The sequence below is a fragment of the Capsicum annuum genome, chromosome 8 (assembly GCF_002878395.1).
Source record: "Capsicum annuum cultivar UCD-10X-F1 chromosome 8, UCD10Xv1.1, whole genome shotgun sequence".
Lineage (NCBI taxonomy): Eukaryota > Viridiplantae > Streptophyta > Magnoliopsida > Solanales > Solanaceae > Capsicum > Capsicum annuum.
The window spans coordinates 54,812,520-54,884,608 of record NC_061118.1 but is presented as its reverse complement, the minus strand read 5'-3'; positions in this window follow the sequence as shown (position 1 = coordinate 54,884,608).

The following is a 72,089-nucleotide window of genomic DNA, read 5'->3' as shown; positions in this document are numbered from 1 at the left end:
TTTCTACATTTTACTACTGTCTGTACCCAAAAGGGAGATAATGCGTCATGTTTTTCTAACCTTCCCTACAACTGCAAGGCTATCGAGAGCATTTGCTATATGTGTAGGTCTCAACATGGAGGGACTATAATTGTCATAACTCATTACTAAATTGTGGACAGTGAAAGCGCATACAAAAGTTGAAGAAGTTAAGGAAATTCCCAGTATCATCTTCTGAGAATTATGGAGGAGAAGAAATATAATAAAACAAAGAGGGATGGTGAGTTTCAATAGACTGGCTGGTACATTAGGTAAACAATGACATCTGGACATTGGAAAAAAAATGATTCCAAGATGAAGAAATATTACTAAATAGTGGCTAGAATAATGGAATACCTAAAAAATCAAAAAACCAATTCTATTCTATAGAAAAATTTGACGGAACCACGTCCTACAGGCACCATCAGGCGCAATATTGATTGTGATAGTAAGGTAATCTAGGGAAGAGTTGATATGGTTTTAGTCGTAGAAATAGCTTCAGAGATGTAATTGTTGCATAGACAACTACTGTTATCACAACAACAACAATATACCAGTGTACTTCCATAAAGTAGGGTATGGGAAAGGTAAAGTGTATATAGTCCATACCACTACCTCAAATGAAGTAGATATGCTATTTTTGATAGAACCCCGACTTATGACAAATAACAATATAACAAGTAAAAACATAAAAAAAGTGGGTAATACACCACTAGATAATAAAAGAAACGAGATACCCACAGAGTAATACTATGAGCTATCTAACCAAAATCACACGCATCACAAAAATACGACAAAGAAGAAACTACAAGACATATGTATAACACATCAACAAACAAAGCTCTCCTCCCTTGTAGTAAGGACGCACTCCTACCCTCAAACCCTCTACCCAAACCCACGTCCTCCATACCTTCCTAATAAGGGTCATGTCCTCTATAAGCTGCAACTGCTCATCATACCTAATCACTTTCCTTTAATGTTTCTTCAGCCTATCTTTACCCCATCTAAAACTATCCATAATGAGCCTCTCACACCTACGTACTAGTGAATTCGTGAACTGCCTCATCACATGCTCAAACCATCTCAACCTTACTTTCCGCATCTTGTCTTCCACTGAAGCCACTTCCAGCTTCTCTTGAATAATCTTATTTCTAACCCTATTCCTCCTAATAAGTCTGCACATCCATCTTAATATCCTTATCTCTGCCACCTTCAACTTTTGGATGTGAGAGTTCTTAACTGGCCAATACTCTATTCCATAAAACATAGCTGGTTGGACTGCTACTCTGTAGAATTTATTTTAAGCTTAAAAGACACCTGTTTATCACACAAGGCTCTCTATAAGCCTCCATTTCAACTATTTTGCACCAGTACGGTACGTGACATCCTCTTTAAACTCTCTATTCTTCTAATGATAGACCTAAAATACTTGAAACACAACTATTATCACAAATTCTACTATTACAGAAGTAGAAGCTGTTGTAATAAGGGAGGCTATAACATTTTGTGTTGTTGAAGGTTACGAAAGGTATAAACTAGAAAAAAAACTCATTACTAATGCAAAAAGTTTTACTAGGAAAATGTAAAGCATCATGACAATTCTATAGTCACAATCCAGCATACATATAAGAAAAGCAATTCTTTTGTGGACTATACAGCATCCTAGCACTAGAAATAGCAGGCTAACATGAATTTAAGGGTTCCATGGAAATTTCCAAAAAAAAAAAGAGAAAGCAATTATTATTAGGAAGCAAACAATCCCACATCAGAAAAATAGAGGAAATATGTCCTATATTTAAAGTATCATCCAACTCCACTAGCATGAGGCCTTTTGGGAGGTGCCCAAAATAAATTCGTGAGGGCTTGGCCCAAAGCAGACAATATCATACTAGTGTGGAGTTTGGGTAAGGTTGCACACGGTCCCAACAAGTGGTATCAGAGCCCAGGTTCGGGTGTGTCGAAGTAGTGGACTGCGGTTGATATGAAGTTCTCAGTGAAAAACGACAAGACTGGAGATCTGTAGGTGGTGCCTTCTGTCAAAAGTTTTCCTGATGAGTGGTGGCCAGGCAGGATATTGCGTTAGGTGTTAACAGTTGTATAAGATGTTTGGCAGATCATGTGAAGTGTGACCTAGTAGTTGAGATCTATGGTTGATGCCTTATGCCAAAAGTCTTCCTGACGACTGCTGGTCAGGAGACGTGTCCCATTGGGTGTTAACAGCGGTACTGAAGGGGATCATAGGTCACAAGTGATGTAGTCTTAGTTTAAGGAGAGGATTTTTGGGAAGCAAACAATCCCACATCAGAAAAATAGAGAAAACAAGTCCTATATTTAAAGTATCATCCAACTTCATTAGCATGAGGCCTTTTGTGAGGTGCCCAAAAACAAATTCATGAGGGCTTGGCCCAAAGTAGACAATATCATACTAGTGCGGAGTTTGGGTGAGGTTGTACACGGTCCCAACAATTATTAATTTAGACAAAAATAAGATCCCAAATCTTTAGTTTAGCATAAGAACTATTAATAAGAGGATGGCTACTGATACAATAATTCATGCAATAGAGAAGTAACAAAGAGGCATATTTTATTTCATAAATGATGTCGTAATAAAGGGAGACCAACTTTAGAGATGCAAAACAAAGTGAGAAACTAACCTGGATTATGCAGGTAGACATGAAATTAGCAGGGAACAACTTGAATCTCCTATTGCTGATGCCGACAATGTTGAAAGATGAATTCTACTAGAAAACGAAAATAGCAGTAATGCAGTATTACAAGAATTAACTAACACCGACACACGTATTTGAAACTTGATCTCAAGAATTATAATAAACAACAAATAATAAAATAAAACACTCCAAAAAAATTTCCATAGAAAATCCCTTGCTCAATAGAGTAAAAAATCATGACCTACATTGTGTAGGATTTCACAACCAATCTCCACTAACTTCAAAGAGCTTTCTTCAAGATTATAACCCCAAAATCCCAGAACCTAAGTCTTAACGCACAACTCAACAGTTTACTACAACTATTCAACCCACTCAATGAGCACTCCAAGAATTTAAAACAACTTCTTTCTCAACACCTCACATATAAGAAGTCAAACTATAACACCCTGAGTTTTGTCCCTTAGAAAATTTCTAGGAATTCTGGTTCTTGGACCTAATACGACTCATGGGTATGAGTCGTATGTTGGGGTATGAATGGTATGGTCCTGTTATATACTGACCATTGTTGGTTGGTGGGATGGATTTTGGTTACTAGAAAAGATATGACTTAGGGGTACGAGTCATATTGGTGGGTACATATCTTTTAGTTTCTTAACTTAATCTTAGACTTGGTTACTTAGGTTAGATCTAAGCACGAGTAGATCACCATGACCTATAATCTAGGATATGAGTCGTACTATGGACTCATATAGTGGATAGTGTCTAAATCTTCCTTGGGTTTAATCTCTTAAGGGTATGAATGAAAGGTACAGATCATATGCATCTAATATGACTTGGTTGGATGAGTCGTATGCTAAATAGTATTGGATCCAAAAGTTGAGGATAGGATATGAGTAGAGGGTATCAATTGTATTAGATGGTACGATTCGTGAGGGTCAGTTGTACCCCTGTGATGGAATTTTATGCAACTTAAGTGCGGGTATTCTGGATATTACTTTACTTATCCAAATAAGGTCCCACAATTTCTAACCTACTAGGGAGGTTATTTACCCTATTATTCCATTCATTAACTCTTAGAAACTCTTCTAAAACACATTCTCTCAAAAGTATTTGGACAAGGAAAGCTAGAGTTTTAAGTAGAGGATTAATTTAGGGATTGTCTTGGTGATCTCTTTCTATCATCATCTTGGTTTAAGGTATTTCCACTTCCCTAATTGTTAATTCTAACTAGAAGCATGGTTTTTATGAAATTTTTCATGACTTCATTGATTGTATAATTTTGGTTTTCAAATATTAGTTAGGGGTTTTGCTATTAAATGGTTGGTTATGGTTTTTCATAGTTTTAACTATGCTTTATGTGCATTAATGGTGGTTTTGGATACTTGGATTTCATGGAAATATTTAAATGGTAATTGGAATTGGTTTGGGTCATATTATGCCCCAATGTGTTTGACAAAATGCCTATAATAATGTTTTTATTGCATTGAGTAGTTTTAATGGAACTTTTCCTAGTTTAAAACTTGGAAAAGGAATTATGCATGGTTTAAATGGATTGGAAAGGTAAATTTGTAAATGGTTATGCTTGTCGGGTACATGAAATCCCCCAAGTAGTTTAATATTATAAAAAAATAGAAGGGCACCTTGAAGTCCCCTTAAACCTATATATGGTTGGCTATGGATAGTACTTACATGTATGGTTGATATGAAAATACAACTACTAAATGGCCTTGGTTAATAAATGGTAATAGATTGGTTGGTTGCTTGAAAATGGTTTTAATTAGGCAATAATGGTGGGTTGTGTAGCAAAACCATGGAAGGGGAAGTCCCGGGTGGTCCAAAATAAGAAATCATATTTGTCGATATGAGGTTGGTCTTGGTGATCATATGCATAATGTCACACTTTATATTTGGGTGATATACTAGTCATCTCAGGTTTTCTTCCCCAGTTATGTGGTTACATGCACTGGGGCCCTTTGAGCAGGGGCAGCATAACCCTTATAGCCTGTGGATAGTTTATGATGACAAAGCTACACAACACAGGTGAAGGTTTTAAATACATTCTAAACCCAATCCCCTTTCCCAACATAGTTATATATATATGTACGGTTGTGTGCATCTGAATAGTTTTACTTGATTTTATAAATGACATTATTTTATCATTATCTTGAGACGATGCTAGCGTTCACCCGTTAACCTATCAACTAGCAGTTGTATACCCATAGTATACAGGAACCGACCATTCTCCTACATAGTGATTGACTCGGGGATCAGCATTTGGACAAAAGTAGTGAGCTTCCATCCTTTCAGAAGGCTCCATTTTATATTATGAATATTTCTAGATACTTTGATTTTATTTTGGATATTGGTTTTGTCCATGGTTGTGGGCATGTCCCAACTAAATTTTATTATTCTCTAGGTTAAAGGCTTTATGGTACTACTATAGATTGGAATGAGAGGGATCAGTAATGGTATCAGCCTTGGCATTAGAATAAGATGGTGGGCTGACATCATTAGACATAATTTCTCATTATTCAATCGTATTTTATTTTGGGATTAATTATATTATATTTTGGATCATATTTTGTTATGGCCTGGTTTATGGACTTTGGTATGGTTTGGTATGGTTAGGCCATTGGTGTGGGATGGTTGGACTTAGTTGGGTCGGTCATGGTTGTGTTCCTATCCAGAGTATTCATGTGAGCTATTGCACTATCTTGTTATATGCTCAAAATTCAACCAACTCAGGGTAGGCGGCTGGAGGTTGGGTAGAGTAATAAGGGTGGTCTCTAGTCCTGGTCGGACTTGGGAGGTCCTTTACGACAAGGCCCCCGATCGGACCATGTCAAGTTGGTATTAGGGCCTAAGTTCATAGTCAATTGGGAGTTCATAAAGCCGTGTCGAGTAAAGTCTCTTTTAGGGGTATGTAGCGCGTCATTCTCATGAGAGAGAGGCTATAAGGCATTTAGGAATGTTTCACTTTCTTGCTATTCTATTTTTAATCTTGGAGTCTCAGTCTCGGAATCTTCTCTAATCCTTGTTTGTTTGTCTTTCAGATCATTCCTCATAGATCTAAAACACAAGGAAATTGTTCTATCCTATCTGGAGATAATGCTGAAGAGGTGCATCCTATTTCTGGGGTTCATCTTTGATCTCAAAGTCCTATCCCTAATAGTTTGAGAGTTTAACTGGTTGTTACTAATCCTTCTTAAGGTGAGGTGACTAATGTAGACTTTCATCAATCTATTCATATTATTGCTCAGATAGTATCTGCTCAAGATGAGTGGGGTGTGATTGGTGTGGGTTAGCCAATTTATGAAGATAGGTCCTCCCACTTTTTCTGGAGTAAAGGTGAAGGAGGATCAATAGGGCTTCTTAAATGAAATAGAAAAGAAATTTTGGGTGATGCAGGCTACCAATTATCAAGGTATGCTCCTGATTTAGTGGCTGACATACGAGTAAGAATAAGGAAGTTTACTTCTGGGTTAAATTGAGATTTGATTTTAGAGATCAAGACTGCCTTGCTGATTAAATATATGGTCATCTCTAGGTTGAATATTCATATGCAACAGGTAGAGGATTATAAGAGGAAATATATGAAGTTAATAGATCGACAGGGTAAGAGAAACAAGTTTTTTTACCAGGGAGGTGCTCAGTATCAGGGTGTTCAAGATAGTGGCAAATGGCAAAAAAAGAAGTGGGGCAGTTCTAGTTTCTTCTCTTCTGCTAGTGCTCCTTACCAGTCAGGCAACAAGCGTCATTAAGGTGGTGACAATTTTCAGGCATAGGGTTCTCAATCTTAGGTAAGCAGAGGTCAGTCAATTTTTTCATGCCCTCCTTGTCAGTTTTGTGATCTTTCTCATCGGTGTTATTGCGATAAAGAAAGGGACAAATGCTTCAAGTGTGGCCAGACAGGCCATTGGCTCAGGGATTTTTTGGTTAATAAGGTTGCTATAAGGGAAAATAAGATTCTTGTGGCTTTATTTTCTGCTCCTAGACCTGGTGTTGTTGCATCTACTTCTGTTATTGCTTCTGGTTCTAGTATTTGTCGAAATAAGTTGTATGCTTAGGCATCCCAACAGGAATCTGAGGCATCACCCGATATCGTTATTGGTATTTTATAAATTTTCTCTCATGATGTATATTCTTTTTTTAATTTGGGGTTCACTCTCTCCTATGTGACTCCTTATGTGGCTATATCCTTTGGTTTTGATCGAAAAGTTATTTTGGATCTTTTTTTTATTTCTACCCCAGTAGGTGACTCAATTATTGCTAAGAGAGTCTATAGGGAGTGTGTGGTATCTGTTGGGGGAAAGTAGACCTTCGTGGATCTGTTTGAGTTAGGTATGGTGGATTTTGATGTCATTCTGGGTATGGATTAATTGCACTCATGTTACACGACCTTAGATTGTTGGACTTGTAGGGTTATCTTTAGGTTTCCTGGTGAGTCGGTTATAGAATATGAGGGTAGTTCTTTAGCTCCTCGGGGTAGATTTATTTTGTATCTTAGATCTCGGAGGTTAATCTCCTAAGGTTGTCTTTATCATATGGTCCGGGTTAAAAATTCTATCTTGGAAGTCCTACTTTCTAGTCAGTTCCAGTGGTTAGTGAATTTCCAGAGGTCTTTTTGAATAATTTTCCTGGTGTTTCTTCGGATAGAGAAATCGAGTTTGGTATTGATCTAGTTCCAGACACTCATCCAATTTCTATTCCACCATATAGAATGGCTCCGGCTAAGTTGAGAAAACTCAAGGAGAAGCTTAAGGATATTTTGGATAAAAGGTTTATTCGTCCTAGTGTATCTCTGTGGGGTGCACCAGTGTTGTTTGTGAGCAAGAAGGATGGTTCCTTTCTAATATGCATTGACTATAAATAGTTAAACAAAGTGATGATTAAGAATAAGTATCTTCTTCCAATGATAGATGATCTATTTGATTGGTTACAAGTTGTCAAGTTCTCTTCTAAGATAGATCTTTGATCTGGGTACCATCAGTTAAAGATTAGGGAGGTGGATATCCCTAAGATGACTTTTTGTACTCGATATGAGCACTTTGAGTTTTTGGTAATGTCATTTGGTTTGACTAATGTTCCGATGACATTTATGAATCTGATGAATAGGGTTTTTCATCAGTATTTGGATCTTTTTATTATTGTGTTTATTGATGACATTCTGGTTTGTTTGAAAAGTGAGGTGGATCATGCTAATCACCTCCATGTGGTGTTACAGATGTTAAAGGAACAACCGTTGTATGTCAAGTTCTTTAAATATGAGTTTTGGTTGAACGCTGTAAATTTCTTAGGTCATATTATTTCTAGTGAGGTAATCATGGTGGATCCGCAAAAGTTTGTTATGGTGAAGAGGTGAACTAGACCCATGACTCCATCTAATATTTGGAGCTTCTTAGGTTTAGCCGAGTATTATAGGTGGTTTATGGAAAACTTTTTATTGATAGCTACTCTTTTAACTAAGTTAACTCAAAAGAAAGTTAAATTTTCTTGGTCGGATGCTTGTGAAGAAAGTTTTGAAAAGTTGAAGGATAAGCTAACTTTGGCTCCAATTCTGACTTTGCAAGAAGGCAATGACCGGTTCGTGGTTTATTATGATGCATCTCGGGTAGGACTTGGTTGTGTGTTGATTCAACATGGGAAGGTGATTGACTATGCTTCCAGGCAGTTGAAGGTACATGAGAGAAACTATCCTACTTATGATTTAGAGCTGTTGGCGGTTGTATTTCCTTTGAAAATATGGTAGTATTATTTGTATGGTGTTCATATGGATATCTTTTCTAATCATAAGAGTCTATAGTATTTGTTTATTTATAAGGAGTTTAATCTGATGCAGAGGAGATGGCTTGAGTTTCTCAAAGACTATGATATGAGTCTTTACTACCACTCAACTAAAGATAACGTGGTTGCTGATACTCTTATAAGGTTATCCATGCGAAGTTTAGCGCATGTGGAGGAATGAAAGAAGGAATTGGTGAAGGATATTCACCGCTTGGCTTATCTTGAAGTTCGCCTCTTAGACTCCAAAGATGGTGTTATGGTGGTGCAGGAAGTGGTTTAATCGTCTCTTGGTTTGGATATTAAGGAGAAACAAGTTCTAGATCCTATCATTAGAAAAATCAAGAGTGGCGTTGGTAGGCAAAAGCTAATGGTGTTTGAGATCAGTGGTGACAACACTTTACAATACCAAGGGAGGTTGTGTGTTCCTGATGTCGATGAATTATGACAAAGGATTTTTTTTTAGGAACATGGATCACACTATGTTGTTCATCCTTTCTCGACTAAGATATATCATGATCTCAAGGAAATCTATTAGTGGAATGGAATGGGGAGGGATGTAGCTGATTTTGTGGCAAAGTGCACGGTATGTCAACAGGTTAAGGTTGAACATATAAGGCCATGAGGGTTATATCAAGAAATTTCTTAGACCGAATGGAAATGGGAAGTGATCAGTATGGACTTTGCTACTGATCTTCCTTGGTCGCAGAATCAATATGATTCGTTAGGTCCTCGTGGATAGGATGACTAAGTCTGCCCACTTTTTGGCAGTACGGACTACCCTCTCGGCGGAGGATTATGTAAAGCTGTATCTTTAGGAGATTGTGAAGATGTATGGGGTGCCAATTTAGATTATTCTGATCGTGGCACATAGTTTACATCTCACTTCTAGAGATCTTTTCAGAGAGGGTTGGGGACTAAGGTTAGTCTAAGTACTGCTTTCCACCTGTAAATGGATGAACAAGTAAAGAAAAATATTTAGACATTGGATGATATGCTTTAAGATTGTGTGATTAATTATGGTGGCAATTGGGCTGAGCATCTACCTTTGTTGGAGTTTGCTTACAACAACAGCTATCACTCTAGTATTGATATGGCCCCTTTTGAGGCATTGTATGGTAGGAGATGTAGATCTCCTATTGGGTGTTTTGAGCTTTGAAAGGTAGATATGTTTGGTCCCAACTTGGTTTATTAGGCTATGGAGAAGGTGAAGTTTATTTGAGATAGGCTTAAGGCTATCCAAAGTCACCAAAAGTCCTATGCGGATGGACTTAGAGTTTGAGGTTACGGATAAGGTTTTCCTTAAGGTATCTCCCATGAAAGAAGTAATGCGGTTTATCAAAAAGGCAAGCTCAGTTTCCGATATGTGGGTCCTTAAGAGGTTTTACGAAGAGTTGGTAATATTACTTATGAGTTGGGGTTGCCTTTTAGCTTGAATTCATCTTGTCTTTCATGTTTCTATATTAAGGAAGTGCATTGGTGATCCTTCTCCGGTTATTTCTTTGGAAGGATTAGGTATCACAGATTCTCTGTTTTATAAGGAAATCTCAGATGAGATCTTGGATATGCAAGTTCGTTGGTTTCAGACGAAAGATGTGGCCTTATTTAAGGTTCTATGGAGAAACCATAAGGTGGAAGAGGCTACTTGGAAAGTGGAGGAGGACACGAAGTCCAAATATCTGCTTTTGTTTTCTGCTCCTAGGATTCGTACGGATGGTATGTGTCTTCAACACATCTTTATTTTTTAAGTTTGTTAAAGGAAAGATTAATATCTTTGCCTTCTTATTTTCAAACTTTGTTAAAGATTTGGAATATATTTGATAATGCAAATGACTCGTGTGTATGGATACCCCTACCCTATCCGTCATTCGGGGACTAATGTTCCTAGTGGGGGAAACTATAACACCCTGAATTTTGACCCTTAGAAACTTTCCTAGAATTCTGATCTCTAGACCCAATACGACTCATGGGTACAAGTCATATGTTGGGGGTACGAATAGTATGGTCATGTACGAATAGTATGGTCATGTCGTCTACTAACCAGTATTAGTTGGTGGGTGGATTTTGGTTACTGGAATGGATATGACTTAGGGGTACAAGTCATATTTGTGGGTACGGATTGTTTGGTTCCTTAACTTAATCTTAGACTTGATTACTTAGGTTGGATCTTAGTACGAGTTGCCACTATAAGCTGTAAGCCAAGGTACGAGTCATACCATGGACTTGTATGGTGGACAGTGTCTAAATCTTTCTTGGGTTTAATCTGCCAGGGGTACGGATCATATGCGTCGGATACGACTTGGTTGGATGAGTCCTATATTGGACAGTGTTGGATCCAAAGGTTGAGGCTAGGGTACGAGTGGAGGGTACCAAATCGCATTAGAGGGTACGACTCGTAAGGGTCAGTCATACCCCTGTGATGGGATTTTGTGAAACTTAAGTAGGGATATTCTGGACATTTCCCCACTTATCCTAATAAGGTTCCATGACTTTTAACCTACCTGGGAGGTTATTTACCATATTATTCCATTCATTAAGACATAGAAACTCTTCTAGAACACTCTATAATTCTCTCAAAAGCTTTTGGGCAAGGAAAGATATGATTTCAACAAGAGGATTAATTTGGGATTTGTCTTGGTGATCTCTTTCCATCATCATCTTGGTTTAAGGCATGTTCTCTTCCCTCATTATTAATTTTAACTATAATTATGGTTTTTATGAATGTTTTCATGACTTCATTGATTGTATGATTTTGCTTTTCAAATATAAATTGGGGGTTTTGATATTAAATGAATAGTTATGGTTTCCCATGGTTTTAATTATGCTTTATGTGCATTAATGGTGATTTTGGATAATTGGGTTGCCTAGGAATGGTTTAATGGTAATTGGAATTGGTTTTGGTCATATTATGCCCCCAATGTGTTTAACAAAATATCTATAATAATGTTTTCATTGCATTGAGTACTTTTAATAGAACTCTTTCTTGTTTTAAAACTTGGTAAAGAAATTATGCATAGTTTAAGTGGCTTGGAAAGGTAAATGTCTTAATGGTTATGCTTATGGGATACATGGAATCCCCCAAGTGGTTTAATATGGTAAATGGAAGGGAACTTGAAAGTCCCCTTATACCTATATGGTTGGTTACGGATAGTACTTGCAAGTATGATAGGTATAATGATACCACCACTAAATGGCCTTGGTTAATAAATGGTAATAGATTGGTTGGTTTCTTAAAATGGTTTTAATTGGGAAATAATGGCAGGATGTGTAGCAAAGTCGTGGAAGGTAGAGGTCCTGAGGGAACCAAAACTAGAAACTCATATTTGCCGATGTGAGGTTGGTCTTGGTGACCGTGTGCATGATGTCACACTTTACATTTGGGGTATATACTAGTCATCCCAGGTTTTCTTCCCTGATCGTGCGACTACACACACTGAGGCTCTTTTAGTAGGGGTAGTTGAACCCTTATAGCCTGTGGGTGGTTTAGGACGGCAATGATATACTGCCCAGTTAAAGGTTTCAAATTCATGCTAAACCCGGCCCCCTTTCACGACATGGTTATATATATATGTATATATGTATGGTTGTATGCATATGAATGGTTTTACTTGGCTTTATAAATGACATTATTTTATCTTTATCCTGAGATCATGCTAAAGTTCACCGAGCTAACCTGTCAACTGGCGGTTGTATACCCACGTTATGCAAGAACTGGCCGTTGTACTCCTCCTATATAGTGATTGACTCGGGGATCAGCATTTGTACTAAAGTGGTGAGCTTTAATTCTTTTAGATGGCTCTATTTCATATTATAGATATTTTTAGATATTTTGATTTTATTTTGGATATTGGTTTTGGCCATGGTTGGGGGCATATCCTTACTAAATTTTATTACTCTTTATGTTAAAGGCTTTGTGGTACTGCTATGGGTTGGAATGGGCGGGATCGGTATTGATGTCAGCCTTGACATTGGAATAAACTGTTGGGCTAATATCATTGGACATAGTTTCTCATTGTTCCATCATAATTTATTTTGGAATTAATTATATTATGTTTTTGGAAGTTATTTAGTTATGACCTGGTTTATGGCCTTTGGTATAGTTTGGTATAGTTGGGCATGTTGATATAGAATAGTTGGACTCAGTTGGGTCGATCACAGTTATGATCCTATCCTAGAGTCTTCATATGCGCTGCTATACTATCTTGCTATATGCTCGAAATTCAGCCAACTTAGGGTAGCCGACTGGAGGTTGGTTTGGGTAATGGGGGTAGTCTTTGATCTAAGTCGGTCTTTGGACACCTATTATGACAAGGCCCCCGGCCGTGTAGTGTCACAAACCTATATTTTGTTGCAATACCTAACGAATAAAAAGTCAAACCTACTTCTTATTTCTCATACTTACATCTAAACATCGTTTAATATTAGAAAAGATTAAGACTCAGAATCTATCCTATTACAGAATTAAAATTTATCAATTTACTTCAATTGATGAACAAAACAAATACTAATAACTCTAGTCTTTAACTACCTAAACATCAATATTCTATAGGTGCAAACTCGAACACAAACTGTGAATCGGGATTCTATGTTGCTGTGATGAAGTCCTGTAATTTATGTTCCAATTGTTATTGCTCTCCAGATGATAAATTTTATGGATATGCAATAGGTGCAGCTCTAAATGATCTTCATGCCTTTCCTAGAATATCATGGATTAGGACTTTTTCTTCAATTAGAACTTGTGTCCTATAAGGAATTATGTGATTCCTTTCCTTATAAGGATATTGTATCATATAAGAAAAAATTGACTCCTTTTTGGACTCTATTTCTCATTTTTATTTCTTTCCTTCTTTGGTCCTTTGTTTATTTTCTTTGTTATTTCTCTTCTTCTTTGTTCTTTTATTTTGTGGCTCCAATCTTTCTTATTTGTACCTGACGTCTATGAACACTCACATCACCTATTCTTGGACTTGGTTCACTTGATACAACATAGAAAAGATAAGAAGTAGTGAACCAGCCTCTTGTTTGTCAATCATTAAAACTTCAAATATGTTCTCCTACTTCTCAATAATTTCTCTCTTTTTTATGACGACAAACAATCAATCATATATTCCTTGTCCAGGCTGTATAACTTTCCTCTTTTGATGTCATTGAAAATCAACAACCAAATATCTTAATAAACATATAATGGTTGAAATATCATTTTAACTCATGGCCACTCAAGTAAGAATATTCAATGCACACTTGCTAACAATAAGATATGTCAATCTGAGGATATCCACCATCTTACACACAACCAAGATATGCTGATATGCTAAGAAGGAATACAATGAAGTACACATGTACAAATTTAAGCCGTTATAGCCCCTAATTGAAAGCATATCATATTATGACTAGGCGACAAAACATAAGTACGAAAAAAAAATTGGAGGCAAAGGAACTTTAGGATATACACTGGCAGGAGGAGTATTAAGGCTTAGAAAGAGGAGGTCAAAGGTTTTTCCAGGCTATTGTGCACTTTTTTCTCTTTTGAAAACTTTTTATAACATAATACTTCGTGCTAAGTATTCATGAGGTCCACCTTTAGCTGGGTATTTTCATCTTCAAGTAAACTGTGCATTTTCAAGATATAGGTGTAACAACAATTGAGTCATGAGACTTGATTTTTCTTTCAGAACCTGGTTTAGATGCACAGAAATCATATTCCTTCTATTTTTTTAAAATCAACTTCTTGATGACTTTCCTCCCCTCATTAAGAAAGAATAGATATGGTTAAAAGACTCCGCAAACTTAGTGCAACAATGACAGATTTAGCAACAGTCAAGGAATTAATAGTAGTTTGTTCCTAAGAAAATATTTCCCCTAATAATTAGTTAGTTACACTTGAAAAGGTGAAGTCATGATTTGGGATTTGTGAACCTGGTTCAGATGTAAGTAGGTGGTTAAGACAATAGAGAAACTGAAAGAGTGGGGCTATGTTCCTCTAAATTGGAGCTAGAGTGATTTTAAGACTGGGGTCTTCTTTATCAAAGTAGTTTGGGATTGAAGAATGTTCAATACTAAAAAATAAAAAAAAGTATTCATGGTGCTTTTGTTGGAAGAATTGAATTTATAAGGATGGATCAGCTTCACCAGTGCTTAAGTTTTACACATACTCAGGAAATACATACATTGAAAGGAATGGTATATACCGGACTATAAATAAGGAACCAGGTTTCCCTTTTGTAAGCTCCTTCTAATTTATTGATGTAGTTAGTAAGAAAGCAGGGGTAATATCTGCAGACCTTTTGGCCATTGTCAAAGATTTGTCTGAGATGTGTACTTGTAACAATACAAGACTGAGTTATTAGATATACATTGTATCCTAATCAAACATAAAATTGTTTATTTACGAGCTAATTGTTAAGAAAGTCATGATAATGTGTCAGTTCTTCTTGATAAGACCATACTCCAAGAAAAGAGAAACTAAGTTCACATTTCGTTGAATCCTATAATTACCCAACATTTCCCCTTTTTTTATGTTCACCATGCATATTCTCAACAGTTATTCCGCATGTCTCATATAACTCCCCACTGATAAGAAGATCACTACTAAACTGTGAATTTGATCATTTATAGGAACTTCTTGGGGACCAGGTTCTTCTAGTGTTGACAATTTGTAATCCTCATCCTTATCTCCAGCCACACTAAATGCTTTGTTGTCAGTGTGCTCTTCAAGACACGATCATCAAGATTGTCATCCACAAGACCAATTTTATTTTCATCACCTTCCTGAAAATACTTTAAGTTACTATTGTAGTTCTATTTGTAGGAATTAAGTAGAACATTGGATGAACCAGATTCCTGCTTCATAGTGTCTCAATTTTTGTGGGTGGACCTTCAACATTGAAGATTGAACTTTCAAACATTCTCTTTAATTTTCCATCACATTGAGCATTGTTTCATTGAATTGTGTTGAGCAACTCATGAACCAAGTTTTTCATGACTCTTTGGTTCTGAACTAGGTTTTCAGACTTTGAGTTTATTTTAAGACATTCAGTTAATGTAAATAATATATTTTTTCCTTTGTAATACATCTAAAAGGCGCTCAACAAATTATGTTTCAACCCTTTTCGTCCCTTTCCAAAGGATACCTTGTCACCTTGGAAATATGTGAGTAAGAGAAAATTTTCTCACATTTAGAGAAAATTTTCTCACATTTCAATCATGTGTCCAGAGCATGCATTATTTAGATACCATGATTTGTATTTTTATCTTACCTTCACTTGAAACACTAGTCAAAGATTAGCCTTGGGCACCCAAATTAACTTAGGCCCCTTCCTATAAGTAAAAGAATGAATAGGATCTCTTCTCGCCCAAAAAAGGCAAATAAGTGGATTGTTTCTTTTGAGCATTTGCCCGGTAAGGAGCTGAGTCCTTTTTAACAAAATTAGAATGATTTATCTAATACGAATCAGGTCTTTTTTTGAAAAAAATAATTTTCTTATAATTTGCATAGAATTGACCTTGATATTAATTTCTAAGATGACCTTCCTTTCTACAGTGAGTACATAATTTAAATCTAGCAGGGTCATTTTGTGAGGACAGTTTTCTTTAAGTTTAAACCCAATCCCATGTCTATTAGTGGTTTTACTATCCTAAATTTAAGTTTTTAGTGTTGAGAGCTTGGTCTACTTTCTGTTGTATTTTAACTCATCTTTAGTCCTTGCAAGATTTGTTTGTAGTAACCTATTTTTTTCAGTAACTCTTGAAGATTTATAGTCAATTTCTTGATATCATCTTCCAAGGACTGTTAAAGAGTGGCTTCTTGGTTTTTTATTTAGAATAAAATTCCTTTAAAGTATTTTTCGAAGAACAGTTTTCTTCATTAAGACTTTGATAGTCCATCCTTAAATATGCATAATCACTCATAAGCTAATTCTTGTCAAAACAAGAAGAATAATAGGCCTCAATAAGAACATAAGGAAAAGTTTCAAGTTTTTTCTTAAAAATGTTTTTGAGTTTAGGTTTAAGATCAAGAAAACATACCTTAGATTCTCCTTATTTAGCATCATTGTTTAAATCTTAACTTGCCACGTGTGAAAGTATGACCTTTTCAGAATGTTCTTCTTGTTGTTTATCATCTGAAATAGTAATTGCAACAAGTGTTAAAGTTCTCTCATCATATGCTTCCACCATAGCCACCAGTGATTGGTTTTGTGGTTTCTTATCATCACATTCATCAGAGGAGTTTCACATTTTAGCAAGGACCCTTTTTACAACAAGATTAGCTTCACGCCTAGTCATCTTCCTGTGCAATGGGAAAACTAGGTCCTTCTTTTATTCCTTACATTGTCCTGTATATATTTCTGTGCTCCCGAGTCCATAAAGAACAAAATTTGATGAAGTGCTCAGGATTGCTACACTTGTGACACACTTGATCATGATTTGCCTTTTCATAGTTACTTGGAAACTGGTTCCTGGTTTGTGAATTCTGGATCTTCCTTGAAATCTCCTAGTCACTAGTTTCATATTTTTAGGTTCAAAATCTACCTTTTTAGTAGCTTTTAGAATAAAATTGTTTTCCTTTGTAATTACAGTAATTTCATGTTCTTCATTTTTCTTAAGCTCATATATTTTCATGTTTCTGATGAGCTCTTCCATAGTTAATGTGTCCAAGTTATGAGCCTCAGATAAAGCTTCAACCTTACTTTTCCATGACTCAGGCAACATATGAAGCAATTTTCAGATAGCCTTACCATTCGAAACAACTTTACCTAGAGAGTAGATCTTATTAATGATTGATGTGAACCTGATAGGCATGTCCTGAATAGTCTTCTTCCACCATCCATAATATTGTCTGTTAAAGAGAGTGATCAAATTTGCAAAACACCTTTCTTGGATGTTGGTGGAGCAATCATATGATTCTTTTCAAGCCGTTAGCCTTTAACTAAGAAGACTAGCTCTGACACCAATTGCAAGAATTAACTAATCCCAAAGCACGTATTTGAAACCTGGTTTCAAAGATTATAGTAAACAAAAAATAGTAAAATAAAGTGTAACACAAATTTTACCATGGAAAATCCTTTGCTCAAGGGAGTAATAAACCACAACCTACACTGTGTAGGATTTCACCACCAACTTCAAAGAGCTTTGTTCAAGATTATAATACCGTAATCCTAGAACTTAACTCTTCACTTACAACTCAATAGTTTACTACATATATTTAGCCGACTATACGAGCACTCCAAGACGTCAAATCTATTTCTTGTTACAACACCTCACAAATAAGATGTCAAACCCGCTTCTTGTTACAACACCTCATGAATAAGAAGTCAACCCATTTCTTGCTTCTCACACTTACAATTAAAAAATGTTCAATAATAAAAAAGACTACAACTCAGAATCTATCCTATTACAAACTCAAAACTCATCAATTTACTCCAACTGATGAACTCAACAAAATCTAATAACTCTAGCCTGACTACCCAAACATCAAAATTCAATAGTGCAAACTCGAACACAAACTATGAACCAGGCCTTTGTGTTGCTGTGATGAAGTCTTGCAATTTATGCTTCAATGGCTATTGCTCTCAAGACAATAAATTTCGTGGATATAAAATAGGTGCGACTCTCAATGGACTTCATGCCATATATATGCTATGCTAGAGATTTGTCATATTCTAGAATATCATGGACTAGGACTTTTTCTCCAAATAGAACTTGATTTCCTATAAGAAATTATGTGATTCCTTTCCTTATAAGGAGATTGCATCGTATAAGGAAACTTTGACTCCTCTTTAAACTTATTTCTTATTTTTATTTCTTTTCTTCTTTGATATTTATTTTTCCTTCTTTTCTCCTTTGTTTATTTTCTTCTTTGCTATTTTATTTCATGCCTCTTATCATTCTTATTTGTACCTGATGTCTTTGTGCGTTAACATCACCTATTCTGGGGCCTAGTTCACCTGATGCAACATACAAAAAATAACAAATAATGAACCAGAGTCTTATTTGTCAATCATCCAAACTATACATATGTTCTCTACTTCTCAACAAGTATCTAAACATATAGTGATACACAAATAAAAATAGAGAAGAAGATACTGACACTCAAGAAGTAAAAATACTACTTCGTATTTGGTGCAGGCCAAAATTATCGGCAGTAGAAATTCTAGCAATTGAAGATGACATATCAGGTCAAGAAAGCATGAATCAATTGAAAAATGCATCTAGAATTGTAAGATGAGAAGGAACACTTATAAGTCTTTTTAATGTCTCTATGAATCAAAGCTCAAAAAACCCATAGACGAACTACGATGAAATATGAATGGATGGCTATATGGTCTATTTTTCAAGACTCTTCCACTTTAAAAAACAAATCTGATTTATGTATTTTTAAAATTGATAGAGTAGGTTCTTGTTAGTATATTATATGTTTGGGCATGATTACATTTGGTCGGATCATGTGAGAGACCTGTGTTGATTTAATTTAATAAAAGGAGAAAGGACACAAATGGCCAATCGACCAAAATAATTGCCACCGGTTGACCATTGATTTTGGCATTTCTACTAAATAGCCATTTGGGCATGTGCAACTATTGCCTTTTTCTAAAAAGTAAATAAATATTGTTGCTCCACTTTATCTTTTTAAAATTTTTGTTTGTTCATTTTTCTTTTAATTTTTCTGATTAATTACTTTTTTTTCTGCTTTAGTTTTTTTTTTTATTTCTTTTCTTTATTAGCATAAAGACACACATCTTATAGCTTATACATAATCTATACAATATGATACAATTTCTATACATGTCATATAGAAAAAATATATATTCTATCCAACAATTATATCATTCTACACATATTTTATAAAATCTTTAGTTGCAATGATTATTTAGATACATATTCTGCACTATAATTATACAATTTCTACGCACATCTTATACACATATAATTTCTATACAAATTATATACGAAAATATATTCTATATAATAATTTTACAGTTTCGATATATATTTTATACAAAGTTTATCTATAATTATTGTTCAAATTCATATTTTATACAATAATTATACAATTTCTATACATATTTTATACAATTTTATATATTTTTTATACATATACATATTTTATGCACTAACTATACAGATTTTATACACATCCTATCTAATTTCTATACACATATCTTATATTGATGTATATTTTATTCAATAATTATACAGTTCCTACATATATTCTATATAATAATTATATTATTTGTGTACATATTTTGTACAATAATTATACAATATTTATACATATCCTATACTATTTTCATATATGTCTTGTACAGATACATATTCTATGCAACAACTATATAATTTCTATACAAAGGTATTTAATTGTATAGAAGAACAAAAAAAATAAAAAAAACTTCAGGTAGACTATACAATAGCAAATCAGAGTAAATACAATGGAGAAGAAACCCCTTTTACATTTTTTTTTTAAAAATAAAATTAAATTTGAAAAGAAAAATTCAAATCTTCAACTACATAAACATGTAAATCTAAGAAAATCAATTAGAAAAAAAGATGAAAATATTTTATGAAAAAACAAATTCATAAAAGCAAAATTCAAATCTCCAATTGCATAATCATGTAAATCAAAAGAAAAAGAGAAAGTTTGTCAAATCAAGTGTAAGAAATTGAACAACATGTGTGTGTGAATACACCCAAAAAATGGAAAAGAGAGAAATCCACAGTAATATGATGAATAAATAAGAATTGAAAGAGAAAGGAGGGAGTACAATCTGAAAAAAAACCTTAATACCAAATATTTATGTGTTGCTATTTTTATTTATTTCCTGTTTGAGGTGGTCAGTCCACCTTCTTTGTTGCCTATATCAACTTGCCTATTAATTGGCAATTGTTTGGCCGACTGCCATCACTTGACAAATTAGACAAACATTGACCGTTTGTTTTTAAAATGGTCACTGAGTGTAATTTCCCATTAGTAAAATGTCCATTGGCCCTACTTGGTTGAAAATATATTTTTAGCCTCCCGTCACCTCCTATCCAGGAATATATACCCGTAAAGATTTATCGACATTGAGGAAATTATTATTATTCACTTCAGTATAGTTGCAATAGATGAGATCTCCAGGAGTAAAAATACATATTCTAAATGAATAACTTGAATATTTAGATCAAATAAATCAAAACATATTAGTTAAATGATATAAAGAGATAAAATTGTATAGTATTAATTAATTATGATTTAGTAAATAGATAGATAGATAGATAGATAGATAGATAGATATAGATATATATACTCAAATAAGTTTTATGATTATAAAATTTTGATATTTAACTCAACAACAACAACATCAGTGTATTCCTATAAAGTGGAGTTTGGGAGGATAAAGTGTACGCAGTCCACTCCACTAACTCAGCTGAAGTAAAGAGATTGTTTTCGATAGACCTCTGAAATAAAAAAATATAAAAAATAAAAATAAAATTAAATAATACTCCGCTAGATAATTTTAAACATCCCTATAAACTATCTATTAAAAAAAAAATAGATATTAATCTCATATTTTTTTAACTGAATTTGGTCAAATATTATTTAGTCAAAAGCATGATCAACATGCAAAATGAAGTTGAAAGCTTGTGATATTCTATTTTAGCAAAATACATGTTTATGTCCTTTAACTTAGTCTTAATTAATACTACCTCTGTTCGCTTTTAGTTGTCACTAATTTCCTAATTTTATTTTTATTTTTAGTTGTCATTTTCTACATATCAAGAGAAGACAACTTTTGTTTCCCTATTTTACCCTTAACACTAATTGTTTTTTTCTTTTCCAAATTAATATCAAGATACAATATAAGCATTATTTATTAGGGGTACTATGGTAAAATAGCCACGTTATTAATTATTTTTCTTAGTAGGTGTATCAACTCAAAATGTGACAAGTAAAACCGAATGAAGAGAGTATCTATATTTTTCAACTTTGACTGTGCATAAGTAAACACTTAAAATTGTATAAATCTAAACAAGTAGACACATATATCTTATGTGACATCCTACATGTAATATACCCAAACACATTATTCTTAAAGTGGAAATTAAAAAGGTCAAAAGTATTATCTAAATATCTATCAAATGTTGAATGACATTATTGTTTCTTAATCAAATACTATTCCTACAATATACTGTACAAAAATGTAAATATATATTTAGTTGATTTTGTTAAGTTATTGAATATTTTTTTATGTATATAATGTATATGAATACAAAAAATTAAAACTTGAGCATTGAGTCTTGCTATGTTAAATAATATATTAGTTATTCATTTAAAAGTATGTCATCTCCAAAGATATATATTAATTACTCATTCTGAATTAAACGAATGAAAAGAAAATACTGACATACATAAATTTGTAACTGTTGTTGAAAGGTGAAAGAAGCAAGTATTGAATGGATATCATAAATATTGATAACGACAAATATGCAATAGGTAAGGAAAGACTAAAGCAATTCTAAACTAAATAAATAGATTACAAAAATTTTAGAAACATGAATGATATTCCTATCGTTCATCTTTTGCATTTTTTATTTACGATATCTTCACTTTATTTTTTAAAAGTTCCAATAAATAGAGAATTATGTGGGAACATGGATTCTATTAGTATTGATGGATATATTAATTACTTATTTATTACGATTATTAAGGATAAGTATATCAGTAAACAATGATGCCTTATTATGAGAGATATGCCTTAATGAATGAAAAAGATTTATATCATAAGCAAAGTTATTGGAGAAGAAAAAGTTTCATTCATAAGATTTCATTCGGTCAAAGCTACTATACTCAAAATATAGAAAGACATTCCAAGTTACCTTATGAATATTTGTCACGATTCAAAAGTTGAGGTCATGATGACATCGATCCTCATTCAACCTTGATAGCTAAGTCAAACACCCATTAATAAAAGTAGAATGGAAATAATACTAAAATGCGACACAAGACTTCTAGAACAATATCAGCTCATACATACAAAAATTTAGCAAAAGTCTGAACAGATACATAAAATCCCTAAAATCTGATGTCATAAGTGTAGAGAATCTAATAAATACATTTGAATTACTGAAAGTACAAATGCCGATCTTAGAAAATAAATAAAGACATCAAGACAGATTAGAGGAGGTATGGAGTCAATTCTGAAAGCCTAAAGTGGGTCAGTACCTCAAAAATCACCAACTCAACTGCATGAAATCAGCCTCTGTGTGCAGTACACGTACTAGGATGTATATCAAAAGGGCTTAATAGGAGTGGGTACAGTCCACCTGTACTCAATAGTTATCATAGACCGACTAAGCAAAGTAGAAACCTACAAACAAAAAAGTTTTCAAACGGTAGCTCACACCATCTCCATTAACAGTTCTAATACATACATACCAACACACACACACACTCGAACACACACACACACACATATATTAAAGGGAACATGCATACACGAAAATACATAGAAGCTAATTACATGTCAACTAACGCATAAAATAAACACATGAAATGCATATGCAAATGCAAAGTAAGGGATGATGAAATGACTGATTTTGAAAGTCATTGCATTACTTTCTGTACACAACTATCGATCCTCAATGTTCCCAAAATAGGACCCATGGGGGGGAGGGGGGGTTCACAACCCATATACTATCTCAAAATTTTCACCAATCTCAATCTCATAACTCAATCCATCCGACCGACATACCCCTCGATCTAGATCATTTTTGTAAAGTGTCTTACTTTATTTCAAAATATAGTATTTCTCAGTGGTACCAAAATCTCATGAATATGTATGTGTGGATGAGGATATAAAGTTAACAATAAAATAAGTATGAAGTTAATAAATCCATTCAACACATGTATAAGTTAGTCCAGAAATCCACTCAGTATGTCAACATTGAAATATACATACATATGTATGCGTGTATATATATGTATGTATGTGCGTCTATATATATGTATGTGTATATATATATGTATGTGTGTATATATATACATAAACATTTATAAATACACACACACACATATAAGACATCATTAGTATCATATCAATTCCTAACTTGGCCATTCTACCATGATAAAGATAAATAATGCCTAATAAAGCCTATATATCAATTCAAATCCCACTCGAAAATTGCTTAAGAATAAAGACATTCTAATTCATACATAAGGAAAACGATGTCAAATGAAGTCCCAAACCAGGAAACATATAATATATAGTATCACAAGTCAATGGCAATAGAATATAAGCCTCTGATGTGTGAGCTAATGCTAACACATTTAAGGCTTTTAGCTAAGAATAATTGTGAAGTCTTAAGCAACTTTTATCTTTTTTGATTGCTTTATGTTTGATTTTGCAGTAGAAGATAAGATACTAGAGAACCAATAGGAATGGAAGCAAATGAGCTGAAATCTGAAGTAAATAAAGGCAAAGTGTGGCTGACGACATTTGTGATAAGTCGTTAGCCTGTGATAAGCTATCAGCTTCATCGTCACCAGTAGACAAAGAATTGGCCTAAGTTGAAAGCTGTGACGATATTTTTTGATAGGATGTCAATGAGATAATAAGTCGTCAAGATTGCCGTCAGCCTAAGGCAAAACATGAGAGCCGAGGAAAAGCCTTGACGACATTTGTGATAGGTCATCAAGGAGCTGATAGGGCATCACCGTTGTTATCAGCGTTAGGCAGCGAGTACCCAAAGCATAAAGAAAGCTGACAACATTTGTGATAAGTCGTCAGCCTCCAAATAGGCTATCACAAATAGAGTCACCTAATTCGAGAAATTTCTGAATTTTATTATTTTATTTCCATAATTAGGGTGAACTATTTAAAGCCTTGTTTAGGGATTTCTTAAGGGTTCCGAACATTGAGTTTAGAGGCACGTATTTTGATATTTTTCTCTTTAATTTCTTGGCTTAAAAGAATAATTACTTTAAAGAGATTTTAGTCATTATTTTGGAATTTCTATTGTGATCTAATTTGCGATTCACTAGTCATTATTCATCTTGTGGTAAGTTTATATTTCAAAGAATGAATTCATCTAGTTGTTTCGATTATTTCATCATGTGTGGCTAAATTCCTTTAACCTGAATTATGGGATCTAAGGTTAAGTCTTGATAAGATGCTAAGTGTTCAAGATTCAAAAGGTAGTAGGACTTCTTGATAATTCTGAGATTTTAACTATTGTCTGTTGGTTGCAAATAATAGATAACACCTGCTTTGATTTTCTTGATTAAGAAATCAAATATAGTGGGAAGTGGATTATTAACAGGGACTTCGAAGCAACAAAAACTGCTATTTAATAATTGATGTTGTAAGAAGGTTGATTAACCTGAGGTAAAATCTGGTCATGAACATAAATTTTCTAAGTTCGAGAGGATTAGGTAATTAAACGCTTAAGTAGGTCAAGAGACATTTAGGCATAACTTTAATAAAGATAACTTGTTGTTCTATCTACTATGAGAATCTTGAACTACTATTAGCATCTGTCAAGTACCAAAACCCCTAGTGAACATAATTTTGGTTTTTTTCATAAACTCTCGATTACGAACACTTAAGTTAAAGTGACACACAATTACTTGCTAAACTTAAAACCCCCATTTCAGGAAAAGTCTAACTACCAGTTGATTAAATCGCAAATGACTTAAGTTTACACCATATTCCCTGTGGGATTCGATCCCAACCTAGTTGGGTTTTATATTAACAGCGATCGCTTACATTCTCATTAGAGAGGTGTAGTTTGAGCGTTATCAGCCTCGCATGGGCATCACCTAATATAAGATGTCTCAAAAAATATTTTTCTTTGTTATTTTTTTCAACTCATAGTATGCTTTACTCATTTATTAACTACTCATCCTAGATTACCTCAAAGCATCGATATCCAAGTCTAAAATCCTTTAACACAGAGCTTTTTTCTTTCAAATGGCCTCAGAATCAACTAACACATATAAATGCAACATCTACACATTAAAATAAAACTAATGATACCTTAATTGACCACATTTCAATCGGGTCCAAGGTGGTAATGAGAAGGGATAAAACTAAAATTTTATTTTAAAAATACATTCTCCAAAGTTATAGGAGTCTACAGTTGAAAATTCACACAAAAATGAGTTAAAAAAGAGACCCGCATCGAAGAAAAAATATTTTTAAGCTTTACCAGTAAACCTCAAAAATTCATTTCAAAATCATGATTAAAAGGTATTTTCAAAGATATAATCAATAGAAATCAATGGAAGCAAGAGCTTAGAGCTACCCCAGCACAAATGGTGAAGAAAATCCTAAACATCACTAAAACTCGATGCTTTGAGGTCCAAATATGGTGGAATTCACAAAAATAAGGTATTATACTATTCTGTGAACCTTGTGATTATGGACCCTACCTCACAATCATGAGGATCAATGTTTTAATGGATAATAAATTAGAATTCACATGCACGGTCAAGGCTTCAAATTCACGAATATCCATAACTTTGACTATCGCGTTCGTGATAGCCCTATAGTATTCACAAAGAAAGAAAATACCTGACCCGACTAATCTTCACGATTGTGACCACCTCCATCAAGATTATGATGAAACAATAATTCCTTCTCTATGTTTGAAGCTTGGGGATTGCGTTCAGAAAGAAGGATTTAACTTGCACTAGATATCAACAACTCGGATGGACCCTCAAGATTTGCTCGGGAACCCACAAAAATAAATTATATATGCTACTAGACTATTTTTGATATTTCAAACTCAATGGAGATTTTGGATTTTGAAAAAAAGATTGTTTTCAACAAATTAGATCCCATGCCCTTTTTAGGCAAATTTCACTTGTTTTTCAAATGTAGGGTCGAAATGTAAGATAAAAGTTCCAAAAGCGAACCAACCCTGCTAATAGCGCAAATTCAATATTTTAGATCTAATGAAAATTTTCAAATCACCATCCAATACTCAGAGCATCAAATACTGACTGAAGTCAACTATAGGACTTCTAAAGCCCCATAAACTCTCTCTTCTGAAGGCATTAGGAACTATACGAACCATCCTCATACCCCAAAATTAACATGTTGTAACTACAGGAAAGGATAAAATAGTAAAATACAATAAAAGTAAAATTTTTACAAAACAGCTTATTACAACATCCACCACTAAGACATCTAAGTCGTCCACGAACTAAAAGTAAAGAAAATACTTGAATCGATGAAGTGTTAAGGGTAACTACTATGCATGTCAAACTATACCTCCCAGGTAGACTCCTCAACAAGATGGTACCTCTACTAAACCTTAACCACCGGAATATCTCTAGTATACATTCGTTTAACATCTCTGGCTAAAATGAACACTAACTCCTCTATAAAGGTCAACCTTTCATCCAGCTAAACTGAGTCCTAACGATGCACATAAAACTCATTAGGAATATAGAGACAAAGTATAGATACATAAAAACTAGATGAACTATGAAAAACTATGGAGGTAAGATCAACTCATAAGAAACATCTCCAACTATCCAATGTATCTCAAAAGTGAGGCTTGCCCTTCTTCCCAAACATCATCATGCCTTTTATGAGAAATACACAAAGAAAAACTCAATCACCAGTCTAAAACTTCAAAGCCTAAAGTTTGTGGTTCGTACAACTCTTTTTCCCACTTTAGGATGCTCAAAGCGTATCTAGAATCATCCGAACTATAATAATCTGAACTCTATACAAAGACTCGCGAAGTAGTCGGTACCATGGGGTCTAGTCTCTGAAGTCTCAAACCAATCAATCAGAGTTCGACAATGCCTCGAAAGCTGCCATCTCAATATTTTAATGTTATATATTATTATAAGCTAAGTCCACTAAGGATAAATGCTGAACTCCAAAGTCCATAACACACTTGTGGAGCATATCCTCTAAAACATGAATAGTTTCCTCCGACTCGCCATTGTTCTGAAGTTGAAAGCTATGTTAAAGTTAATCTAAGTTCTTAACTTCTCCTGAAACATCCTCCAAACTATAAAAGTGAACACTGAGCCTCTTTCCGGAATAATAGATGTGAGTACCCTATGTTAACGAACAACCTTATAAACAGAGATACTGCTATGGTCTAGTTGGACATGAGTGGTACCCACCCCATCCCCGGTGAGAGAACCGCTAAACCAAAAATATTTACCAATACTTAGAGAAAATAAAAATTACTATCCAATTAATAGTTTAAGAATTAGCCAATCTAACAGCTTAAAAAAATATAGGAATAAATACAAAAAGAAAAACACCCTTAGAATCTAAAAGTTGGTGTACCAAAACATACTAAGAATTGTCAAGAAGGGGATGCAGCCCCACTATTAAAGAAAAGTGAATAGTGTCAAAAACAAAGGACCATGACATAAAGAAAGGTTTCATGGTAGCCGAAGAGCTGCTCATCCCTAAAATCTAAATCACTTGTTAAAATCATAGTTGAGTTCTTCTAGGAGCCCCTAAAATTTGCATTGCACTCAAGAGTTGGTGTAATATTAGCAGACAAGAACAAAAATGTACAGGTAGGGTCATTTGACTAACTTTAGATGAGAATATGATTATATAGCCAAAACATATTACAAGATGTTAATTCATGCTAATTCTAACCTCTACCTAGAAAAAAAATATTAATTAAGCTGTTTGGGAATACAAATAACAATTCAAGCTATTTACAACCAAGTCAAGTAAGTTAGGCCAACTCAAAACAAGTCAAGAAAAGTTAAGAAAAAATGAAACATGTAATTATATATCCTAGTTCACTCATGGAACTATCAAACTCATCTGAACCTTGTACATAAATACTATAGGTATCATAACCACCCTCTAGTCATGACCTGTAGGGGACAAATTTCATCCATATACTAAAACTTCAAACATAAGTGTCTTCCAACCTTGTTATGCCAATAATATGAGAGAATGTTCAATTACCAAAGCATTCCCCATTTAATAATAAGGTAGGTCAAAATCATACAACAAGGTACAATTTGTTGCATTGACCACACCAAAAACCATGCACTAAAAAGCCATACTAAGAAGTATTTAACATGCATATGTAGTACACATTAGATTTCTCTGCAATACTATCTATCACCTATTGCGAACTAAGCTGGCACAACTCTACTAAGCTAGAGCTTTGTCTTTTTATGCAATTTCCACTTGATATTAGTGTAGAAAATACATACAGACATATAATGAATGAAATAACCTACCACGTTGGGGATTATAACTCACACCCAACTGTTAAGGTAAAGTTCATGATCATTCCCTCCCCATTCTAGGACTTTTCTATCTTAATTCACCTGAAACTATCAATTCCATGGATGATTTAGTGAATTAGTTATACGCAAGGGTAAAATAACAATAATTAAACCAAAACCTATTGGTTTCATACTGAATATAGCCCTTGCACCAAAAAATTAAAATTTAGGCTTTAAGCCTCCCCAAACTAAACAAACTAGCAATTTTAAGGCTTGATTATTGATTTACTAGTTAATAGGGTGTGAATTCTTTACCTTAACGATGATATATGATGAAAAACTTTGGTTTTCATCCCAATCCTCGTCTATTGAAGCCCCAAATTTCTTGGTAAAATAACCTATTTGTTTTTTTTTTAAATAGAATAGTAATTTATGTCTCTGTAGCAATATATATCACTATAGAGGCATCACTATAACAATATAGTTGCTATAGCAGCCCTTTGAAGACTCTAACTGGTTGCCTTAGTAGGACTATTCCCACTTTTGAGCATTTCTCTATAGCTACATGGATGTTTCTATACACATCGATGGGACAGATAGTTAAATTTTCTCCAAAAACTCTATTTTTGACAACACATCTTAAACCCATGACATCCCAAACAATACCCTTTATGCTAAGACTGATTTTGACAGTTCTACTTACCCAAATTTGATTTCATAAATACTTGAAGGTTTCTTATCATCTTAGATAACTAGGTATCACATCAAACACCACCATACTTACCAAAATTATTCTCAGATTGCCCTAGATCATACCTTGCTATGATTTTGTCTGAAACTAGTCTAGCCTAAAATATAAACTTTAAATTTGGGAAGAATTTTAACATGAAACTTTAAATGGAATACTTATACATAACGACAGACAAGGTCATTACAAAAATACCAATTTACCTATCCTTTATCCCCAAATGAACAAATAAGAAAAAAAGTTGAAATAAAGAGAGAAGATAATATACCTGTATCCTAAAAAAATTAAGGGTACTTGTCCCACATGACCTTATCAATTTCCCAAATGGCCTCCTTGATTGAATGATGATTTCATTGAACATTAAACAAAGTATTTCCTTCATCATAAACTTTTGAACATCTCAATCTACAATCGTCATCGATTTTTCTTCATAAACCAATTCTTATCTAATAGAATCTTGTCCAATTTAATTATATAATCTCTATTTCTATGATTTATTTTGAGCATAGAAATATGGAACACCATATGAAATCCTGACAACCCCAGGGGTAATGCTATCCTATACGCAACTAAATCCACACCCTCAGGAATCTCTAAGGGATCAATATACTGAGGGCTAAGCTTGGCCATCTTACAAAACCTTATAACTCACTTTATAAGAGATACCTTAAGCAATATTTTTTCACCAATCTTAAAGTCTATGTCCCTTACTTTACGATATGTATACTCTTACAACCTACTTTACGTAGCTAACAACTTGGTTTAAATATACCTTACTTTTTCTTGAGCCTCCCTCACTAAGTTAGTTTCTAAAGAATTAATATCTCCAATATCAACCTACCCAATTGGTGACCTAAACTTTCTTTCATATAGTGCCTCGAATGGTGCCAAATTAATATTGGAGTGATAGTTGTTATTGTATGAAAACCCATCCAATGGTAAAACTGGTACCTATGACAACCAAAGTCAATAACACAAGTTCTCAATATGCCCTCTAGCACCTGAATCATCCTCTCTAACTGCTTATTAATTTGATAATGAACAACCATGCTAAAGTGTGAGCGTGGTGCCTAAATCCTTATGTAATGCATCCCAAATTTAAAAGTATACTTTGTATCTCTATTTGAAATGACAGTAAGGGAAACCCATAAAGTCTTACTATCCCATTGACGTAAATCTTTACAAACTACTAGAAGCTATAGTCTACCCGAACTATCAAAAAGTGAGCCAACATTGACAACTATCCATGATGATCAGCCAAATAGGGTCATATTTACCCATGATCTTAGGAAGAACAATCACGAAATCCATAGATATATGCTCTCATTTCCACATAGGTATAGGCGTCCTATGAAGTAATCCACAACCCTTTGGTGTTTATAATTTACCTGTTGACAATGTGACACTTGGACATATAATCCACTATGTCACTCTATATCTCGAGTAACCACTAAAGTTGCCTCAAGTCATGGTACATCTTGGTTGTACCTGAATGAATAGAATAACATACACCGTAGGCCTATGAAAGTACATTATGAATCAAATCACCCACTAAAGGAGAAGATAACCCTCTCTTAAACCATAATGCCCCACTCACACCAATATTGGCATCTGTCACCTTCCTAAACACCACTTCATTTCAAAGTGCACTCAATTTCTTATCCTTAAATTGCTTGGCCTTTGTAAGACCTTGAAAAATTCCAGTCATTTTAGCCATATCAAGCATGCCAAAAGAGGTCCCAAACTTGGAAAATTTCAAGCTATATATTGACACTTAGACTAATTTTATGGCCTCGATATTTCAATGGATTTATTTTCAATACTTACAACCAAAAAATATTAATTCTTAGGTTGATTCATGATCATGGATGTCAATAGGTGTTCTCGAATGAGTTTCATATTTTTTGGACATCATTTGAGGCACGTTTGAATGCCCAAAATAGTGGATCGATGCTATCTCATTGTGCTGCATCACCCATCACATAGATAGTATCGTCATCAGCTTAACCATGCAAATTTTAGTAAGCTGACATAATCTCAATGCATTGCGTTAGCCATTGCATCGACCCCATTGACACGACACGTCGGTCAACGCAATATTAGGTGCATTTTTTAGTAGTTAAATTCACATCCAGAGGTGAATTTGGGTCAATTTCCCCACCTATATTCAACCCTAAAACTCAAAATTAAACTACCATAAGGGCAAAATCACTCACTTTCTCTCAAATAATCTCAAGAACAAAACCCTAGGTTATTCAATTTCAAGTCCTAGGCTTAATAAATCACCAACAACTTTCAGAGGATTAACAATCAAGGTATGTTGGGTGTTCATCCTTGGGTTTCCTTCCACACTTTTTAAACTACACGCTTATGATTTTATGATTTACATATTGTAATTTGATTGTTTTCATGTATGTATTGATGTTTTGGTTTCAATCCATGATTAATTACAAGTTTCATGAAAATCAAGATAGTATGTGTGTTGAATTATGTGATCCTTATGTTAAACTTTTTAATTGTGAGTTGAGTATTGTATTCATGATGCTTATATGTTGACCATTATCATGTGCATTAATTATGCTCCCTAAGTGTCTGATAGAATGCCTAAGTGCATTGAATAGTGATATCTTGACATGTTAGCATGTGTTGCCAGTCATGTACTAGTTCATATCTCTCAAGCATTTGACAAAATGTCTAAATGAATGCATTGTTAACAAGCAATTATTTTTATGCTTTCAAGATCATGCCATGTTTTACTATTTATTCTATCGAGTCCTAGGGTTGTCAATACCCAAAAATCTAGTTGTTTACCTAGAATTATAGTAGCTATATAATAGTGTTAGTAGCATCACAAACAGTAGTACTCAGTCAGTTACAAAACTCAGTGAACTTAGTCCAGTTCTATTAGTCAACACGATCAGTGTCAATTCAGTCAACTTAGTACAAACTAGTGATCAGTGTCTATTTAGTTGGGGATATAATTTAGCACTGAGCGAATCCAGGGATGGGGGCTTTCCTACCAGTAGAGGGTTTGACCTTTAGTATTAGTCCCTGCATTACAGAACTACATAGTTAGCGTAGGTTAAGACTTCCTCCTACCAAACGAGGTTTGATGCAACCATATATATATAATTCATGAGTCTTTCTGCTAGATTAGGGTTGACCCAACATTTATAGTATCCCTTAGCAAAATGCTAACACCCTTTCATCTAGGGTCACAGGTTAGACCCCAGCTCTGGTATAATTGAGGTATGTCAGTTAGATAAACACTCCCACAGTTACAGTTTCAGTTTTAGACTCAATATAGAACTCAATTTAGTTCTACAAAATCAGGACTGAGTCACTTAGTTATCAGTAATACATTTATCAATAAACTCAGATATCAGTCTCTTAGTTATTAGAACTCAGTATTTAATTCTATTACAATCTCAGATATAGTATATGTATATGTATATGTATAGTATTGCATAATTATCATTTACAATAGTTTCAGATATTCATGTACTTTCATTCAGTTATATACCTATTATTCAGTCAATAATTGCTCATGCATAAGAACTCATGTATATCACCCTACCTTACTTAGCATATCAATCAATTCAAAGTACTGATGCATACTCTTTCTCTTGTGCTATGATGTCTCATATCATAGGTTCAGATGCTCTGACTCCTGACCGCGCTTAGCTAGATTCATCTAGTAGCAATAGATTCAAGTAGTGACTCCTCATACATCGAGGATATTATCTTTTTTAGTATTACAACAGTTTTAGTATTTTATTAGTCTAATTTTATTAGGGGATTGTCCCATCAACTCCACTTTTAGACTGTTCAGTAGAGGCTTTTCAAACTAGACTAGTTCAGACAATATTTAGTTTTCAGATATTATTAGTAGTTTCTATGTTTATCAGTCTTCATATTATGAACCTTATGGAATTTTAGTTAGTTTTCTGCACATGTTAGCAGTATTATTATTTAGTGCTCACAATAGGTACCAATCCTAGGTTAGCTTGTGGTCCTTCGAGATTATAAGCACCGTGTGATGCCTAGGGTGTAGACTCGGAGTGTTAAAAACTTAGTATCAGAGCCTAAGGTTTAATAGAGTCCTAGGGAGTATGAAAGCCACATCAAGTAGAGTATTATGAATGGGTGTGTAATGCGCTACACTTATGAAGAAGAGGCTATGAGATATTTTTAGGAAAAGTATCTCTTCTTTCAGTATTCATATCGTATGAGTGGGCATGGGCTCAAGTTAAATTATCTTTCTAATCCATGTTTCCCTTTTGTTTATAGAATATTCCTCCCCAAAAGACTAACAAAAGAAGAACGGGAACAAAGCCAGCACCTCCGCCCGTTCTGACAGATCCCCTGGATGAAAATGTCTCCTACGTAGAATTCAGAGCAGTTTTTACCACTCTAGCACATTTTGTAGCAGCCCAGAATGAATGCCCAGCTACTTTTCAGGCCACTCAGTGGCCAGTACTGCTGCAGGTAGAATTCAGGACTTTACCTGAATGAACCCTCCTTTAGTTTGAGGGTCTAAGTCTGAAGAGGACCCACAAAAATTTCTTGACATGGTGCAGAAGATCATAAATATTATGAGGGTAACAGCTAGTGAGAGTGATAAATTAGCTACATATTAGTTGCAAGATATGGCTTATTCATGGTTTAAGCAATGAAAGGCAGATAAGGCTACAGATGCAGGGCCTATAGAATGAGAGTAGTTTGCTACTGCCTTTTTAGATAGGTTTTTCCCATTATAGTTGAAGAAAGCTAAGGTGTTAGAATTCATTAACTTGAAGTAGGGCATCATGACAGTGAAGGAGTATTCTCTTAAATTTACTCAGTTAGCCAGATATACTCCTCACGTGGTAGGTGATAGAAGATCTAAGATGAGTAAATTTATGTCTGGGGTATCCGATAGTGTGGTCAAGGAGTGTAGGATTGCAATGCTAATTAAGGAGATAGACTTGGCTATATTGATGGTCTATGCTTAGCAGATAGACGAGTAAAAGACTAAGGAGAAAAAAAAGTAGAGTAAGAGGGCTAGAACAAGTAGCTTCAACTTCAATCAGCCTAAGTCAGAGGGTGGTAATCATTCTCAGTCTCACATAAAATCTTCATTTCCAACTTTGTCCTCAGTCAGTGCTTCGATGCCTAAGTTCAAAAATCGTAATGATAAAGGGTAAAGCTCTAAGTCTCAGGGTAGTGTTAGTAGTGCTCGAACAAATCCTCTTTGTTAGAAGTGTGACAGAAACTATCAGGGTATCTGTAGGGCTAGCAGTGATGTATGTTTCAGATGTGGCAAGCCAGGCCATAGGGTTAGAGAGTGTCCTCAAGTGGGCTCACAAAGTCAGCATAATCATCCACCAGCTCAATCCGGTCGCCCGAATCAATAGGGTGCCGCTTCCAATGACACTAGTGGGCAATGCCCAAATAGGCTTTATACACTTCATCCCGATAGGATCAAGAAAGTTCTCCTAATATGATCACTGGAATATTACAAGTTTATCATTTACATATTTATACTTTTCTAGATCAAGGTGCTTCTTTGTCCTTTGTAACTCCTTATATAGCTGTTGACTTTAGAGTTAGTCCCAAAATCCTAGCAGATCCCTTCTCAGTATCTACCCTAGTGAGTAAGTCTATCATAGTCCGTAGGGTATATAGGAACTTCCCGGTTATGGTATCTCAGAAAGTTATTTCAGCAGACTAAGTAGAGTTAGAGATGACAGATTTTAACATTATTCTAAGCATGGATTGGCTTCATTCATGCTATGCTTCAGTTGACTTTAGAAACAAAGTTGTCTATTTTTAGTTCCTGAATGAACCTATCCTAGAAAGGCGGGGTAGTACTTCAGCACATAGGGGTCAGCTTGTTTCCTACCTTAGAGCGAGTAAAATAATATCCAAAGGGTGTGTCTATCATCTCATTTGAGTTAAAGACTCTAGTTTTAAGACCCCTAACCTTGATTCAGTTTCAGTAGCATGTGAATTTCTAGATGTATTTCTCGAAGATCTTCTGAAAGTTCTTCTTGAGAGGGAAATTGACTTTGAAATAAACCTTCTTCTTGATACTCAGCCTATCTCTCTTATGCCATATAGAATGGATCCAACAGAACTCAAAGAACAAAAAGAGCAATTGAAGGATCTCCTAGAGAACGGATTCATAAGACCCAGCGTATCTCCTTGGGGTGCACCAGTTCTATTTATCCACAAGAAAGATAGTTCTCTTAGAATGTGTATTGTCTATCACCAGTTGAACAAAGTCACAATTAAGAATAAGTACCCACTTTATAGAATCGATGACTTGTTTGACCAACTTCAAGGTGCCAGTTACTTTTCTAAGATAGACCTCAGATCAGCCTATTATCAACTCAGAGTCAGAGAATATGACATTCCAAAAACAACTTTGAGAACTCGGTATGGTCATTCGAATTTCTAGTAATGTCATTTGGTCTTAACAATGCCCCAACAACTTTCATAGACTTGATGAACAGAGTGATCAAGCTGTATTTGGACATATTCGTCATAGTCTTTATAGATGACATTTTTGTCTACCCATGCAGTGAAGATGATCATATAGACAAAATCAAAATAGTATTACAGACCCTCAGAGCCTATCAATTATTCACAAAATTCATTAAATGAGAATTTTGGCTAAGGTCAATAGCTTTCCTTATTCATATAATTTCCAGTGATGGCATTAGAGTTGATCCTCAAAAACCTAAAGCAATGAAAAATTGGGCCAAACCTATTTCTTCATTAGATATCAGGAGTTTCTTGGGTTTCGCTGGCTATTACCCATGATTTGTTTAAGAATTTTTGTTTATTTCATCCCCAATATCTAGATTGACTTAGAAGAAAGTCAAATTCTAGTGGTCAGATTTTTGTGAGAAGAGTTTTTAGGAGTTGAAGACTCAACTCACTAAAGAATTATCCTACCTATGATCTTGAGTTAGAAGTTGTAGTATTTTCCTTACAGATTTAGAGGCACTATTTGTATGGGGTGCATGTTGATGTGTTCACAAACCATAAAAGTTTGCAGTATGTATTTTTTTAGAAAGACTTGAACTTGTGCCAGAGGAGGTAGTTAGAGTTATTGAAAAACTATGACATGATTGTCCTGTATCATCCGGGAAAGGACAATATAGTGGATGATGCTCTCAGTAGAGTATCCATAGGTAGTGTTTCTCACGTTGAGGATGGTAAGAAAAAGTTTGTTCAGGAAGTTCATCAGCTTGAGAGGTTGGGTTTTCATTTGGTTGATTCAGCTGAGGGTAGTGTATGGGTGTAAAATAGTTTAAAATCTTCTTTGGTTTCTGCATTGAAAGAAAAGAAGGACAGAGATCCCAGTTTGATTAAGATGAAAGAGTCAGTCAGAGATCATAAAGTAGAGGTTTTCTCCCAAGGAGGAGATGCTGTGCTGCGTTGCCAGGGTAGATTATGTATGCAATGTGTGGATGGAGTGAAGTAGAGGATTCTTGTAGAAGTGCACTACTCAATCCATCCTGGGGTCACTAAGATATACCACGATTGGGAAGTCTATTGGTGGAGTGGGATAAAAAGAGACATTATAGAGTTTATAGATAAGTGCTATATGTGTCAGCAGGTTAAGATAGAGCACGAAAAGCCTAGTGGTTCTATGCAGGAGTTCAGTATTCCCACTTGGAAGTGGGAGGAAGTGAACATGGATTTTGTGATGGGTTGACCTCGTACTCATCGTCAACATAATTTGATTTGGGTCATTGTAGACAGGATGACCAAATTCTCTCATTTCTTGCCAGTTCATACTTTCTATTCGGTCGAGGATTATGACAAGATCTATGTTAGAGAGTTGGTAAGATTGAATGGGGTCCTGTTGTCCATCATTTCAAATAAAGGTATGCAGTTCACCTCTCACTCTTGGAAAGACATCTAAAAAGGTCTTGGTACCCAAGTTCACCTCAGTATAGCCTTTCACCCTCAGATAAATGGTCAAGAAGAAAGTACCATTCATACTTTAGAAGATATATTAAGAGCATGTGTCATTGACTTTAAGGGTAGTTGAGATGAGCACTTGCCTTTGATTGAGTTCGCATATATAACAACTATCATTCCAGTATTCAGATGAATTCGTTTGAGGTGCTTTATGGAAGAAGATGTAGGTCTTCCATTGGCTTATTTGAGGTAGGTGAGATTGCATTGACAGGGCCTGACTTGGTATTTGATGCCTTAAAAAAGGTTCAGTTGATCAGGGAGAGGCTTAAGACAGCTCAGAGCTGACAAAAATCATATGCAGATGTAAGGAGAAAGGATCTTGAGTTTGAGATTAGTGATTTTATGTATTTAAAAGTCTCTCCCATGAAGGGAGTGAAGAGATTTGGCAAGATGGGGAAACACAGTCCCCGATATGTCGGTCTTTATAAAATTCTTATCTATTTCAGAAAGGTAGCTTACGAGCTTGATTTTCCTTCAGACTTAGCTTTGTGCAACCAATATTCCATGTCTCCTTGCTAAAGAAGTGCATAGGTGACCCAGCAGTTGTAGTCCCTATAGAGAGTATTGATGTTCAGAATAGTCTCTCTTTTGAGAAAGTCCCAATCGAAATCCTTAATCATAAGATTCACAGACTGAGAAACAAAGAAGTTTCTTTGGTCAAAGTTCTTGGGCGGAATAAATCCGTTAAGGGAGATACTTGGGAAGAAGAAACAGATATGCAAACCAAGTATCCTCACCTATTCTCCATAAACTCAGACTCAACTCAAGGTAACAACCTTCCTTAGAATTACTCAGTTTCTAGCGCAAATTTCCTTTACAAATTTGGTATCTATTACTGTTGTATATCATCCCCATGACGATCATGAGTTCATAAATTAGTTCAGTCATGTAATCATGCTTTAGTTATGCATGTTCAGTATGAAAATTTAGTTTATCAGTAATTTCAGTCGTGTAATCATGCTTCAGTTCTGCATGTTCAGTATGTAAACTTAGTCTATCAGTATTTTCAGCTTAGTCAGTCTCATTTGAGGATGAATGTTCCCAAGGGGGAGATATTGTAAGACCCTGCAAAATTTCAGTCGTTTTAGTCATATAAAGCATGCCAAAAGAGGTCCCAGACTTAGAAAATTGTAAGTTAAGTATTGACACTTAGACTCATTTTTGGTCTTGATATTTCAATGGCTTTATTTTCGACCCTTATAACCTTAAAATATCAATTATCAGGGATTCCAATAGGTGTTCTCGGATGAGTTTTGGATTCTTTGAACGTCGTTTGAGGTATATTTGGATGACCAAAATAGTGGATCGATGTGATCCTGACATGCCGTATCTCCCATCACACCAGCTCAACCATGCAAATTCCAGTGAGCCAACGCAATCTTGATGCATCGTGTTGGCCATCGCATCAACCCCATCGATGTTGTGCGTCAGTCTGCACATTGCTGGGTGCATTTTTCAGTAATTAAATCCGTATCCAGAGGGGTATTTAGGTCAATTTCCCCACCTTTATTCAGCCCTAAAACACAAAACTAAACTATCCTAAGGTCAAAATCACTCACTTTCTCTCAAATCCTCTCAAGAACAAAATCCTAGGTCATTCAATTTCAAGTCCTACGCTCAAGAAATCACCAATAACTTTCAGAGAATTAACAATCAAGGTATGTTGGGTGTTCATCCTTGGATTTACTTCTACCCTTTTTAAACTTCAAGGTTATGATTTTATGCTTTACGTGTTGTAATTTTACTGTGTTCATGTATGTACTGATGTTTGGGTTTCAATCCATGATTAATTACAAGTTTCAGGAAAATCAAGATAGTATATGTGTTGAATTATGTGATTCTCATGTTAAACCTTTTAATTGCGAGTTGAGTATTGTATTCATGATACTTATGTGTTGACCATTATCATGTGCATTAATTATGCTCTCCAACTGTTTGATAGAATGCCTATGTTTATTGAATAGTGATATCTTGACATGTTAGCATGTGTTCCCAGTTATGTACAAGTTCATGTCTCTCAAGTGTTTGACAAAATATCTAAATGAATGCATTGTTAACAAGCAATTATTGTTATGCTTTTAAGAATATGCCATGTTTTATTATTTATGCTATTGAGTCCTGGGGGTATTCAATACGCAAAAATTAGTTGTTTACCTAGAATTATAGTAGCTACATAATAGTCTCAATAACATCATGAATAGTAGTACGTACTCAGTCAGTAGCAAAACTCAGTGAACTCAGTCCAGTTCAGTCAGTCAACACGATCAGTGTCAGTTCAGTCAAGCTTAGTACAAACAAGTGATCAGTGTCTATTTAGTTGGGATTAGGATTCAGCACCGAGCAAACCCAAGGATGGGCATATTCTTGCCAGCAGAGGGCTTACTCCTTAGTAGCAGTCCATACGTTATAGAACTACATAGCCAGCATAGGGTAAGACGTCCTCCTGCCAAACTAGGGTTGATACAACCATATATATATAATTCATGAGTCTTCCTGCCAGATTAGGGTTGACCCAACATTGTTAGTATCCCTTGGCAAGGTGCTAACACCCTTCCAATTGGGGTCACAAGTTGGACCCCATCTCAAGTTCTAATCAGGGTATCTCGGTTAGATGAACACTCCCACAGTTACAGTTTCAGTTTCAAACTCAGTATAGAACTCAGTTTAGTTCTATAGAATCAGGATTGTAAAAAATAGTCACCCGGTTATTAGTAATATAATTATCAGTAAACTCGGATATCAGTCTCTCAGCTATCAAAACTCGGTATTAAGTTCCTGTACAATCTCAGATATAGTATATTTATACGTATATGCACAGTATTACATAATCAATATTTACAGCAGTTTCAGTTATTTATGTACTCTCAATCAGTTATATACATATCATTCAGTCAGTTATTTCTCAGGCATATGAACCCATGTATATAGCCTACCTCACTTAGCATAACATTACATTCAAAGTACTGATGCATATTTTTTCTCTTGTACTATGTTGTCTCATATCATAGGTTCGGTCGCTTAGGCTCCTGACTACGCTTAGCCAGATTTAGTTAGCAGCAGCAGATCTAGTAGTGAGTCCTTATCCATCGAGGGTATTATCTTTTTAGTATTACAACAGATTTAGTATTTTATTATTCGGATTTAGTTGGGGGCTTGTCCCATCAACTCCACTTTCTGAAAGTTCAGTAGAGGATTTTCAGACTAGACTAGTTCAAATAGTATTCAGATGTTATTAGCAGTTTCTATGTTTATTAGTCTTTAGATTATGAACCTTATGGCATTTCAGTTATGTTTCCGCACATGTTAGCAGTATTATTATTCAGTGTTCACAGCAAGTACCAGTCATGGGTTAGCTTCTGGTCCTTTAGGATTGTAAGCACCGTGTGACTTCCAGGGTGTAGACTCGAGGTGTTACAACCTTAATATGATCTGAGAATGTTAACTTCACATTCAACACTAGAAAACACTCCCCCTTATCTAAAACTGCGAACATCATGCCCTGAGATACTAGAGTTTGAAACTCTATCGCCAAAGGTCGCCTAGTCATCTTCAAGAAGGATAAACTGCCCATACTTACAGATTATTGACTCAATGCATCTACCAGCATATTAGCCTTACCTAGATAGTATTGGATAGCCACATCATAATCCTTTTACAAATCCATCCCTCTTTGCTACCTCAGATTCAAGTCCCTCTAAGTAAACACATGTTGTAGGCTATGGTGATATATGAAGTCCTCACACTTGACACCATAGAGATAGTGCCTCCAAATCTTTAGTGTAAACACCACTACTGCCAACTCTAAGTCATAGATTGGGTAGTTGTTATAATGAGGATTCAACTACCTTAAAACATAAGCAATGGTATTTCTATCCTGTACCAACACAATACCCAGGTCCAAAAGTGAAACATCACAAAATACTATAAAGTCCTTACCTTCAACCGATAAAGAAAGGATAGGCACTCCAAGAGTGTCTTAAGCTTTTGGAAGATCTTCTCACATTGGTCTAACTAAACAAATGTCACTGTCTTCTAAGTCAGCCTTGTAAAGTGTGTTGCAAACCTATGGTAATAAATAATGCACAAAGCTCCTTACCTCAGTCACTGAACTAGGATGACTATAATTCTTAACTGCCTCAATGTTCTGGGGAAGCACTACTAACCTATTTTATAAACAACATGCCTCAAAAGGAAACTAAAGACAATCAGAACTCACACTTCAAGAATTTGGCAAATAACTATTTCTCTCGTACAATCTCTAACACTATGCGCAAGTGACTTGCATTCTCTTCTTTATTCTTACAGTAAACTAGATTGTCATTAATGAACATAATAAAAAAACAAAACAATAACAATGATACTATTTATCAATCTCATAAAGGTTGCAGGCGCATTAGTTAGCCTAAAAGACATCACTAAAAACTCATAATGGCCACAATGATTTCTAAAAGTTATCTTTGGTATGCCCTCTATTATAATTTTTTTCAACTGATGATAACCTGACCGCAAATTAATTTTAGAAAACACCATTGGACCTTGTAATTGGTCAAACAAATTATCTATGCGAGGTAAAGGATATTTGTCTCTAATAGTAACCTTATTCAACTATCTACAATCAATGCACATTCTCTTACTACCATCTTTCTTCATAACAAATAGGGCTGTAAACCCCCAAGGTGAAGCACTTGGATGAATAAACCCTTTGTCAAGTAGTTCCTACAATTAAGTTTTAAGTTACCTCAACTCTGCTAGAGCCATTTAATAAAAAGGAATGGATATAGGGCGAGTACTCGACTTTAAGTCAATACAAAAATCAATATCTCTATCTGGGGTCATACCTGTTAAGCTTAAAGGAAACACATCTTGAAATTCAAAAACAACAAAGATTGAGTTTATAGACGGGGACTCCGCACTTGCATCCTGGAGATGAGCTAAAAATGCTGAACACACCATTGCTAGTAGCCTTCTATCCTAGAAAAATGATATAATTTTTGTCAGTTTGGCCTTATACACTCCCTTGCACTCTATTTTATCCATTCTAGGCATAACTAGAGTCATTGTCTTAGCATTATAGTTTAAGACAATATGATATGTAGAGAACTAGTTCATACCCAAAATTACTTCAAAGTCCAACATATCTGAAAACCCATAAACAACACAGAACAAGAATAATAAACATGGGTTACTACTACAGAATCACTAATTAAAGTAGACAATAAATAGGATAGCCAAGAATATCACAAACAAAATTCAAACCCACCATAAATTAGACAAATATATAAGAATAAATAGACCCCGGATAAACTAAAATAGAAGCGATCCAATTACAAACAGAAATGGTACCTGTGATCACTACATTAGAAGCCGTGACATCAATGTTTCCCAAAAATGCATAACAGTGAGTTCGATCATCAATCTAAGCTAACTCTATCCCTAGTTACACTTCTCTCCATACACCACTATTTTCTCAACCACCTCAATCACTTTTCTAATTTCCCCATTTATCTCGTAGATGACCCTCAATATTATATTCTCCTCTCTACTCGCTGGACTATAGACCGAGTGAGTGGCTATGCCTGAGCATTCACCTATCTCAAATGACACTCCGTCTTAAAGATACCAACAACACTATAATAGTAACATCCCTGCTTGAGAGAAGGCCGACTTGTAAAAGAGTAAGAAGCCCCTTGGATCCTAATAATTTACGATTGACAAGAGACTTTAGCTGGACCCATAATAAAAGGTGAAAATGCTGACTGAATGGGGAGAGTTAGGTAGGCCTACTAACCATGTCCCTTAGAGAAAGATCTACTAAAATCCTAACATTTTGGGATTTCTTAGATAACATCTTAGCTTCACCTACTTGCATCACCCCTTCTAACTTTTTTACATAATCTGACACTTCATAGAACCCCTTTCTTGATGAAGTCATATACACAAAAAAGACCTCAAGATCATGATTCAAACCCTTGATATAGCACTAAATCCTCTCCTCCTCAGTAGCCAATAACTAAGTATTATAGCAAGAAAAATCATGGAACTCAGCCTCACAGGACACAACTGATATATCACCCTATTCAAATACCAAAAACCTATCCTTCTTGCAATCATGAAGGGCCAGTGGTACATTTTTTTAAGAACAAAGCATGAAATTTCTTCCAAGTCAATGGAGGTAAAATAGTTGACCGACATTCAATAAATACCTACACCATTGCTTAAAATCCTTCTATAATAGAAATTTCTTAAAACTTAACTCTATGTTGTTGAACAATATCCATCTTATGTAATCTCTCATAACACTTAATAATGAGCTCATATCATGCTCATACTCAACACCATGCAAAATTAAAGGTTTCATCTTCAATAATTTGGTCAAAAGATCTTGTTCAGTACCAGTCATCACAGAACCCAAAACTAAACAACTAAGAGCATCAATCTATCAAGCCTTATACATCTTAGGAACTATAGCAATAGTAGGAAAAACACCTAGAGTCTGAACAACCAGCATAGTAAGGGTGGCTCCAGTACTAGCCGACCCTCTCAGAAAAGATAACACCTGTTGAAAATCAGAATAGACATGGGAGGTAATGTTGTAATCCTAGTTGGTGATGCCACTTCAAGCTTACTTATATGCCCTTCGACTTCCTCTATCTCCTTCAAATGATCATAAGGTAGGGGATGCGATACTGATTTTTCAAGTGCCTGGCCAACTGCTGCTTGAGCTCCACCCCTGGAAGGTGTGGCTCATACTTGCCTTCCTATACCTTTCCTCTTTCTCATTCTAGTCCTCTTACGACTAGCTTTATAGTTGGAATGGCTAATGCGGGGATTGCTGACCAAGTCTCATTTGACCTAGTAATCACCATCTGCAAACAAAAAAATAAAGAAAATTAGATACTAATTTGGATTTCTAAATACCAATTGGAATCAAGTTATATAACAAAAGAAGCAAGAATGATAATTTTCCTTATGTCTTGTAGCCTCTTGAAAAAAAGTACAAACATGTTCATATCATTCCACGAGACTTTACCAGATACATTTTGGTACAACGAGATTGATAAACCTAGGCTCTAATACAAAATTTATCACAACCCAATTAGACGCGAGTGGCACACACCCTATTCTTTGGTGAGAGAACCAACAACCCCAGAAGTATTTATCAACACTTAGAGAAAATAAAATAAACTATCCAATTAATAGTTAAGGAATCATCTAATCTAACAACTAAGGAAATGTAGAAATGAATACTACAAGGAAAAAACCCTTAAAATTCAAATTTGTTGTACCAAAATATATTAAGAATTGTCAAGAAGGGGACGCAACCCCAAAACTAAGAGAAAGTACACACTGACCAAAATAAAGGACCATTAAATAAGGAAAGATTCTATGGTAGCTGAATAAGTTGCTCATACCTGAAATATGAATCACTCATTAAAATCACAGTTGAGGTTTTGCCTGAGCCGCTGGAACATATGCTACACTAAACAAAAGTATGAGCAGGTGTAGTGTCAACACATAATAATAAAAGTGTACTGGTAAGGTCATTTGGTTTACCCGAGACGAGAGCATAAACATATAACCAACTATAGTACATGAATTTTATCCATGCTTATTCTAACCTACGCCTAGCAAAATAAGTATCAATTATGAAGTTTAAGATTACAAGAAAAAAATCAATCCATTTACCACCAAGTCAAGTCAATTAAAAAAAAATCAAGAAAGGTTAAGAAAAAGTCAAACATGTAATTGTATATCCAAATTCACTCAAGGAACTATCAAACTCACCTAAACCTCATACATAAACACTATGGGTATCATAACTATTCTTTAGTCATGACTTACACGGTTCAAATTTCATCCATGTACGAAAAACCTAGACAAAAGTGTCTGCTAACCTTATTACACAAATAAGAAGAATGTTCAAATATCAAAGCATTCCTCATTTACTCATAAGGTAGGTCAAAATCATACAATAAGGTAAAAATTATTGCATTGACCACAACAAATAACATGCACTAACAAAGCCATACTAAGAAGTATTTAACATGCACATATAGTACAAATTGGATTAAACTACAATACCATTACCTACCTAGAACCAAGCCTGAACAACTACACTAAGCTAGATCATTGCCCTTCTATGTAATTTCTACTTGATATTGGTCTAGAAAATGTATAAAACATATAAAGAGTGAAATGACCAACCACATTAGAGATTATAACTCACACCTAACCCCTAAATCAAAGTTCATGATCATTCCCTTCCTGTTCTAGTTTTAATTCACTAAAATTACTGATTCCATGGACGATTTAGTGAATTAAACAAATACAAGGGTAAAATAAAAATAATTAACCAAAAACCATTGATTTTATTCTCAATTTACCCTCTTTCACTAGAAAACAACAAAATTCATCCCTTAACCATCCCCGAACTACGTTAACTAGTGATTCTAAAGCTAGATTATTGATTTACTAGTTAATGGGGATGAATGCCTTACCTTAATGATGATATAAGATGAATAATTGATGGTTTTTTTTTATAAAAGTTCCACTGCTGAAGTTCCAAACTATTCTTGATAAAATAAATCAATTTGTTTTTTTTGAAATAACACATCAATTTATGTCATTATAGCGGAATCACTATAGCGGATTTTTTATCTCATTGACTAGTCGCAATGACAAAAAATTTCTCGGTTTTGAGCATGTCACCATAGTGACATGCATGTCTCTCTATCAACGTGACAGAAAGTCCTATTACCTCAAAAAATCCTCCTTTTTCAGAAAATACCTTACATCTAAGACATCCAAAATAATACCCTTTAAGCTAAGATCAACTCTGAGAGTTCTACTTACCTAAATTTGATTTCATTAAAACCTATGAGTTCTTTATCGTATTAGCTAACTAGAGATCAATTCAAATACCACCCACTAACCCAAATTATTCCCAAATCGCCCTAGACTATACCTTACTTTGATTTTATTTGAAACTAGCCTAGCAAAAAATATATAACTTTGAATATGGGAAGAATTTTAACATGAAATTTTAAATGTAAAACTTATACATATTGATGGACAAGATCGTTATAGAGACGAGCCTACCTTTTTTCACTAAAGAAAATCTGAATTGGGAAGATATGGGATAATTTGGCCAATAGATATACGATGACCCAAATATGTCAAAACCATGAGAAGTATGAGACAACTCACTTATGAAGTGCATAATGATCCGTTCACACTTTCACTGAAGAATGGGTAATCTCTAAAGCAAACTACCCGGTCTCAGATGCTCAACTTTCACCTTCTGAAAACATAATAAAAAAGCTACCAAATCCGTTACATCCTTTTTCATACCACCCCACCAGTAATATTGCTTCAAATCATGATACATCTTGGTCACCCCTACAAGGATAGAATATCTGGAAAAATATGCCTCGTCTAAAATTAATCTCAACCATCCATCAACTCTCGACACACAAACTCAGCCACTAATAATCAAAATACCATCTGAAACAAGAGATGTCGTCTTAGCATAGCCACTCAACATCTTAATTAAATCACTCTCAAACTATAATCATCAAACTATTGAGCTTGAATCAACTTTATCAAAGAAGAACTAGCATCAACAAAGGATAAAACATGTCTGAGTATCAAAATATCAAGCCTAGCCATCTAGTTAGATAAGGATCTCATATCTAAGGCTAAAAACCTCCTTGAGTCAGAGATAAGCTAAACTCCCCATAATAGTTGAACTCACGCTCAAGGCATTTGCAACAATATTAGACATACTTACATAATAAAGAATAATGAGATCATTGTACTTAAGCAAATCAAGCCAACACCTCTCTCTCATATTTAGATCTCACTATTTAAAGAAGTACTGAAGGCTATGATGATTTGATAAAATCTCACAAGGAACTCAATATATATAATGTCACCATAACTTCAACATAAATACTATAGCTGCAAATGCTAAATCATGGGTAAAATAATTCTTGTTATGAGGAATTAAATGATGAGAGGCATAATCAATCAGCCAATCCTTCTTCATTAACACCGCACCCAAACCAAAACTAAATACATCAAAAAATATGATAAAACCCATGCCCTTCTTAGGCAAAGTCAAGATAGGGTCTAAATTCAACAAATACTTAAGCTTTTGGAAACTCTTCTCACAAACATCTAACCATTAAAAAATAACCTTCTTCTAAGTTAAATTTATCAAAGAATCCAAAATCATGAGAAAACATATATTAACATTGATAATAACACGCCAAACCAATGAAACTATAAATCTTGATAGTCAAAGTAGGTCTAAAACAATCATAAATTATTGCTATCTTAGTCAGATTAATCATAATGGCATCCTTGGTCACCAAATGACCTAAAAAAGATATAGAATACAACAAAGGCTCATACTTGGAGAACTTGTCAAAAATTTTTTTATCATACAATCTCTAAAGTATATTCCTTAAATATCTCATATGTCTGGCCTCATTATTGGAATAAACCAAGATGTTATCTATAAACACAATAAAAAAAGTCAAAATACAGTTGAAACACCCAATTCATCAATTCGATGAATGATATTGGGGCATTGGTCAACCCAAAAGACATGAAAAAGAACTCAAAATGACAATATCGAGTTTGATAAGTCGTCTTTGGAATATTTGAAGATCAAATCTTCCATTGGTGATAAACGAATCTCAAATAAATCTTAGAAAATACAAAAATCACCCTAAAGTTGGTAAAATAAATCATTAATGTGAGGAAGAGATACTTGTTCTTATTCATCACTTTGATCAACTGTCGATAGTCAACATATATGCACATTGAACCATTTTTTTTTCACAAAGAAGATAGGAGAACCCCAAGGATATACACTAGGCCTAATGAATCCCTTACTCAATACCTATAATTTCTCTTTTAATTATTTTAACTCGGTGGGGGCCATCCTATAGGGAGAAATGGAAATGGACTTGGTTCTCGACACCTTATCAACAATAACATTTAAATTACTATTTGGAGGCATATCAAGAAAATTTGGAAGAAGCACATCTATGTACTTGCAAACGACCTGAATAGAATCCATAAGAGGTTGTGAAGCAACACTAGTATCACAAAGATAATTCAAATAAGACAAATACCCATTTTCTACTATGTAGCAAGTATGTAGAAAAAATATAAATCCCTTTGAACCTAAATTAAAAGTACACTTCCAAGCTAATGTTGGCGCACCAAACATGGATAAGGTCGTAGTCTTAGCATAATAATAAAACTAACATGCTATGGAGCTAACCAATCAATACCAAAGATAACATTAAGATCAACCATACTAGGATAATGAAGTCTACCACAACCTCTTACCCCACAAAGGTAACCACACAAGATGGTACACCCAATCAACTACTATAAAATCTCCTATGGGGATAGGAACATAAAAAGGCATAGCAAGGGGATCCTATACAATATCAAAACTAGAAGCAAAATATGTAGATATAGAAGAGAATATAAATGATATGCTATGGATTTATAGAACTATCAATGCTTAAAACAATGAAATACGTAAGTTTCTTAGGTTGTTTTCTAAGATATAATGTGTTTTGGGTATGTTTTGTAGGAAACCAAGTTTTGAATACTAAATGGAAGGAAAAAAGAAAGTTGAAGTTCTAGAACACTTAACGAGGCACTTCTGGGTGTTGATCAAAATTTTGGCACCGTTGTTGGGGCATATGATATTGAGTTGTTGATTAACATGTTAGAATTTTTTTTTGTTTTCTATTTCATTTGGGTGTGCGCTAGTATATGCATAACACTAGGAGTCAAGGAAATCCCTTACTCCAACCACATTCGAACCTAAATAAGATTCTATAGCCTAATTTTATGATGGCAAAACTAGTACGTGCAAGCTAGCTTGAAGGACTTCAAGATGATTCAGAAGCATTACCTCCCTATTCTCCAGGTCATCCATAAATATTGCTGATTAAAAAATGCAGCAGTTGTTAGCATATGCATCTAACCAGAAAAGGGATGAGAAAGCCTGACTATTAGTTCAGCAGGAAAATCTAGCCAGGAGAAAACCGTCAGTTGATTTTCGAGTAGCACTCAATCATAATCATGATAGAGTTTGAGGTGGTCGAGCTCAAGTGATCCTAGCATACCAGTACTTTCAGCTATATGATGATGAAGATGATATTGGATAACTTAAGTCGACAGAAATAGGAGCTATTATTCCCCCTACACTGTCCCATAACATGAAATTTAACATAACCAGTGCCATGATCTAGCTCTTGAACTTTAAAAGTGTATTTTTCTTGCGAAATTTGTTGGGATCTACACTTCTTATACTATTCCTAAGGATAACTAAGAGGGACTCAGATTGATGTTGTTTCCCTTTTCATTGATTAAAGAAGCTTCTTTGTGGTTAGGGAACTTCCAAAATGATCTATCACCATGTGGAATGAGTTGACAAAATGCTGTTGTTAAAGAATGAGATATACAACTTCAGGCATCTGCACTCTAAGTTGATATATGAGGCTAGGCTTTGGTTTAAGAAGAAGTTGAGCATGCTACCTAATTGTCATATTTCAGGGGAGGGCATGCTGGAGATATTTTATAGAGCCCTGAATATCAATTCTCAATCTATGGTAGATACAATCACTAGAGGAGCAGTTATATGATTATGCTATAAGGTTATAGACCAGATCTTTCTCACCAATCGAGGGTGGCATACTTAAGAGGCTAAGAGAGGTACTAGCGCTCATGCCATTGAAACTTTTGGAGACCATAGAGCGGTTGATAATGTTATGTGCAAGAGATTGCACAATTAAGGATTGATATTAGGTTGTTGACTAAGCAATTATCAATAGTGAATTTTGCCATAAGGTTCAAACTAAAAGTAAATACTAAATACTAAAAATTGAATACTGATACATCTATATAAAATACTCTAGTCTTAAAAGCCTCTACTGTCTAAATAAGGAGTTGATGGAACAGGCCCCTAACTAACCCCGACTATTAAAAATTGATAAACTGAGATACTAAAATACTAAAATAATATGTCTTTCATTGAAATATAAGGACTCACCACTAAGTATATTGCTAATAGACCAGACTGCTAAGTATGATCGGGAGCCCGTGTGTCTGAACCTATGATATAAGACATCATAGCACAAAAGAAAGGTATGCATCAGTACTTTAAAAGTACTAGTATGGTAAGTGAAGTACGCTGAGATGCATAGGTTCATATGCATGAACAATGCTGATTGAATGACATAAATATAACTAATTGAGAGTACATGCATGAATACGTAAATTGCAACTGAGATCATGATTATATTGGATACTGAGTTCTGAATTACTAATTTATTAATATATGAGTTTAGAGATACTGTGTATCTGATAAGTGAGTGACTGTATTTGATAGTCCTAATTCTCAAGAGCTGGTCTAAGTTCTATACTGAGCTAAGTAACTGTATCTAACAGTCCTAAATCTGTATAACTGAATTGACTTTGATATTGAGACTAAAACTGAGACTATGGGAGGTAATCATATAACCAACATGCCTCTATCTGAATAAATTGGGGTCCAACCTATAACCCTAGGTTGAAGAGTGTCAACACTGTGCCACAAGTAAAAATGAGCTAATTCATCCTTATTTGGTAGGTACTCTAAATGAGAATGGTGGTACTCTCTACTATCAGGTAAGGACACCTCATCAACCTTTATATGGAAGGTTGATGTCTTAAACTATTCTGGTTACATAAATCTGGAACACAAGAACTGCTTCTAAAGATCACACCTTCTACGGGCAGGTGAGTCCCCATCCTTGGGTTTACTCGGTGCTGAATCCTACTCCTAACGGAATAGACACTTGACTAATTTCTAAATAGTTTTAAGATAGACTGAACTGCTACTAATCATACTATTTAAATGAACTAAACTGAGTTCTATTGACTATGGAATACTATGAAATTCTCTTAACTGACTGAATTTACTGAGGTCTGAACTGAATACTGAACTGGATTGGACTGATACTGAGTCTACTAAGTTATTTCTGAGTTTTGTAACTGACTGAGAGTACTACTGATCCTGAATTGACTGACACTATCCTGAGACTGACCAGGGCTCTAGGTAATCAGCTAAATTGTTGGGTATTAAAATCCCCTAAAACTCGATACCATAAATTATAAGATAAGGCAAAATCTTGAAACATCATAAATAACTACTTGATCATCCTTTATTCATTGGGACATTCTAGCAAACACTTGAATGACATGAACTTGAATACATGCTAGCATGATGTAATTTCATTATTTACTTCTCATGAACAACTTATCAAATACTTGGAAGGCATTGTATATGCACATAGTACTAATCAATACATGAGCACCACAATTTTAAGGCTTGAACCTAATTTCACATGATAATACATACATAATAGTTTTTTTTTACATCAATCTTGTACTTAATCATGGAATAGAAATCCCATCAACATTGTAATCATGAATACATTTGAATCCAAATCATGGAAAGCATGAAATCAAGCTACTTGAAATTTAAAACAGTTTCTTGGACTCCAAGGGTGGTAGGAACCCTTGGATAAACACTTGACATACATTAGCAATTAAATTATTAAAAATTGAGGGAGTGTTCTTGAGAATTGATCTTGAAATTGATGGTCTAGGGTTTTGTTCATGAGAGCAATTTGAGAGAAAAGAGTGTAACTTGCTTTGTGAGGGCTGAATTTCATGTTTTAGGGGTTGGGTCGAAGTGGGGAAAATATCCCAAATACCCCTCTGGATGCTATTTTTTATTACTAAAAACTAGTTTAGCGACACGTAGATCAATGCATCATGTCGCTGGCATCAAAATGATGGCCAACAAGCTGCGTTGAGTCCATATCGGTTCATTGGAATTTGCACTAAAAGCTAGGGAAGATTTTCATCTACGCGATGGGTGATGTGGTGCATCGAGATTGCATCAACCTACTGGTTTGAGCTTTCAAATATGATCCAAACGAAGTTTAAAAAATCTAAAACTTTTCTGCGAACACCCACTGATATTTCTGATCATGATTCAACCGAAAAATTATTATTTTAAGGTCATTAGGGTTATGAAATAGAGTATCCAACCTACGAAGGCTAAAATAACACTAAGTCTGAATACTTAGCTAAAATTTTCTAAGTTTGGGATCCCTTAACAAGCTTTAAAGGACTGACTTAAGCTTAGGATTTTGCAGGGTCTTACAATTTCTTTCTCTTAGGAACATTCATCCTTAAATAAGACTGACTAAGCTGGGAAACGCTGAGGGAGTGATCTTACACACTGAACATATATATCTGATGCATGGAACACCTGATTAAAACTATTGAGAAGCTGAGTTTTCAAGCTAAACATGCATATCTGATGCATGAGTACATGACTGAATTGATTCGTGAATGTATGCTGAATATGCAATGGTAATGGATACCAAGTTTATAACTGTAACTGAACATGGACTAAGCCAATCTAAGGAAGACTGTTATCTTAAGCTGAGAATATTGATGAACCTGAGATCAGTTACTAAACATGCATGAATGGGAACATGAGAACATAACTGACACTAAAATGTGATACATGAACTGAATTTCATGGACTTAACTGAGCCCCTGAATACATGGCTTATGACTGAGATTAAAACTTGAAGGTCCACTCATGAGTATCCGTTATTCCAAATTGAATTTGTTACGTAAAGAGAAATTAGGAGGTTTAGGACATGATATCTCAGGGGTTATGATACATCTCCCCCTGGGGACATTATGTCCCTTGAAGAATATTGACTTGGGTGATATACTGAGGAAAAGATGGGACGATGCATAGGGCACCTCCGAACTGAGTCATGACTGAATATTTGGGATTTGAAACTGGGATATGATACATGAACTGAGTTGAATACACAACTACTTGGTTTCTCTATCTTGGAATAGTTACATTCATGAGACTTCGGATAGTATGACTAGATGTAAACATGGGAAACTAAACTATACGAACATATCTGCCTGGTTGCTAAACTGAATTATTGGCTTATGGACTAACTCATGCTGAAATCTAATACTCGACTGAAGTATTTCCTTGACACTCTTTCTATAGAGCTCTAGTGACTTTAGGGAGAAAGAAATATTGGCATGGGCTGAATAAAACATCTGAATAAGAAATCACATCCTGTCTAAAATTTTGTAATATGAGACGAGACCTACGAATCATCATCTAAGATAGAGTGACTAAGCCTTATGAACTACAACTACAAATTTTCAAGCTTAGAAATATTCCTCTAATACTCTCTCAACTATACTCTCCACCCTATTATGACACTTCACCTAAGACTACTGAAAATATTCACATATTAGTTGAGCATGAATGCATAAGCATACGAAATTATCTGATTAACTGAATGGATTATAGCTGAATACTGGTCATGTATGATTGAATTGTTCTTAGTCTGGACTAAAACTATAGAGTATTTTATGTATGAGGTAAGGGCTGACTGAGTACGATGAGGTATTGAGCATGAATACGTGGAGACTATATTATTTTAGAATGCAGACCAAGTGTATAACATGATTTCAAAATAGTCTATAAACTGAGGTACTGGAATATTGATAACTGAATAACTGACAACTGTATGCTATGGTCAAGCAAATCTGAAACTAAACTGAGTTTCTGAGATGATTACTAGACTGAGACTGTGATAGAGACTGTAACTAAGATAATAACTAAGACTGTAACTGGGACTGTAACTGAGCTCATATTAGAATTGAATATTGATTTCTAATAACTATGTGATGAAGACTGACATAAATTGAGGATCTGAATAGACACTCACACTAGGCATTTTCTCAACTTATCATCTCATGAAAAATTCTAATTTCTCTCTCAGCAACAACTAAATACAACTTTTTGCTAGTCATTTACTTAGCACACTACCCTGAGATTCAGGCCTATTCTTATAACTACAACCTTGTGTAAAACAAGCATGCAAAAACCTTTCCTTATAAAGAAACATTTACTCTCTCCAATCTAAGAAATTGCTCATCACTACATCATTTTATAAGGAGAGTTCACTAATGGGTTAAGACATGAGGTCCTAAAGCATGAATGAATACTATACCGAACTCGACACTTAACTAAGGCCTGAGGAATAGAATTGCAACACCATGGATTTATCAAGAGACCTAAACTGAGGATATATATGACATAATCTGAACTTAGCCAAATGTTAAGAGTGTAGCATGAGTCTTCCAAACTGGGCATACTATCAAGCATGACATGTGTACATAAGTCATGAGCTGCATGACCTGATTCTAGACTTTCTGTATTCATGAAACATGATTCATAATATTGAGTGAACGGAAACTTCTATACTAGGAAATGTAAATGTATATGTTTTTTGTTAACATGTACAAATATAAGCTATTATCATTGAGCAGATATGGAAGATATGAATAGATAAGATACCATGATAACTGATGGTTTTTGAGAGTCTAAAGTATGATTCTGAGATAATCAGTAGGTTCTTCCTCATTATAGGAATAGATAAGAGTGTCATCTATATAGACTAGGACGAACATGTCCAGGTACTGCTTGAACACGTGGTTCATCAAGCCCATGAAAGTTGCTGGGGCATTGGTAAGACCAAATAACATGACTAAGAACTCAAAGTGACCATACCAAGTTCTAAAAGCTATTTATGGAATGTCACATTCTTTGACTCTGAGATGATGGATAGCCTGATCTAAGGTCTATCTTAGAAAGTAACTAGCACCCTGAAGTTGGTCAAACGAAGTAGATACTTGTTCTTGATCGTGACTTTATTTAGCTGATGGTAGTCAATACATATCCTGAGAGAACCATCTTTCTTATGTACGAATAGAACTGGTGCATCCTACAAGGGACATACTGGATCTAATGAATCCCTTATCTAGGAGATTCTTCAACTGTATTTTAATTCTCTGAGTTCTGTAGGTGCTATTCTGTATGGAGGAATAGATATGGGCTGAGTATCTGGAAGAAGGTCTATTCCAAAGTCGATTTCCTTTTTAGAAGGAACTCCGAGAAGTTCTTTGGGAAACACATTTAGGAATTCACATGCTACTAATAGTGACTCAAGAGTAGGAGTTTCTGATCTAAAGTCCTGGAATCGAATTAGATGGTATACACATCCCTTAGATATCATTTTACTTTCCCTAAGGTAGGAAACAAATTAACCTGTAAGTACTGAAGTACTGCCCTTCCACTCTAGGATGGGCTTATTTTGAAACTAAAACTGGACAATTTTGTTTCTATAGTCGACTGAGGCATAGCAAGAATGAAGCTAATCCATGCTGAGAATGGCATCAGAATTGGTCATCTCTAATTTGACTACGTTTGCTGAAGTAACTTTTAAGATACCATAATCAGACAGTTCCTGTATACCCGTTGAGCTTTAATGGATTTACCTACTAGGGTAGAGACTGAGAAAGGCTCTGCTCAAATTTTTGGGGTTGAATCCAAAGTCAATAGCTATATAAAGAGTTACAAAAGACAAAGAAGCTCCCGACTCTAACAATGCATATACATGTAAATGGAAGATCTATAATGTACCAGTGACCATATCAGGAGAACTTTCCTAATCTTGTTAGAACTAAAGTGCTGAAACTTGTTTGGAAGCTACCCACTGGTGGTACTGGAAGTGGGCACGCTGGTGATTCGGGCGACCAGACTGAGCTGAAATACGGTCGAACTAACCTTGTTGGCGTAAATCCTTTCCCCTCTGAGATATTACTCTACACTCCCACATCTTATGGCTTGTCTTAGCATATATAAAACATACATCACTGCCAGCTTTACACACTCAGGGTTCTTACAACATTCCTCGCAAAGTAGATTAGTACGAATAACCTTTCCCCTACCTTGTGAATTAGAGACTAATGCCCCATTTTGACTGTCATTCTTAAACTTAAGCACTGGCACCCTGATTGAAGGAGAAGATGGGGATGAGAATCTCTAATGGAATTGGGAGTAGTTACTACCCCCTAATCTTCGCTTAGAATTATTTGTTCTATCCCTCTTATTCTTCCTAATCTCCCCTCCCTCACCATACTGAGGGCAAGTCAATAACCTAGATAGGAGAATATTCTATAAATTATTCTGAGCAACTACTGAATAAGCCAATGTAGTGAAAGTAACTCTAAATTCAGCGTGAGAGACATTCTCATTCATGGGATCTTCCTGAATGGTTGGAGAAGCTAGCCAGTTTTCATTTATTTCATTAGCTTTTCTGGGAGGCATGTTCTGGAAGTATAAGGAAGAGACAAATTTGAACCAAAGTTTAAATGGAGCTCATGATCAATCGCACGACATGAATACTGAAAGAAGGAAATTTTTTTCCTAAAACATCTAATATCCTCCTGCCCATAAGTATGGCGCACAACACACCCATGCGCAAGACTCTACTAGATATTACTTTTAGATTTTGTAGGACTCTATTGAGCCTTAGGCTCTGATACCAAGTTTGTAATGCCCCAAGTCTGTACCCCAGATGCTACGCAATGCTTATAATCCTAAGGGACCATAAACTAACCCATGACTGGTACCTACTGCAATAACTTAATAATAATACTATAATTATACAAAAATTAGGTAGAAACTTGACATAAGGTTAAAAATAAAAGTAAATACTGAATATTGAAAATTGAAGACAGATACATATAGCTAAAATACTCTAGTCTGAAAAGCCTCTACTATCTGAACAAGGAGTTGATGGGACAAGCCCCCAACAAACCTCGACTACTGAAAATCGATAAACTTAGATACTAAAATAGTAAAATAATAAGTCTTTCATCAAACTATAAGGACTCACCATTATGAATGCGGTTGATAGATCGGGATGCTAAGTTTGATCAGGATCCCGTGCATTTAAACCTATGATATTATAAATCGTAGAACAAAAGAAAGGTATGCATCAGTACTTTGAATATACTGAAATGCTAAGTGATGTGGGCTGAGATGCATGGGTTCATATGCATGAACAATACTGACTAAATGACATAAATATAACTGAGTAAGAGTACATGCATAAATGAATAAACTGTAACTAAGATCATGATAACACTTGATTCTGAGTTTTGAATTACTAATTTACTGATATCTGAGTTTACAGATACCATGTATCTGATAACTAAGTGACTGTATCTAATAGTCCTAATTTTGAATAGTTGGTCTGAGTTCTATACCATGCTAAGTGACCATATCTAATAGTCTTGAATTTGTAGAACTAAACTGAGTTCTATACTACGACTAAAACTGAGACTGTAAGAGGTAATCATATAATTGACATGTCCCTCTCTGAATGGATTGGGGTCCAACCTGTAACCCCATTTGAAAGAGTGTCAATACAGTGCTATGGGTAATGATAAGTTGAGTCACCCTCATCTTGGAGGTGCTCTGAATGAGAACGGTGGTAACCTCTACTAGCAGGTAGGATACCTCACTAACCCTCAACTTGTAGGTTGATGTTTCAACCTACACTGGCTACATAGTTCTGGAGCATAAGGATTGTTTCTAAGGATCACACCCTCTACTGGTAGGTGAGTCCCCAACTTTAGGTTCACTCGATGCTTAATCCTACTCCCAACTGAATAGATACTTGACTGATTTCTTAACTGTTCTAAGTTGGATTGAACTGCTACTAATCATTAAGTTTAACTAAACTAAACTAAGTTCACTGAGTTCTATCGACTGACGAAATACTTCCAAATTCTGTTAACTGACTGAATTTACTGAGGTCTGAACTAAATACTGAACAAGACTGATACTGAGTCTACTGAGTTCTTCCTGAGTTCTGTAACTAACTGAGAGTACTACTGATCATGACATGACTGACACTATCCTAAGACTGACCATGGTTCGAGGTAATCAGCTAAATTGTCGGGTATTAAATACCCCTCGATAGCATAAATTATGAGACAAGGAACAATCTTGAAACATGATAAATAACTACTTGATCATCATTCATTCATTGGGACATTCTATCAAACACTTGTATGACATGAACTTAAATAAATGCTAGCATGATATAATTTCATTATTTACTTCTCATGAACAAATCATCAAATACTTGGAAGGCAATGAATATGCACATAGTACTAATAAACACATGGGCACCATAATTTCAAGGCTTGAACCTGATTTTACATGATAATACGTACATAATGGTTGTTCTTACATGAATCTTACACTTAATCATGAAATATAAATCCTATCAATATTATAATCATGAATACACATGAATCCAAAGAATTGAAAGCATGGAATCAAGATACTTGAAATTTAAAAGAGTTTCTTAGACTCCAAGGGTGGAAGGAACCCGTGGATGAACACTTGACATACCTTAGCAATTAAATTCTTACAAATTAAGGAAGTGTTCTTCAGAATTGATCTTGAAATTAATGCTATAGGGTTTCGTTCATGAGAGCAATTTAAGAGAAAAGAGTATAACATGCTTTATGGGGGATGAACTTCATGTTTTAGGGGGTGGGTGGAAGTGGGAAAATGTCTCAAATATCCCTCTGGATGCTATTTTTAATTACTAAGAATACGTTTAGTAATGCACAGACTAATGCACCGCGTCATTGGCATCGACGTGATAGCTAATGCAATGCGTTGAGTCTGTGTCAATTCACTAGAATTTGCTCTAAAAGCTGGGGAAGATATTCATCGATGCGATGGGTGATACGGCGCATTGAGATTGCATCGATCCACTAGTTTGAGCTTTCAAATATGATCCAAACGAAGTTTAAAAAATCTTAAACTTGTCCAGGAATACCCATTGGCATTCCTGATCATGATTCAATCCAAAAATCATTACTTTAAGGGCATGAGGGTTGTGTAATAGTGTTTCCAACATACAAAGCCTAAAATAACACTAAGTCGGAATACATAGCTAAAATTTTCTATGTATGGAACCCCTTACCAAGCTTTAAATGAGTCAGTTAAGCTTAGGATATTGCGGGCTCTTACACTAGGAAACAAAGGTCATAACTACTATAGATATAGAGACAGAGATCATAGTAGGAAGTGTACTGGTGATTAGACAAGAATAGATTACTACAACGAGAAGGGAGACAAGTATATTTTGCTAGACAGTCATAATACTGAATTGCGAATAGAGGCATTATGGTCTGAACTGAGGCAGGGTCTAGAAAATATGGAAATACGCCTTAAGAAGATTAAGGATGATATCTCAGATTTAACCTAGAAGGTTGAGTCTCATGTGACTACAATCAAATAATTAGGGAAACAGTGTGGGTAGATATCTGCTACTTTAAATCAGAAGCAGGCGGGTACACTTTTAAGTAACATGGTTTAAAATACTAAGAACAATGGTCACTAGAATGCTATAACCACTCAAAGTGGTTTATCTACGGTTGATCCCCCATTTTGTACTGATCAGGTGCCAAATAATGATAGTACTATAGTTGATGAGACACCTACCGTGGAGCTAGATAAGATGACATGCATTGATGGTTATACTGATAATGATAAAGTAAGGGCAAGGTCGATGAGTCTACAGTGAAAAAAATTCCACAAACTCCCCCTCCTTTTCCTCAAAGACTGAAATAGAAGAAGGAAGAAAAGAAATTCAAGAAATTTATTGATATACTAAAAGAGTTGAGATTGAATGTCCCTCTTATTGAGGCTTTAAAGCAGATTCCTAAGTCTACAAAGTTTATGAATAATTGGTGATGAAGAGGTGAGCATCTCGTTTTGAGTATGTTGAAGGATTGCCACTACAGTCCAGTCTCATCCAACTCTCTAGTCTAAAAAAGGTGATTCAAAGCATTCACGTTCCTATATACCATTGGAGCATCCTGATTTTCCATAACATTATGTGACTTAACAGCCAACATTAATTTGATGCCTCTGGATATATTCAAGCAATTGGGTTTGAGTCCTCTGAAACCTCTATCTATGTAGTTATTGATGGTAGACCATATAGTAAAGAGACCCGTGGGCATATCTTTTGATATATTGGTGAAATTTAACAACTCTATTTTTCCAGTTGATTTTTGGATTATGAGGTTCACTTTGAGATGCCTATTATATTGGGAAGACCATTTAGGGCCACTGGTAGAGCCATGGTTGATATAGAGAAAAAGGAGCTCAAGTTTTGAGTCAATAACGAGGAGGTTATATTCTAACTTAGAAGTTCCTTTTTTCCAGTCAATTCCAGTGGTTAATGAGTTTCCAAAGGCCTTTTTGGATGATCTTCCTGGTGTTCCTCTTGATAGGGAAATAGATTTTGGTATTACTTAGTTCTGGACACTCGTCCAATTTTTATTCCTCCATATAGAATGGCTCCGGTTGAGTTGAGGAAACTCAAGGAACAACTTAAACATCTTCTAGATAAGGGGTTTATTTGTCTTAGTATATCTTCATGGGGTGCACCAATGTTGTTTTTGCGAAAGAAGGATGGTTTCCTTCAGATATGCATTGACTATAGGCAGTTGAACTAGGTGACAGTCAAGAAGAAGTATCCTTTTCTAAGGATAAATTATCTGTTTAATTAGTTGCAGGGTGCCAAGTTTTTTTTCTATGATAGATATTTGGTTTGGGTACCATCAGCTAAAGATTTGGGAGGTGGATATCCCAAAGATGGCTTTTCATAATTTGTATGGGAACTTTGTGTTTTTGGTAATGTTATTTGGGTTGATTAATGCTCCAGTAGTATTTATAGATTTGATGAACAAGGTTTTTCATTATTATTTGGATATCTTCATTATTGTATTTATTGATGACATTCTATTATATTTGAAGAGTGAGGTGTATCATGCCAATTAGCTCCATGTGGTATTGCAGACCATAAAGGAACAACAGTTGTATGCCAAGTTCTCTAAGTCCGAGTTTTGGTTGAACGATGTAACTTTCTTTGGTCATATTATTTGTAGTAAATGGATCATGGTGGATCCACAGAAGGTTGCTATGGTGAAAAGTTGGCCTAGACCCATGATTCTATCTAACATTCAGAGTTTCTTGGGTTTAGCCGGGTATTATAGGCAGTTTGTGGAAAGCTTTTCGTCGATAGATTCTCCTTTAACTATGTTGACTCGAAAGAAGGTCAATTTTCTTTATTTGATGCTTATGAAGGGAGTTTCAAAAAGTTGAAGAATAAGTTAACTTTTGCTCTAATTCTAACTTTTTTGGAAGGCAATGAGGGGTTCGTGGTTTATTGTGATGCATCTCGAGTAGGTCTTGGTTGCGTTTTGATGCAACATGGGAAGGTGGTTGGTTATGCTTCCAGGCAGTTAAAAGTGCATGACAGAAATTGTCTTACTCATGATTTAGAGCTGTTGGAGGTTGTGTTTACTTTAAAAATATGGCGGCATTATTTATATGGTGTTCACACGGATATCTTTTCTAATCATAAGAGTCTATAGTATGTGTTCACTCAGAGGGAGTTTAATCTTAGGCAGAGAAGATAATTTGAACTTCTCAAGGACTATGATATGAGTCTTCCCTACCACTCAGGTAAGGGTAATGTGGTTGCTGATGCTCTTAGCAAGTTATCTATAGGGAGTTTGGCTCATATGGAGGAAGGAAAGCGGGAATTGGTGAAGGATATTCACCACTTAGCTAATTTCAGATTTTGTCTCTTGGGCTCTAAAGATGGGGGTGTGATGGTGTAAGAAGTGGTTCGATCGTCTCATAGTGTAGAGATAAAGGAGAAGCAAATGCTAGATCCTATATTGATTAAAATCAAGAGTATTTTTGGTAGGCAAAAGCTAATGGTGTTTGAGATTGGTGGTGATGGTACTTTACGGTATCAAGGGAGGTTGTGTGTTCCTGATATCAATAATTTGCGATAAAGGATTATTGCTAAGGCGTATGAGTCATGCTATGTTGTTCATCCCGGCTCTACTAAGATGTATCATGATCTCAAGGAGATCTATTAGAGGAATAGTATAAAGAGGGTTGTGACTAATTTTGTGGCCAAGTGCATTATGTGTCAACAAATTAAAGTTGAGCACATGAGGCTAGGAAGGTTGTATCTAGAAATTGATTTGCCCAAATGGAAATGAGAAGTGATCACTATGGACTTCGTTATCGGTCTTTCTCGATCTCGCAATCAATATGATTTGATTTGGGTCATCATGGATAGGAGGACTAAGTCTGTGTACTTTTTGCTAGTACGGACTACCTTCTCGGTAGAAGATTATGCGAAGCTGTATCTTCAGAAGATTGTGAAGCTGCATGGGGTGCCTATTTTGATTATTTGTGATCGTGGGAAACAATTTATAACTCACTTCTTGCAATCTTTCCAGAGAGGTTTGGGGACTAAGTTTAATCTAAGTACTGCTTTCCACCCGTAGATGGATGGGAAAGTGAAGAAAACTATTCATATTAGAGGATATGCTTTAGGCTTATGTGATTGATTATGGTGGAAATTGGTTGAGCATTTACTTTTGGTGGATTTTACTTACAACAATAGCTATCATTCTAGTATTGGTATGGCCACTTTGAGGCATTGTACGATAGGAGGTGTAGGTCTCCTATTGGTTGGTTTGTTCTTGGTGAGGCGGATATGTTTGGTCCAGACTTGGTTTACCAGGCTATAGAAAAGGTAAATATGATTTGGGATAGGCCTAAGGTTTCCCAAAGTCGCCAAAAGTCCTATGCGGATGTTAGCCGTAGAAACTTAGAGTTTAAGGTAGGGGACAAGGTTTTCCTCAAGGTATCTCTCATGAAGGGAGTAATGCAGTTTTGCAATAAGGGGAGATCAGTCCCCGATATGTTTGTCCTTATGAGAATTTAAGGAGAATCAGTACTAGTTCTTATGAGATGAAGTTGCCTTCTAGCTTTATCTTGGTTCATCCGGTTTTCCATATATCCATGTTAAGGAAGTGCATTGGGAATCCTTCTTTGGTTGTTCCTTTGGAAAGACTAGGTATCATGGATTCTTCGTCTTATGAAGAAGTCACGATTGAGATCTTTGATAGGCAGGTTCGTCAGTTGTGGACCAAGGATTTAGCTTTGGTTTAGGTTCTTTAGTGAAACCATAAGATGGAAGAAGCTACATCAGAAGTGGAGGAGGACATGAAGTCCAAATATCTGCATTTATTTTCTGCTCTTGGGATTCATGCAGAAGTTATGTGTCTTCAACACATCTTTATTTTTAGAGTTTAGTAAAGGAAAGATTAATATCTTTACCTCTCTGTTTTTAAAATTTTCTAAAGATTGGGAATATATTTTATAATTTAAATGACTCGTGCGTGTGGTTACCACTACCTTATCCGTTATTCGAGGACTAATGTTCCTAGTGGGGGAGACTGAAATACCCTGGTTTCTTGACCTTAGAAAATTTCCTAGAATTCTGGTCTGTAGAGCTAATATGACTTATGAGTACGAGCTATATGTTGGGGTATAAATAGTAAGGTCCAGTTATATGCTGACCAGTGTTGGTTAGTGGGATAGATTTTGGTTATTGGAATGGATACGACTTAGGGATCCAAGTCGTATTGGTGGTTATGTATCATTTGGTTCCTTGACTTAATCTTACACTTAGTTAGGTTGGGTCGGAATACCAGTGGCTCACCATGAGCTGTAAGCCAGGGTATGAGTCATACCTAGGACTTGTATGGTGGACAATGACTAAATCTTTCTTGGGTTTAATCTACTAGGATAACGGATGAAGGGTACATATCGTATGTCTTGGATACGACTTAGTTAGATGATTCATATGGTGGATAGTGTTGGATCAAAAGGTTGAGGCTAGGATACGAGTAGAGGGTACCACTTGTATTGGAGGGTATGACTCGTGAGGGTCAGTCATACCCTTGGGATGGGATTTTGTGCAACTTTAGTGGGGGTTTCCTAGACATTTACCCACTTATCCTAATAAGGTCCCATGACTTCTAACATACTTGGGAGGCTATTTACCTTATTATTCCATTCATTAACACTTAGAAACTCTTCTAAAAACTCTTTAATTCTCTCAAAAGCTTCTGGAAAAAGGAAGCTAGGGTTTCAACTATACGATTTATTTGAGGCTTTTCTTGGCGATTTCATTCCATCATCATCATGGTTTAAGGCATGTTCTCTTTGCTCATTATTAATTTTATCTAAAAACACTGTTTTATGAATGTTTTCATGACTTCATTAATTTTATGATTTTTGTTATCAAATATGATTTGGGGGTTTGGATGTTAAATGGTTGGTTATGGTTTTTCATGTTTTAATTATGATTTATGTGCATCAATGGTGGTTTTGGATAATTGGATTTCATGGGAATGGTTTAATGGTAATTGGAATTGGTTTTGGTTATATTATGCCCTAATTGTGTTTGACAAAATGCTTATAATAATGTTTTCTTGCATTGAGTACTTTTAATGGAACTCTTACTTGTTTTAAAACTTAGTAAAAGAATTATGTATAGTTTAAATGTCTTGGAAAGGTAAATTGCTAAATGGTTATCCTTGTGGGGTGCATGGAATCTCCCAAGTGGTTTAATATTGTAAATGGATGGGCACTTGGAAGTCCCCTTAAACATATCTGTGGTTGGCTATGGGTAGTACTTACAAGTATGGTTGGTATGATGATACCACCATTAAATGGTCTTGGTTAATAAATAGTAAATGGATTGGTTGGTTGTATAAAAATGGTTTTAATTGGGCAAGAATAGCGGTATATGTAGCAAAGCCGTGGAAGGTGGAGGTCTCAAGATGGGATCAAAACTAGAAACTCATATTTGCCGATGTGAAGTTGGTCTTAGTGACCGCGTGTATGATGTCATACTATATTTTAGGGGATTTACTATTCATCAGAGGTTTTTTTACCTGGTCGTGCAGCTATATGCACGGGGCCTTATCAGTAGGGGAGATAAACCCATATATCTTGCGGGTAGTTTAGGATGGTAGAGCTACACAGCCCAGGTAAAGGTTTTAAAGGCATGCTAGCCCTGTCCCATTTCCCAGCATGGTTATATTTATGTATGTATGGTTGTGTGCATATGGATGTTTTTACTTGGTTTTATAAATGACATGATCTTTTCCTTATCCTGAGATCATGCTACGTTCATCTACTAACCCGTCTACTGGTGTCTGTATACCCACGCTATGTAGGAACCGACCGTTCTACTCCTCCTACATAGTGATTAACATTTGGACTGAAGTGGTGAGCTTTCATCCTTTTGGAAGGCTCCATTTCATGTCATGGATATGTCTAATCACTTTAATTTTATTTTGGATATTGGTTTTGGTCATGGTTAGCGGCATGTCCCAACTGGATTTTATTACTTTTTTAGTTAGAGGCTTTGTGGTAAAACTATGGGTTGGAATTGGCAGGATCAGTATTGGTATCGATCGTGGAATTGGAATAAGGTGGAGGACTGATATCATTGGACAATATTTTTGGTTGTTCCATCGTATTTTACTTTGAGATTAATTATATTATGTTTTGGAATCTTCTTTGGTTATGGCCTGGTTTATAGCCCTTGTTTCAACATTGATTTGGTATGGTTAGATTATTGGTATGGGATGGATGGACTCGGTTGGGTCGGTCACAGTTGTTATCCTATCCCAAAGTCTTCATGTGAGTTTTCACCCTATCTTGTTACATGCTCAAAATTCAGCCAACTCAAGGAAGGCGTTTGAAGGTTGGGTTGAGTTACAAGGGTGGTCTCGGGTCTCGGTCAAACTTGGGATACCCATTACGATAATGACCCCAATTGGGTTGCCTTAAGGAGATAGAGAGAGTTAATATGGACAGATGGATCGCCAGCTATTTTTCACTTTTTGGTGATGATACCCCATGGATCGAGTGGCAGGGTGTGATTAAGAAGGAAACAATGTCTTTTGCCGCGATGTTTTTATGGCTGCTTCTTCGATATAGATTGTGTCTGAATGCTGTGGACAATTTATTGACATAGTATGGAGCTGCACTGACTGCGAGCATGATTGCTGTATACAATATTGACTTTTATGCTATTATTCATCAAGAGCTTCATGAGAGAGCTTTTGGTGAGACGACAAATTTTTTGTTCCCATGTCTTGTCAAGAGGTTATGTGATGAGGCTAGTGTGCCAGAAGTACCAGGTTTTGATAAAAGAGTAGAGGCAACGACCTTGGTACAGACTAAGATGATGAAGGATCCAATAAATTCAGTCCTTCCCAGGAGACCTCATGCCCCACTATTGTGCCTCTAGCATAGATTAAGGGCCCATCAGTCCCTGCAGAGCCTAGTGATACACAGGGAGGTGACGTTTGATTTAGTATGGAGTTTGAGATGGGGAAGAAGAGAGAGGCCCTTGAGTTGAGTACACAGGGTGAAGGGACCCCAGCTACATCTACATCAGCCTCAACTTCTACTTTAGAGCCGATAGGTGCATCTTCAGTGCCTCTTCGTTCATCGACTTAAGTTGCTACTTTAGGTATGATGCTAGTTTATTGTGAGTTTTTGCAAATCTTGGTGGATATTTAGAGCATCAAAAACACTCGACTAGAGAATGTTCAGAACGAGGTGGTAGCTTTATATGGGTAGATCTAACCATGGGTTCAGACTACATAGAGATAGCTGAGGCTAGATTGGAGTCTGAACAATTTGGTGTGATGTTAGACCTACGGGTTAAGTTTCATGCATAGATAGACTCCTTTGAGGGTCGATTATCGACCTAGTTCAATAACATGGAGACATAGGATCTAGGAGATATTAGGGAGGAGGTAAATGTAGTAAGAGTAGAGGTACACTCTCTCACTGAAAGCCACATGTCAGCCATTCCTCCAGTTGTACCCCAAGTTGTTTAGACAACACCTCTGCATGGATCTAGACACTTTGATTTATTTATGGAGGATGATGAGGTGGTCCTCTTAGTTGGGACCATAAAAGACGGAGTGCTAGATCTAGTTTTTTTCTAAAAACATCTTATAGCCTCTCAGAGATTGATATAGATGTCAACGTACTAATCCTCGAGACTCTATTAGACATCCTTCTCTTACACTTATGAGATCGATGAACTTGGCACTTTGATAACAATTCATCATGACCAAAGAATTAAGGTCATGATGGCATCCACCCCTACCTGAACTTGGTAGATAAGCCAAACACCAAAAAAGAAAAGTAGATTGAGGATAATACTAAAATGTGACAAGATGTGACTCTATAATGAAGTAAGGTCACATATGCAAATATTTAGTTGAACTCTAAAGAGATACAAAAAATCCCGAAAATTTGAGTGTCTAACAAATATACCAAAATATCAAAAGTACAAATATCTATCTATGAAAAATGAATAAAGACATCAAGAAAGATAAGAAGTGGTCTGGAGTCAAGTCTGAAAGTATAGAGCGAGCAAATACCTCAAAAATCACAAACCCAATAGCATAAGCAGCCTTCATATATCATACATGTTCTAAGATCAACATTGAAAGAGTGTAGTGATGTGTGGTGATTTTACCACTCATTTGAACTCAAAATTCGTGCACATTATCATATTTTGAATGAATAAATGAGACATAATTGTGATTGAATCCACTAATATCCACATTTTCAGGCACATAGTTGATGAGATAGAAAGATATGGATTGGAGCTTAAAATGATCAAAAGGAAGCAAGAAAGTATAGTTGAAGACTTGGAGCAGGACATCGCCTCAGGTACCGCGGTTGCATTTTAAGGTCCGCAATTGTGGTAGTCAACCAAGTCAATAAGTCGCGATTGCATGAGTCTAGCGCGGTCGCAGTCAATCCTGTGCGGTCATGGCTTGGCCAAAATATATAGCCCAAAGGCAGAACTTTAAATGCATATACTGATCCCAAATTTTACAAAAAGAAGACTCAGACCCTATTAGTGATGATATTCCATTTTCCTCAATTTTGAACATTGTTTTAGGGTTTGTAGCCTCCATTTTTAGAGAAGAAAATATTGTATAAATTTTGGGTGAAGAATATTTTGTAGTCACTTCCAAGTGAAGAATTAGTGAGCTTCCATTAAAGATTTGTTGGATCTAATAGTTTGAAATAACTTTCGCTTAGATTTTTTCAAATCAAATCAATAAAGAATTTTGGGTAAAATCATACTTATCTATCGTATGAGTAGCTAGTTTTTCCTCTTGGAATTATGCTAGAATAGGGTTTAAATATGTGTGAGATGTGATTTGTTTGTGCATTTTTTAGTTTGTGATGTTGGATTCCACTATTGCTTGAGTGACTTGATTAGGATTTGTGGGTGAAAGACTCAAATACCCAAATGGTTTTGATGGATGAAAATCCCAAGCTCTTGAAAGCTCAAACCATCCTTGAAAGAGGGGTTTGGGTGAACTTTAGGAACCCACATCATCCTTGAAAGAGTGATGTGGGAACCAAGGCAATAATAGATAATTTATGAGCATGGTTGACTAATTTTCACTTTATTAGACATACGCGTGATTGTGAAGTTGACTATACTCAGGGCACCATCCAAAAAATAGGGGTGTCTTGAGATATTAGCTGATTTTGATTGAAGCAATCATTAGGTTCTCAAAAGGGTCAATGAGTGATACCCTTGGGGTTTTGTTGATGAACTAACCTCAAGGATTTCAAACCTAACCTACCACATCACCAACACTTAGAATTTGAATCAATTTATCACCCACTCATGGATATGTTACCCTTAGGAAAGTATAATCCCATGATACGTGCCTAATTGACCAAACTGTAATTATTCATAGCCATGAACTTATACTAGAAAATCCTAAAAAGAAATGTTAAGTTTTATCTCTTTCAAATCCCCCATTTTTATCTTTTTGTACTATTGGTATGAATTTAGCTAGTATCTATAGTTCCAAACTAATTTAGTCGCCACTCACATTGTTCCTCGTGGATTTGACCCCAACTCCAAAGTTAGGTAAATATATTGATGACGACCGCGTTCAACCTAAATTATTGTGTAACTTTAGATTTATCATGCAGTAAGAGTGAGTACGATCCACTTGTAGATAGTATGTATCATACACCAACTGAGCAACGTAGACAATAATACAAGTAAAGAAATACTGTGAGCACGTCACCTATATATGGAAAAGTCCCAAACAATAGCTCATACTATCTTTACTAACTGTTTATATATATATAAGGGAATAGGTATACACGAAAACAATCTAATTACACATCAAATAACACATGAAATGCATATGCAAATACAATTCAATGGATGATGAAATGAATAATTTTGAAAGTCATCCATGACTTTTTGTATACACCTATTGAGACTCAATTCTCCCAAAATAGAATCGTCAAGGAGTTCACGGCCAATATACTATCTCAAGTTTTTGACCAATCTCAATCTCATAACACAATCCACCTGAGCAGCACATCCCTTGATCGAGGTATTTTTTGCTTAAAAAGTGTCTCATTTTCTTTTAAAAATTAGTGTTTCTTAATGATACTGATATCCCATAAATGTATTTATATGAATGACACTATAATGCTCACAATCAAATAAGTATGAAGATAAAAGATTCATTCCATACATGTATAAGTGAACCGAGAAATCGGCTTAGTATGTCAACATTTCATAATATTAGCCCTAGTTTGGCACCATTGGAATAAATATACTTATAAGACATCATGAATATCATGTCAATCCATAACTCATTCATTTCTATCATGATAATGGAAAATAATGATCAATAATGCCTATAATATAAATTCAAGCCCTTACTCGAGCATCACATTAAGAATAAAGGCATTTAAATGAAAAAATAAGACCAGTGACGTCAAATAAAGCACCTACACTAGCAACATACAATACATAATATCATAAGTCAGTGATAACAAAATATAAGCTCCCACTCGAGCATTACAAAACTACATAATATTTCAAAAAATATTTTGCTAAGTTATTTTCTCCAACCCATAACATGCTTTACTCATTTATTAACTACCCAACCCAATCTCATGAAAGTTAAGGCATACAATTATCGCGAAGCATCAAAATCCAAGAACTAGTTGATAAGTGTTGATCTATCGACAAATAATGAATATTGATAACCGAAGGTTACTATGGTATGGATGAATTCTAGTTGCATCATGAGAGTTGGTAAAAGACAGTGGTGGGTTACTTTATCTTGTTTGTACCTTGTAAACTTATGGGGGCTTATGATGGGTTATTTACTTTTTTGCACTAATTGGCATATATGGCCTAATTCTGTAATTGTGTTTGCTTGTTTTGATGCCTTACATTATGTTGTTATTTGGTTTTATTTACTTATTCATGCACAATAATGTTGAAGTTGATTCAAGTTCATTTCTATCTTGACTTAGTTATGTTATCTCAAATTTTATCATACTTATATCATGATTTAGCTTAGTCGGATGATAATGCCTATTGAGTACCTATTGGTTTAGTACTCATGCTACACTTCCTAATTTTCAGTGCAAATTCATGTACTAGTTACCACTGATGATATATGTGTATGCTATTTGATTGTTGGAGATAATTGTTGGAGATAAGGTGAGCTTTTGGAGTTGAAGTCACCTATTTCCTTCTATCTTTCGTGTTTAGTCTTTTTATTTTAAGACAGATGTTATTGACTATTCTAGAACTTAATTTATATTATGACTATATGCTCTTGTACTGGCTCTACCAGGTCGTGAGATGGTTTTTTGTGTATTGACTATCTTATCTATTTTAGATACTTTGTTTATTTGGAGTTGTATTATTTAGTTTTCCTAAGTTGGGCATTTCTCGACCAAATTAACCCATTGTGTTTAGATTTGGGTTACGGTACAACTTACCTACTAGAGAGATATAGTATGTATCATCATGACTTGTAAATTGGGTCGTGACAAATTTGTATTAGAGCCTAGGATACATTAGTATTGTTGGTGCAAGATAAAATGTCTAGAAGAGTCTTGTGGATCAGAACAATGACGTATGTTTTCAATCTTCAGGAGGCTATGGGACATTATTAGGAGTTCTTTACTTCTTTCACTTATTTTGTTCTAAGAGTCTAAGTTGGTTTATAGGACATTCCTTTGACTTCACTATGCATAGATAACTCAAACATGTGCAACCACTACTCGAGATGAGGGTCCCAAGACCGAGAATAGGGGTTCTACTCGTGTTCATGAATAAAATAGAGGTCGTGATCTACTACGAGATGTGTCTGCAACTAGGGTGTAGGATAGGGGTCCTTTATCAGACCCTATTGCCACTCTTGAGCTAAGGATTCTTTTGCCCTAGCTAGCGGTGGGCCAAGGACCAGCCTAGGATCTATAGGGTTTATTTCTTCTTTAGTGCTCGGAAATGCTTTGGTTAAAATTTTGAGATAGTTGGTGGTGTACTATTTGATGGTACATAATCTACAAATCAAAGTTGTATGGAGGTAGGGGTACAACCTATAGCTGCGGCTCCCAAAGTTGAGGTCCCTTCTGTCCTAGCTATTGCACAACTGGTAATTGCTCATGTAGTGGCTGCACAACCTACTATGTTTACAAAGGAGCAGAAGACGTTGGGTAGATTCTTGAGATTAGATCTGCCTAGGTTTTTTGGTGCTTCCGGGCTAGGATACATATAAGTTTTTGATTGCTTATGAGGATAGTCTCATAATTTGGGCCTTGTTGAGACTCGTGGTATGATTACACCATATTTTAGTTAGACTTGGCTTATCTACATTAGTGGGGAGGTTATATGGACTGCAGATA